Here is a 72,089-nt window from a genome sequence, read left to right on the forward strand (position 1 = left end):
TGCCATTTCTTTGTTCCCCATTATAAATTCCCCTGATTCTGACTGCAAGGGACCTACGCTTGACTTCACCAATCTTTTTCTCTTCACATATCTATAAAAGCTTTTACAGTCAGTTTTTATGTTCCCTGATAGCTTACTCTCATATTCTATGTTCCCTTTCTTAATTAATCCCTTTGTCCTCCTTTGTTGAATCCTAAACTGCTCCCAATCCTCAGGATTATTGCTTTTTCTGGCCAATTTATATGTCCTCTCCTTGGACATTATGCTATCCCTAATTTCCCTTGTTAGCCACGGTTGGGTCACCTTTTTTGTTTTCTTTTTATGCCAACCTGGGATGAACAAATTCTGTAGTTCATCCATTCGGCCTTTGAATGTTTGCCATTGCCTATCCACCATCAACCCTTTGAGTGCCATTCCCCAGTCAATCCTACCCAACTCGCTCCTCAGACCATCGTAGTTTCCTTTATTTAAATTGAGGACCTTAGTCTCCGAGTCAACCAATTCATTCTCCATCTTAATGAAGAAGTCGATCATATTATGATCGCTCTGACCCAAGGGGCCTCGTACAACAAGATTGCTAATGAATCCTTTCTCATTACATAATACCCAGTCTAAGATGGCCTGATCTCTGGTTGGTTCCTCGACATATTGGTCCAGGAAACCATCCCGTAAACACTCCAGGAATTCCTCCTCCACAGTATTGTTACTAATTTGGTTGGCCCAATCTATATGTAGATTAAAGTCACCCATGATGACTGCTGTGCCCTTATTGCACGCTTCTTTAATTTCCCTTTCAATGCCATCCCCAACCTCCGCCTTACTGTTTGGAGGTCTATAAACCACTCCCACTAACGTTTTTTTCCCCTTAGTATTTCTCAATTCTACCCATACAGATTCCACCTCATCAGAGCTAATATCCTTCATTACAATTGTGTTAATCCCTTCTTTAACCAGTAATGCTACCCCACCTCCCTTTCCTTTTTGCCTATCTTTCCTGAATATCGAATACCCCTGGATGTTGAGTTCCCAGTCCTGGCCTTCCTTGAGCCACGTTCCGTAATCCCAACCAAATCGTATTTGTTTACTTCTATTTGCGCAGCCAATTCATCCACCTTATTACAAATGCTCCTCGCATTAAGACACAAAGCCTTCAGGCTTGTTTTTTTAACGCTCTTAGACCTATTAGAATTATTATTTACTGTGGCCATGTTTGATTTAAACCGTTGATTTCTCTGACTGCCACTTTTGTTTTTCTCCTTCCTATCTTTTGCTTTTATCCTTGTTTCCCTTTCCTCTGTCTCCCTGCTCAGGTTCCCAACCCCCTGCCATTTTAGTTTAAACCCTCCCCCACAGCACTAGCAAACACTCCCCCTAGGACATTGGTTCCAGCCCTGCCCAGGTGCAAACCGTCCGGTTTGAACTGGTCCCACCTCCCCCAGAACCGGTTCCAATGTCCCAGGAACTTGAATCCCTCCCCCTGGCACCATTCCTCTAGCCACGTATTCATCTGAATTATCCTTCTATTTCTACTGTGACTAGCACGTGGCACTGGCAGCAATCCTGAGCTTACTACCTTTGAGGTCCTGTTTTTAAATTTATCTCCGGGCTCCCTATATTCCGCTTTTAATACCTCATCCCGCTTTTTACCTATATCATTGGTGCCTATATGCACCACGACAACTGGCTGTTCACCCTCCCCTTCCAAGATGTTCTGCAGCCGCTCGGAGACATCCTTGACCCTTGCACCAGGGAGGCAACACACCATCCTGGAGTCTTGCTTGCGGCCGCAGAAATGCCTATCTATTCCCCTTACAATTGAATCCCCTATTACTATAGCTCTACCCCTCTTTTTCCTCCCATTCTGTGCAGCAGAGCCACCCCTGGTGCCAGGAAGTTGGCTGCTGCTGCCTTCCTCTGATACGCCATCCCCCCCCAACAGTACTCAAAGTGGTGTATCTGTTGGAGAGGGGGATGGCCACAGGGGACCCCTGCACTACCTGCCTGCGCCTAGTACTCTGCCTGTTGATTACCCGTTCCCTTTCTTCCTGTCCAACCTCTACCTGCGGTGTGTCCAACTCCGTAAATGTGCTATTCACGATGTCCTGAGCATCGTGAACGCTCCAGTATGTATCCAATCGCAGCTCCAGTGCCGCAATGCGGTCTGTCAGTAGCTGCAGCTGGATGCACTTCCTGCACATGTAGTTGTCAGGGACACAGGAAGTGTCCCTGAGTTCCCACATATCGCAGGAGGAGCAGATCACGGGGCCCGGCTGTCCTGCCATGACTTACCCTTTAATTAATTGAATTTAAATTAAATCAATCAATCCCACTAATTACACTACAGTTAACTGGCTTACCAACAGTCCGTGCTACACTAGAGAGACCTTAGAAACTATAAACCAGAGTTAAAGTTTAAAAAAATAGAGAAATGCTCACCAACCAATCACTTACCTGCTTCCTGGTGACGTCACACTTTGATTACTTTTTACCTCTCTCCCCTGCTGTTGAATTGGTATGCCTCATTCGCTGAATCAGCCGCCGCTCCCCAACTGCCGTCAGTTTTTGAATCTCCTCAGCTGCTCGCACGCAGGTCCGCTCTGGTCGGGCCTCATTCGCTGAATCAGCTGCCGCTCCCCAACTGCCGCCGGTTTTTGAATCTCCTCAGCTGCTCGCACGCAGGTCCGCTCTGGTCGGGCCTCGTTCGCTGAATCAGCCGCCGCTCCCCAACTGCCGCCGGTTTTTGAATCTCCTCAGCTGCTCACACGCAGGTCCGCTCTGGTCGGGCCTCGTTCGCTGAATCCTCCTCTTTAGAGGTACTCTTATGACAGATGTGCCACCCATGGCAGCTCCTCTCTTGTGTAGACTGGGAGAAGGTACGAGCTATGTGGGTTAGGCGTGCTACTGTCTTTATGAGAGTGTTCCATTTGGAGAAACGCTCAAAGCGTTTGGTGCTCATCAGGTCCTTAGAGATTTGAGTAACGTTCGCTGTTACTTGTGGGCGTATCTCGGTGTCAGAAACAGGGTTTAGGGGGTCGAATGACTCATTGAGTTCGGAGGAGTGCAGGGACTGATCCTGAAGAAAAGCAGGTCCTGACAGCCAAGTCGTGCTGCTGAGAAGGGACACCATTACAGATCTAGACCCATGGTCAGCTAGGTTCAGGTCTGTGGGAACGTACCTCCACTGGTCGGGGGATGTGGACTGTTGAATACGTTGGACCCTGTTGTTCACGTATACGTAGAACCATCTACTTTGGTTATGGATGTATCCTAGCACCACTTTGCTGTCCATATAATACATGATGCTGTCGAACTTCAGATCAATCTCCTCTACTATGAACTCTGCAATCTCAACTGCTAATACTGCTGCACACAGTTCCAATCTGGGTATGGTGAGGTCTGGCTGGGGTGCCAACTTGGCCTTACCAAAGATGAAGCCGACTTTGCTTTGTCCATCTTGAGTGGTGACCTTCAGATAAGCCACACCTGCAATGGCCTTACCGGATGCATCTTCAAAGACACAAAGCTCTTTGAATTGGGCATTTGAGGGAGAGAAGGACGTATAGGAGCGAGGTATTTGGATCGCCTGTAAGTCTTGAAGTGAGTCTCTCCATCTGTCCCACTCTGCTTCCATCTCTTCAGGGAGGGGTGAATCCCACTCTTCAGCGCATGTGGAGAGTTCCCTGAGGAGCAGCCTGCCTTGTATGGTGACAGGGGCTAAGAAGCCGAGAGGGTCGTATAGGCTGTTGACTGTAGAGAGCACTCCTCTACGTGTGAAGGGTTTCTTGTCACCTAAGGCTTGGAACGTGAACGTGTCTGTTGCTATGTTCCAAGACACTCCTAGGCTATGCTGTAGGGGGAGGTCATCAGTGAAGAGTCTTATGTTCATTAATAAATAGACATTCTTATGAACACAGCTAGCTTTTGCTAGTTACTTTATTGAGCACATGTGGACTGGTACAGTATCTGTAGAGGCTTCCATCTTGACTGCTGCCTTGTGGGTAGCCTAGTGCCTCATGGGTAATGTAGTCTTACTATACATACAGCTGGGTAGTGTAGTCTTATATACAGCTCTACACAGCTCTACGGCTCCACCTAGTGTCCACTATAGAATGACATGTTATTGATCATTACAAAGAGGTCTAGATCCTTGACGTCCTTAGCACGATCTTCAGGGGGGAATGCCTCCATCACTGCTGGTCTGTTAGAAACTATCTTGTGTAGCCTGAGGTTGGATAGTGCAAGTAGTTCCTGAGCTCGTCCAAGGGTACTGATGGCCTCTGCTTCGGTCGGGAATGACTTCAGTGCACCGTCAACGTAGAACTCTCGTTCGATGAACCCTCTCACATCACTGCCACAGTTGTCTTCTTCTTCCTTGGCAGCCCTCATTAGTCCGTATATGGCAACAGCAGGGGACGGGCTATTCCTGAAGACATGGACACGCATTCTATAGTCCACAATGTCTCTGTTGGGGTCGTTGTTGCGATACCACAGGAAGCGGAGGAAGTCTCTGTGGTCTTCTCTCACCACAAAGCAGTGAAACGTGCTGGATGTCGGTCGTGATGGCGACGGGCTCTTTCCTGAATCTTATGAGTACCCCCAAGAGGCTGTTGTTGAGATTGGGCCCTGTGAGGAGTACGTCGTTGAGACTCCCTGATATGGTGCACTGGAGTCAAACACCACGCGGATCTGTTCTGGCTTTTTGGGGTGATAGACTCCGAAGGAAGGGAGGTACCAACACTCTTGGCCTTCCTGGAGTGGGGGAGCTATCTCTGCATGATAGTTGACAAGCATTTTCTTGACAAACTCTAGGAAGTGTGCTTTCATCTTCGGCTTCTTCTCTAGTGTGCGACGGAGTGAGTTAAGACGATTATAGGCATACTCCCTGTTGTTCGGAAGCCGTCGTCTGGGGTTCTGGAAGGCTAAGGGTGCAACCCAGCTGTTAGAGCAGTCACGAGAGACCTCATTATCCATAATCTAGAGGAATCTCATGTTGTCGATCGATGGAGCAAGTTTGTGGTCATTGGTGGTGCGACAGAAAACCGACTGACCCGGGTTCTCTCCAGTGAGCATCATCTGTGTGCTGTCTGTGGAGATCAGCGCTGGGGGGTTCTGAGGCTGGGCCGTATGACTGAACGTCTCTGTCACTCGGATCTGACTACTGCATGGGGTAAGGTAGCTTGGACGACCATTCTCCAAGATGGAAGTCTTGAGTGTGCTCACCTGAGATGGCTTGTGAGCACCCTTGAGGCACACGTCTCCAACAACGACCCAGCCGAGGTCTAGCCTTTGGGCAAAAGGGGCGTCATGTGGACCATTGATCTGTTTTCTTATCTTATGTACCCTCAGGATGTCCCTTCCCAACAACAGAAGTATGTCTGCGTCTGGATCAAGAGGTGGGATCTCGTCTGCAATGCGTCTCAGATGATGGTAGTGATGAGCTGCGTTCGGAGTGGGAATCTCAGAACGGTTGTCGGGGACTTGATTACATTCGATGAGTGTAGGAAGGGAGAGACTAATCTTCCCATCGGCTGACTCAACAACATAACCTCAGGCCCTCCTGCCAGCTGTCTCTGAAAGTCCAGCACACATCTTCAACGTGTAAGGTGACGGACTTCCTTTGACCTTGAAGATGTCAAAGAACTCGGATCTTGCTAGAGAACGATTGCTTTGTTCGTCTAGTATGGCATACATCTTTTCAGATTCCTGGCGATGTCCTACAGGGTACACATTAACGAGGCATATCTTGGAGCATGCTCTTGCGCTCACTCCTTCTCCACACACCTCGGTGCACTTGGATCTAATCTCCGGATCGGCAGCTCCCTCTCTCTCCCCGCCGTGCTCTGAGGCGGGAGGAGGCGACTCTGACTTCCAAGGAGCTGGGCCTGGGTGTAGTGCTGAAATGTGCTGATCACTTTCACATTCTGTGCATTTTGCATCTACCTTGCAGTTCTTGGCGAGATGGTTCGTGGAAGAGCAGCACTTGAAACATATAGAGTTCTCTTTGAGATACTGTTTGCGGTCTTCCAGGGACATCTCTCTGAAGCCTCTGCACTTCTTTAATGGATGGGGCTTGCTGTGGATGGGGCATTGTTTGCTCATATCCTCAGATTTCTTCTGATCCCTTGTGTTCTCAGTTGAAGACACTTGCACTTTGTGGACAGATATTGGTGTTTTTCCATGTCTGTCAAACTTGTCTCTTCTGGCAAGTGCTGTGTGGGAGGAGAAGAGGTTGAAACTGGGGTCGTTCCTGGCTTTGGCTTCTTTGCGGATGAATTTGGCAAACGCAGAGAATAGAGGGAAGGCAACGTTGTGCTTTAGCTTGAACTTTGACCCGAACGATATCCACTTCTCCTGCAGATTGAATGGAAGCTTCTCAATGATGGGACTTACCCCTCTGGAAGTGTCTAAGTACGATAGGCCGGGTAGGTAGCCGCCCTGCTTTGCAGCTTCGAGTTCCGACAGCAGATCTCCAAGGTCGCGGAGCTTCTGGGGTTCCTTATTTGTCAACTTCGGAAAGTTCTCCAACCTGGCAAAGAGAGCCCTTTCAATGGCTTCAGGCGAGCCGTAGCTTTCTTCCAGCCTCGCCCAAACCATCTTCAACCCCACTGGCAGATGTCCCACATTGACCACTTTTATCCTGCGTGCCTGTCCGGCGGACTCTGGGCCAAGCCATTTGATAAGGAGGTCGAGCTCTTCTCCTGCCGACAGGTCTAAGCCCGATATGGCACCGCGGAAGGAGGACTTCCACGCCCGATAATTCTCTGGTCTATCATCAAACGTGGTTAACCCTGTAGTCACCAGCTGGCTGCGTGCAAGGTATTTGGCAAGGTCGTAGGTGCTGGGACCTGTGCCAGGGTTGCCTTGAGTAGTGGTTCTGTTGGGGGTCTCAAGGAAATGAGAGGGGGTTTCCTGTTGACTTTCTCTCTTCAGCGCTCCATTCCTCTGCACCATGTCCTCTGTTTTGCATGGGAGGATCCTGTAACTTGAGGCACGCTGTCCATTTTGACCTTGGTTGGTGACATGGGGCATGTTATATGAAGTGCTTGAGTCTGTAGAGATGTGCGGGTCTTCATCCCTCTCTCTCGTAATCTGTATGTCGGCTTGGTCGCTCACGTAATCTCTGGTGCGCTGTCATCGACTCTGCCGCGGAACGGGAATTAAAGGTTTGTTAGCTGCCTCAGGATCAGCTTCCACTAAAACCGCCTCGAATACTTCTGCCTCAGCTAATGCAGCATCTATCTCTTTTTCTTCCTGCAGAGCGTCTAATGTGGCTTGGAGATAGGCCTGGTCAGCTTGGCGTTCAACTTGGAGACAGGCCTATTCAGCTTGGAGACGGGCCTGGTCAGCTCGGAGACAGGCCTGGTCAGCTTGGAGTTCAGCTTGGAGATGGGCCTGTTCAACTTTTATGTTTATTTCTCTGTCGGCATACGCAGCTCTCGCTTGGGCTGCTTCTAGCTTAGCCCATGCTTTGGCGATAGCCATGCTTACCCTAGAACCACGTGATGATAATAATAATTCAACTTTATTGTCATTGCACAAGTACATGAACAACGAAATGTGATCTTGCAAGCTCCCATGACTGGGAGAAGCAAAGCCGCTGCGTCGGTGCACGCCGCCATTCCATTTCCACCATTCCTCCTGTCCGACAATCTTCAGCCCAATGCCCGGGCCTGCTCACCAACCACTCCTCTTTCCGTGACCTTCTCACCAACCGGCCCTCCTCGGGGCTCCTTCCGTGACCTTCTGCACCTGGTCTTCCCTGATGGTCACCCCTCCAGGTACTAACCAGGCCTGGCTCTGCTTAGCTTCCAAGCCTTGCCAGTGACCCTGTCCCTAGTCCCAGGAACAGGATCATGAACCGGCTGATGACCGGGAACCAGCTGACGATCTGCAGCGTCCAGAGCTTATAGACAGATTGTCACATTCTACAGTTTCATCTAACTGTTTAAGGTCTTCTACTTGCTGAGTAGCGTTTTCGGTATTTTCGGTATTTTCTTCTGACATGTTGATATGAGGTAAATGAGGTGTACAAGGCTCTGTCGTGATGGCCTTCTCTGAGTCCTTGCTGCTCCACATGGAGGCTCCTCTCTTCACAACTAGCCGTAATGCTGTCTTTTCACTGTACTGGTCTCGCTAGACGTGCTCCTATCTAGTTATCCAGCCAGCTAAACACTTATTCAAAAAATTCCTCGAGAAGTGGGTTTGCTGTTTTGAAGCTTTACTTGAACAAATTTGTGAAACTGTAAACAAAGACAAAGTATGTTTTGTACATAGAACTGAGTACTATACATTAAATGTTACATAAGATATAAACATATTAGAACTGAGTACTATACATTAAATGTTACATAAAATATAAACATATTTATAACAATAGAATAGACTAATTGTATAACTAAATAGCACTGGAACTAAACTTCGGTAACTAACAACTAATAACTTCTTATAGACAAAGTATTGTCAAATACTACACTGACAAGGTTGCTATCCTGTTATTAAACAAAGATACTCACAGACATTGCGTCTTTCCTAGTATATAAGATGAGATGGAACCAGATTGAGAATCCCTCATGTGAGATTCTCCATAACTCTGCCAGGTTCTTCCTGGAATACTACTTCCGGTTCAAAACAGGAAGGTCAAATAACCTAATGCCATACACTAACACTGCTATACACTAACTACCACTAGAGGGTGATATCTGCATGTAATAAGTCCAGAACAAACCCAGTATGTCTTTTATTAATAACTAGCTGGGGAGCCCCGCGTTGCGAGGGCAATTTTGGGGCGCGAGGGCAATTTTGGGGCGTTTGGTCTCCCTGCCCCTGTGTGTCCCCCCTCTCCGTTATGTCCTCTCCCTGTCCTATCCCTCCCTCCCCTCCCCTCTCTCCCTCCCTCCCCTGTCTCCCTCTCCCCCCCCACCCCTCCCCTCCCCCACTCCCCTCTGTCCCTCTCTCCGGCCCCTCCCCCTGCCTAGCGCCTGAGGTCCGGTGCCGTTGCTGAGGTCCCCCGCGTATCACGCGGCTGATGGACGGCCGCTGCGTGCGGGCGGGCGGCGCATGCGCGGTGAGTGCGGGCGGCGCATGCGCGGTGAGTGCGGGCGGCGCATGCGCGGTCAGTGCGAGCGGCCCACGGGAGCCGGCAAGGCCGTTAGCGAGCGGGAAACTTCGGGCGGCGCGTCCACGCTCCGTCCGCGACACCTGAGAGGGGGAAGTAGAGAGAGACAGAGAGGGAAGAGGAGAAGGAGAGAGAGGGAAGAGGAGAAGGAGAGAGAGGGAAGAGGAGAAGGAGAGAGAGAGAGGGAAGAAAGAGAGAGAGAGAGAGAAATTTTTTCAGCTTCAGGCCCCGAGTCCCCCCTGCGCGAGGGTGAGGAGGAGGGGGGGGGTGTTGCTAAACACAATATAAAACTCAAATAAATTGTTAATTAATTGCCTAACACATAATTGAAATATTTACCTTAGTTCCCTAACACACAGAAAGTGTGGGGGAAAAAATCGTGGAAAATCAAGATGGCGGCCACTCACCTCGGTTCAGAAGGATAAGGCCCGCCCACACACACACCGATTGGTCGACCGGTCAGGTCACCGAAGCGTAGGATTGGTCAATCGTCGAGTCACTCGACACTCAACTGTAGGAAGACCTCGACGTCACACGGTTGCTAATGAGATGCTAATGAGCGGAACGCTGAACGTTTTTGGGATACCGCGGGCGGGATTTTTGTCCGGCCGAAACGTAAATACGCCTATGACCGGTCTGGAATCGCAAGCTTTCTTTTGAGGCGACGCTCGCGTCGGTACGCTCTGTAACTTCCAAACGTATAGAGACCAGGCGGACAGACAGACAGATAGACATCGGGACAGACAGACAGAAGAGCCGCTTTATATATATAGACTAGCTGGGGGAGCCCGGCGGTGCCGAGGCTTTTTGAGGGCATGTTGTTGTTGGAAGAGAGAGAGGGAGCAACTGGGGGGAAGAGAGAGAGGGAAGGAGAGAGAGAGGGACTGAGAGAGAGGGAAGGAGAGAGAGAGAGGGAAGGAAGGAGAGAGAGAGAGAGAGAGAGAGAGAGGGGGAAGGAGAGAGAGAGAGAGAGAGAGAGATGGAAGGAAAGAGAGAGAGATTGGGAGTGTGAGAGAGAGATTGGGAGTGTGAGAGAGAGAGATTGGGAGTGAGAGAGAGAGATTGGGAGTGAGAGAGAGAGAGATTGGGAGTGAGAGAGAGAGAGATTGGGAGTGAGAGAGAGAGATTGGGAGTGAGAGAGAGAGAGATTGGGAGTGAGAGAGAGAGAGATTGGGAGTGAGAGAGAGAGAGATTGGGAGTGAGAGAGAGAGAGATTGGGAGTGAGAGAGAGAGAGATTGGGAGTGAGAGAGAGATTGGGAGTGAGAGAGAGAGAGATTGGGAGTGTGAGAGAGAGAGATTGGGAGTGTGTGAGAGAGAGAGATTGGGAGTGTGAGAGAGAGACTGGGAGTGAGAGAGAGAGAGAGATTGGGAGTAAGAGAGAGAGATTGGGAGTGTGAGAGAGAGAGATTGGGAGTGTGAGAGAGAGAGATCGGGAGTGTGAGAGAGAGAGAGACTGGGAGTGTGAGAGAGAGAGAGATTGGGAGTAAGAGAGAGAGATTGGGAGTGTGAGAGAGAGAGATTGGGAGTGTGAGAGAGAGAGATCGGGAGTGAGAGAGAGATTGGGAGTGTGAGAGAGAGAGAGATTGGGAGTGTGAGAGAGAGATTGGGAGTGTGAGAGAGAGAGACTGGGAGTGAGAGAGAGAGAGAGAGAGAGAGAGAGAGATTGGGAGTGTGAGAGAGTGAGAGATTGGGAGAGAGAGAGATTGGGAGTGTGAGAGAGAGAGAGATTCTGGGAGTGAGAGAGAGAGATTGGGAGTGTGAGAGAGAGAGATTGGGACTGTGAGAGAGAGAGATTGGGAGTGTGAGAGAGAGAGAGAGAGATTGGGAGTGAGAGAGAGAGAGATTGGGAGTGAGAGAGATTGGGAGTGTGAGAGAGAGAGATTGGGGGGAGAGAGAGGAGAGAGACTGGGGAGAGAGGGAGAGACAGGGGAGATAGAGAGAGACTGAGGGGGGAGATAGAGAGAGACTGAGGGGGGAGAGAGAGAGACTGGGGGAGAGAGAGACTGGGGGAGAGAGAGAGACTGGGGGAGAGACGGGAGAGAGAGAGAGAGACTGGGGGAGAGGCGGGAGAGAGAGAGAGAGACAGAGAGAGAGAGAGAGACTGGGGGAGAGAGACAGGGGAAGGGAGAGAGAGACTGGGGGAGAGAGACAGGGGAAGGGAGAGAGAGACTGGGGGAGAGAGACAGGGGAAGGGAGAGAGAGACTGGGGAGAGAGAGAGAGATAGAGAGACTGGGAGACAGAGAGAGAGAGAGAGCGCGACGGGGGGGAGAGAGAGCGCGACGGGGGGGAAGCGAGAGCGACTGGGGGGGGAAGCGAGAGCGACTGGGGGGGGAAGGAGAGCGACTGGGGGGGAAGCGAGAGCGACTGGGGGGGAAGCGAGAGCGACTGGGGGGGAAGCGAGAGCGACTGGGGGGGGAAGCGAGAGCGACTGGGGGGGGAGAGAGAGCGCGACTGGGGAGAGAGAGCGCGACTGGGGGGAGAGAGAGCGACTGGGGGGAGAGAGAGCGACTGGGGGGAGAGAGCGACTGGGGGGAGAGAGCGACTGGGGGGAGAGAGAGCGACTGGGGGGAGAGAGAGCGACTGGGGGGGAGAGAGAGCGACTGGGGGGGAGAGAGAGCGACTGGGGGGGAGAGAGCGCGACTGGGGGGGAGAGAGCGCGACTGGGGGGAGAGAGAGCGACTGGGGGGAGAGAGAGCGACTGCGGGGAGAGAGAGCGACTGGGGGGAGAGAGAGCGACTGGGGGGAGAGAGAGCGACTGGGGGGAGAGAGAGCGACTGGGGGGAGAGAGAGCGACTGGGGGGAGAGCGACTGGGGGGGAGAGAGAGCGACTGGGGGGGAGAGAGAGCGACTGGGGGGGAGAGAGAGCGACTGGGGGGGAGAGAGAGCGACTGGGGGGGAGAGAGAGCGACTGGGGGGGAGAGAGCGCGACTGGGGGGGAGAGAGAGCGACTGGGGGGGAGAGAGAGCGACTGGGGGGTAGAGAGAGCGACTGCGGGGGAGAGAGAGCGACTGGGGGGGAGAGAGAGCGACGGGGGGAGAGAGAGCGACTGGGGGGGAGAGAGAGCGACGGGGGGGAGAGAGAGCGACGGGGGGAGAGAGAGCGACTGGGGGGGAGAGAGAGAGAGCGACTGGGGGGGGGAGAGAGAGAGAGCGACTGGGGGGGGAGAGAGAGCGACTGGGGGGGAGAGAGAGAGCGACTGGGGGGGAGAGAGAGCGACTGGGGGGGGAGAGAGAGAGCGACGGGGGGGGGGAGAGAGAGCGACTGGGGGGGAGAGAGGGCGACTGGGAGGGGAGAGAGAGCGACGGGGGGGGAGAGAGAGCGACGGGGGGGAGAGAGAGCGACGGGGGGGAGAGAGAGCGACGGGGGGGAGAGAGAGCGACGGGGGGGAGAGAGAGCGACGGGGGGGAGAGAGAGCGACGGGGGGGAGAGAGAGCGACGGGGGGGAGAGAGAGCGACGGGGGGGAGAGAGAGCGGGGGAGGGAGAGAGAGCGGGGGGGGAGAGAGAGCGACGGGGGGGAGAGAGCGCGACGGGGGGAGAGAGAGCGGGGGGGGAGAGAGAGCGACGGGGGGGAGAGAGCGCGACGGGGGGGGAGAGGGCGCGACGGGGGGGGAGAGAGAGCGACTGGGGGGGGGAGAGAGAGCGACTGGGGGGGGAGAGAGAGCGACTGGGGGGGGAGAGAGAGCGACTGGGGGGGGGAGAGAGAGCGACTGGGGGGGAGAGAGAGCGACTGGGGGGGGAGAGAGAGCGACTGGGGGGGGAGAGAGAGCGACTGGGGGGGGAGAGAGAGCGACTGGGGGGGGAGAGAGAGCGACTGCGGGGGGAGAGAGAGCGACTGGGGGGGGCGGAGAGAGAGAGATAGGGAGTGTGAGAGAGAGATTGGGAGTGTGAGAGAGAGAGATTGGGAGTGTGAGAGAGAGAGAGATTGGGAGTGTGAGAGAGAGAGAGATAGGGAGTGTGAGAGAGAGAGATTGGGAGTGAGAGAGAGAGAGAGACGGGGGAGGAGAGAGAGAGAGAGAGTGAGAGCCACGCTGAAGATGGGCTGCCGAATTTAGCCATCTAAGTAGGGAAAAAAAAGTTTAAAAGTTCTAAAAGTTAAATTTAACTTTAGTCTAAGTTAGCTAAGTTTAGTGTAGTTTTAAGTTTAAGTTTAGTTTAGTTTAAACATCTAAGAAAACCGAGGAAAAAAAGAGCGCCAAAAGAGCGTCAAAGAGGAAAAAAAAAAACCCGAAAAAAAGATAAGATAGCGAGAAAGAGAAAAATAAATCCGGGAAAAAACCTGGACAACGATGCAGCAAAGCTGAGCCCGAGCAGCAGCAGGAACACGGAGCCTGAAGCACCACAGCAGAGCCCAAGCAGCAACCGGAGCACGGAGCCTGAAGCCGGAGAAAGGCCCGAGGAACCGGGCCGAGCGAGGCACCGGAGGGAAGGAGAGCGAGCAGCAACAGGATTAGACCCAGACCGGGAGGAGCAGCCCGAGCCAGTCAAAGAGGCGAGTGGAGAGGTAGGGGTGCCGGATCGGGTCGGGACTGTCGGGCCTGGAGAGCGAGCAAGCCCGGGGCCTGAAACCCGAGAAACTCCGGGGTCGGAGAAACTCGGACAAACACCGGGCCGGGCCGGGACTGCACAGCCGAGCCGAGGGGCTGGGACCAGGGCAGAAGCCCGGAGAGAGAGCAAGCCCGGGGCCTGAAACCCGAGAAACTCCGGGGTCGGAGAAAGTCGGACAAACACCGGGCCGGGACTGCACAGCCGAGCCGAGGGGCTGGGACCAGGGCAGAAGCCCGGAGAGCGAGCAAGCCCGGGGCCTGAAACCCAAGAAACTCCGGGGTCGGAGAAACTCGGACAAACACCGGGCCGGGACAGCACAGCCGATCCGAGGGGCTGGGACCAGGGCAGAAGCCCGGAGAGCGAGCAAGCCCGGGGCCTGAAACCCGAGAAACTCCGGGGTCGGAGAAACTCGGACAAACACCGGGCCGGGACTGCACAGCCGAGCCGAGGGGCTGGGACCAGGGCAGAAACAGCCTGAGACCGACGCGAGGAGAGAGAGGAAAACTCCGGGTCCGGAGGAAAAAAGCTTTACCTAAATCTACCTAAATTTAATTAACCTAGAAAAAGAACAACAAACCCGCGAGAAAAAAGGAATAGAAACCCGAGAGAAACGATAAACAACCCGAACCAGGAACCTGTGAGAGAGAGAGAGAGAGAAACTTTTAAGAGCAGCTATATCAAAGATGAACCCCTGAAAAACTCTCAATTTTGGACCTAAAAGTGGGATAAGGTGGAACATGACACAAAAAAGAGAAAAAAAGTTATCTATCTGAGACAAAAACAAACGACTACAATGAGCAGGGAAATGAAATATCCTGAGCAATGCACAAAAAATAAAGCAAAGGAAAAACACAAGGACATAACACTAAAAAGTAACCCAGAGGTCCTCTACGTTGACTATACCACACACAAAGGGATTAAGACGAAGAACAACCTCATATTCTACACTGACTCCGTTCCCTCATGGAAGGAGACTTTACAAAAATACTACGCATACGTCTCCAGCGAAGGTATTGGCAGTGGAGGCAGACTGAAAATATGTAAAGATGGAAATCTAGATAAAGATGACCCCCTGCTAACCATAAGCTACTACAACAAAAAAGGAAAGATCATGATACAGGGGAATGTAGAAAATCTGGACTCCTTCGAAAAGGAATTCCCCCAGTTGAAAACTAAGGCAGACACAAATAGGACCAATGGACAGGAGGCAAAAGAGAGTCGAACAGAGGATGATGAGAGCCAAGCGGAGGAAGAAGAAGAGAGTCCAGCAGAGACACACACCTCCCTGACCATCTCCACCCCTCCCACACCTCTCAACGCAAACAAACTGCTGAAAGAGAGTCTGTCCAAACTAGAACTCGAATTCAACGAATACAGAGAAACACAGGCCAAGAACTGGACGGAGGAACTCAAACAGCTGAAAACGGAAAACGAGTCCACCATCCACAAGCTGAGAAAGACCGTAGAGGAACAAAGAAATGAGATCAAAGAACTCCATACCCAGCTAAACAAAACGATGGAGGCCGTAGAAAGGCTCAGCAGGCAACACAAACCTCTTAAGGTCCAAAAAACAACACACACAAGGACACAGAACCCGTCGGATGCCACCCCACACGAGGACACACCGAAAGCCACAAACCCCGCTCCTGCCACACAGCCTATCCCAGAAACCCAGACAACAACCAGCCCTCAGTCGAGTCCTGCCCAGACTACCGCTACCCAGTCCTCACACACAGGGACACAGAACCCGTCAGATGCCCCCCCACACGAGGACACACCGAAAGCCTCAAACCCTGCTGCTGCCACACAACATATCCCAGAAACCCAGCCAACAACCAGCCATCAGTCGAGTCCTGCCCAGACTACTGCTACCCAGTCTGAAAAACCAGCCCCTCAGGCGGTCCTGCTGACCGACTCCAACGGAAAGTTTCTGGACCCCCAGAGGCTGTTCCCAGGTCATCAAGTCCTGAAAAAATGGTGCAGCAACACAGACCATGCAATGAAGATCCTGAACAAAGAATCCCTTGGAAGCCCCAAATGGCTTGTGATCCACACAGGCACAAACGACCTACGCACCCTACAGGAAGGCACTGCTAAGGCGGTGAGCAGGATGGCGGAAAAGGCCAGCAAGGAATTCCCCGAGGCGCGGATCGTGATCTCCACACTACTGCCCAGAAAGGACACCCCAGCCTATATAATCCACAACACCAACAGGGAGATCAACACGAGATGTTCTGTCTTCCCCAACGTCTACCTGGCCCATCATCCAAACATCAACACAAGGGACCTCTATGACGAAATACATCTACTCAAACAGCGGATGTGGGTCTTCGCAAGAAACCTCATAAACACTGCCAAAAGACGCAGCCCTCCCACCCCCTCTACCATTGGGAGCCGTAACCCAAACAGGACCACCAATGTCCCCCACCCCCCTATACAAAACCAACAACAGAACCGTGCTTTTATACCTGACCCAAGACCCCCCTCTAGACCACAGACTGTAGACCAAGAACTGAGAAAGATCATGACGATGATGAACAGCCTGATAGAAAGCCGGAGAGGAATGCACTAAATTATTAATATTGTTATTTATCATTATCATTATTGTTATCTTATCATTATTATTACTATTATTAGATAGCTATATGTGCATGCCTCATGAAATTTATACTAAATCATCATTTAGCATTATAGAAAATAGTGTTTCCACACTCATCCCACAAAATAGGTCCATTTTATTTCGTTTTTTTTTAACTATATAAATGCGTTCTTTCCACATAAGCTGCTGGAATATCAAGGGTCTCCGCTCCTCAACTTTTGGGATGAAGATGAATTCCTAAAAGCTATAAAAGACATTGATATAATTGTGTTAACAGAAACATGGTGCCAAAAGGACATGCCGACCCACTGTCCTCCAATGTACCATGAAATCATTGTGCCCTCAGTAAAGAACACTAAGACACGCAAGGGCAGAACCTCCGGGGGAATCCTGGTGTGGTATAAAGGAGAACTGAACAAACACATCTCACCGATAAAACAGGGAAAATCACACGTATGGCTAAAATTAGATAAAAATATAGGAATAGCAAAAAACGATGTTTACTTATGTGCGATCTACATACCTCCAATAGAATCGCCATATTTTGAAGAGGAGATATTTGACACTCTCCACATGGAAATCAGCCATTTCCAGGCCCAAGGAAAGGTGCTACTATGTGGGGACCTAAATGCAAGGACCGGATGTGAACCTGACTTCATAGGCCCACAGGGCAACAACCATGTGTTTGGCCAGACCCCTCTATATGTCACACCAGCCATCGCAAACCGGAACAACCTCGATTGTGAAATAAATAAAAGCGGTAGGGAGGTAGTGCAACTCTGCCGAGCCTTAGGCCTGTACATAGTTAACAGTAGGTTCAGAGGGGACTCCTTAGGGAGACTCACATATTCCTCAACTCTTGGGTCTAGTGTGGTGGATTATACAATCACTGACCTGGACCCCTGCGATATCAACACATTCACTGTCAGGCAGCAATCCCCCCTCTCAGACCATAACCAAATAAATGTGTACCTTAAACTTTCTGCCCAAACTACAGACACAAAAAAGGAACCCAGTAAGCTACATAAAATAAATCAGACATACAGATGGGCCCCAGACAGTGGAGATAAATTCATCACAGCACTAAATTCACCTGATCTCACAAGTAAAATTTCAAAATTTAAAGAAAATCTATATGAGATCACCAGAGATGGTGTAAACATGGCCATAGAGGATATAAATATGATCTTCCATGAGGCAGCTGTAAAAGCCGACCTCGTGAAACAGAAGAGGAAGCGTCACAAAAGACAAAATAAAAATAAGAAATGGTTTGACCACGAATGCAAAAATGCCAGAAAAGACCTGAGAAAAATATCAAACCAAAAGCATCGGCAACCAAACAATCCGGACCTACGTACTAGATACAATGAAACCCTCAAAAGATATAAACACACCATTAGGAACAAAACACAAAACTATACCCACAAAATACTCGAAGAAATTGAAAACTCCACCAATCCAAAACAATTCTGGGAAATGTGGAATAACCTGAGTACAACACAATTGCAAGCATTACCAATCCAAGATGGCGACATCTGGAGAACACATTTTGAAAACCTCTACAAAGACATCCCAATAAACGAAACAAACCCAAGTCAACATCAGGTCACAGAAAAACTCCACACATTAGAAGCAACAATTAAAGACAACCAAAACCCTCTAGACTCCCCAATCACATGGAAAGAACTGGCCACAAAAACAAAATCTCTCCACCTAAAGAAAGCCTGTGGCCCAGACAACATCAAAAATGAAATGCTCAAGTTCAGCAATATGGAGATGCAGGGTGCGGTACTCAAATTATTCAACATCATATTACGTTCAGGCTGTTTTCCCGATATCTGGTGCCAAGGACTAATCTCCCCCATATATAAAAGTGGAAACAAATCAGACCCAAATAACTACCGCGGCATCTGTGTCAACAGTTGTCTCGGGAAGTTATTCTGCAGTATTCTAAATAGTAGATTACTTGATTTTCTTAACAAACATAATATCCTCAGAAAAAACCAAATAGGTTTTCTTCCAAAACACCGCACCGCCGACCATATCTATACCCTTCACACCCTCATTGGAAAACATATACACCAAACAAAAAATGGGAAAATATTCGCCTGTTTCATCGACTTCAAGAAAGCCTTTGACTCTATATGGCACGAAGGGCTCTATTATAAACTGCTTCAGTGTGGAATAGGGGGCAAAGTCTATGACCTTATTAAATCAATGTATCTGAAAAACAAATGCGGGGTCAAAATTGGAGACAAACGCACCGATTTCTTCACCCAGAGAAGAGGCGTCCGGCAGGGCTGCAATTTGAGCCCGACCCTGTTCAACATATACATAAATGAATTAGCAGACATGCTGGAGCAAAGCGAGTCACCAGGTCTCCGTCTCCTGGATGGAGAAGTGAAATCCCTGTTCTATGCGGACGACCTGGTTCTGCTGTCTCCCACAGAACAGGGATTACAGCAACAACTAGACCTACTCGACAAATACTGCCAAAATTGGGCTCTAACAGTAAATCTAAAGAAAACCAACATCATGATTTTTCAAAAGAGGCCCAGATGTCAGGAAAACAAATACCAGTTTACCCTCAGTGATACCACTATAGGACACACTATGAGCTACACCTACCTTGGTCTAACTATTACAGCATCAGGGAGCTTCAGCATAGCAGTGAATGCACTAAAAGAAAAAGCCCGAAGAGCCCTATATGCAATAAAAAGAAAATTCTACAACATCCAAATCCCAATCAAAATCTGGCTCAAAATATTTGACAGCATAATCCTGCCCATTGCACTGTACGGTAGTGAAGTATGGGGCCCGCTAAATCACCAAAGCTACACTAAATGGGAAAAACACACAATAGAAGCCCTACATGCAGAATTCTGCCGAAGCATCCTTCGCACCCAAAGAAAAACGCCAACAAATGCATGCAGAGCCAAACTAGGCAGATACCCACTGATAATAAACATCCAAAAACGAGCACTAAACTTCCTAAATCACCTCAAATCTAGCTCCCCAGACACCCTTCATTTCAAAGCCTTTCAGACCCAAGAGCTAAACCCAGAAAAGAGTCCCCTGAGTCAGCTGCTACTGAAACTAAGTACTCAGCCGGACCCTGACCAGCCCCAGACCAACACAGCCGTCCAAACACCAATCCGAGTGAACCAAATCATTAAACAATGCAAAGAAACCTACCTGGAACATTGGAACAAAATAACCGAAAGCCAAAGCAGATTAGAATGTTACCGGGCCCTAAAAAGAGAATATAAACTGGCAGACTACCTCACGACCATCAGACACAAAACAGAGACAGACCCTCACCAGGTACAGACTAAGCGACCACCAACTGGAAATCGAAAAAGGCAGATACAAGAAATCCTGGCAGCCTAGAGAGAATAGAATATGCGATCAATGTCTGGCCGGCGAGGTTGAAACAGAAATGCATTTCCTCCTAAAATGCGAAAAATTCAACACATCAAGAAACATATTATTCAACAAGCTAAGCCAAACAACCCCAGATTTCAAGGAATTGGATGACCTGTCAAAATTGAGATTAGTCCTGGGAGAAGGAGACAGACCATACCTTGGGGCCAAATATGTAACAACATGTCACAACCTGAGGACTGTTTAAAATTAAGACTGTTTAAAATTAATATTGAACGTACCAAATGAAGTAGAAAGACTGTTTAAAATTAATATTGTTTAAAAGTAATATTGTATGTACCCAACAAATGTCAAATCGATTGACACCTACAGAATGTTGGAAAACTGTACCTTTTTGCTATGTAAGCTTTGGCAATATGGTTCTCTGTAAACTTTCATGCCAATAAAGCATTTGAATTGGAATTGGAATTGGATAGGGAGTGTGAGAGAGAGAGATTGGGAGTGTGACAGAGAGATTGGGAGTGTCAGGGAGAGAGAGATTGGGAGGGGGGAGGGAAGGGGGAGAGTCCCTGAGCCCCGCCCCCCAATCTCCCGAGCCCCGCCCCCTCGATCTCCCGAGCCCCGATCTCCCGAGCGCCCCCCCCCCCCCGATATCCCGAGCCCCGCCCCCCCTTCTCAGGAGCACGGCCCCCCCCCCATCTCCCGAGCCCCCGAGCCCCGCCCCCCTCCGATCTCCGGAGCCCCCCCCCCCCCGATCTCCCGAGCCTCGCCCCCCCGATCTGTAGTCCGGGCCCGCGATCTCCCGATGTCCCGCCCCCCGATGTCCCGAGCCCCGCCCTCCCGAGCAGCGGCGTCCCACTCTCCGGAGCCCCGACCTCCCGCTCTCCGGAGCCCCGCCCTCCAGATCGCCGATTGCGGCTGAGAGCCCCGCCCTCCCGCACTCCGAGCCCCGGCCGAGCCGGCTTGAAGTTTGCCGGTTGCCGGGGTAACCCTTCCCGCTCACCGATGTCGCGAGCCCCGCCCCCCGCCCTCCCGAGCAGCGGCGTCCCACTCTCCGGAGCCCCGCCCTCCAGATCGCCGATTGCGGCTGAGAGACCCGCCCCCTGCCCGAGCCGAGCGCGGAACAGAGAGACTGACGCGTCTCAGCTGCTCCTGCTGCGCGCGCACCCTGACCCTCGTGGCTGACGCCGATTGAGTTCGGGGACAGCTTCTAATCTCTTTTACTTCTTTTGGTTCTTTTATTCTTTTGTCCGATCGCAGCCCTGCCTTCGATCTAGTTCCTTTTCTCTCCAGTTTTGAAGAAGGGTCAAACCCGAAACGTCAACTCAAATTTCTCTCCACGGATGTTGCCTGACCTGCTGAGGTTTTCCAGCATTTTCTGTTGTTATTTCGGATTTCCAACATCTGCAGCATTTTGCTATCGTAAAAAAAAGCCAGAGCGGGCTCTCGCGGGCGGGCGGCACATGCGCGGTTAGTGCCAGCGGCGCGAGGCGGCCCGCGGGGAGTAGGCAGGGAAACCCCGCGGGCTGGCGGCCGTTAGAGCGGGGAGTAGGCAGGGAAACCCCGCGGGCTGGCGGCCGTTAGAGCGGCTCACTTCGGGCCCCGACACCGTCAAACCTGAGAGGGGGAAGTAGAGAGAGACAGAGAGGGAAGAGGAGAAGGAGAGAGAGGGAAGAGGAGAGAGAGAGGGAAGAGAGAGAGAGAAATTTTTGGAGCTTCAAGCCTGCCTGCAGCGGGCCTGGAGACCAGCACCGAGTCCCCCCTGCGCGAGGGTGAGGCGGAGGAGGGGGTTGCTAAACACAATATAAAACTGAAATAAATTGTTAATTAATTCCCTAACACATCATTAAAATATTTACCTCAGTTCCCTAACACACACAAAGTGTGGGCGGAAAAAATCGTGAAAAATCAAGATGGCGGCCACTCACCTCGGTTCAGAAGGATAAAGCCCGCCCACACACGCACCGATTGGTCGACCGGTCAGATCACCGAAGCGTAGGATTGGTCAATCGTCGAGTCACTCGACACTCAACTGTCGGACGGCACGCGCCTGGAACCCGCCGTCCGATTGGTGGACCTCGACGTCACACGGTCGCTAATGAGATGCTAATGAGCGGAACGCTGAACGTTTTTGGGATACCGCGGGCGGGATTTTTGTCCGGCCGAAACGTAAATACGCCTATGACCGGTCCGGAATCGCAAGCTTTCTTTTGAGGCGACGCGCGCGTCGGTACGCTCTGTAACTTCCAAACGTATTGAGACCAGGTGGACAGACAGACAGACAGACAGACATCGGGACAGACAGAAGAGCCGCTTTATATATATAGATTAGAAATCTGTTCATGGTATTGTGTATTTCTCTGAATCATGGCTATTCCTTCACAGCGGAGCCTTCCTGATCGCCTTACAGAAAATGTTGGTGTTGGTCCAATTTTTGGGCTGTTTTGCTTTGGTTCCGAACTCCAAGATGATCCTGTTTCTGTATCAGACTTGTTTGAACCTGGTACTTCAGTTGCTGATGTCTGAGCTGAGTCAAACTCATGTATGTGTTCATGATGAATTGGTTCATGGTCATGTCTTGGTTCATCTTTAGCAGAGATTATTTGATCTACATGAACACTTTGGATTTTGTCACCAAATTCAACCAAATATCTCTTGCTTCCACCAACCTCTACTATGGTTCCTGCATCCCACTTGTGTGAACTTGACTTGCCAGGGGGACTGAGAACACGAACACACTTGTTTTGTTTGCAACTGCATTCTTTCTGATTGCTGTCATAATAACGTTTCTGACTCAACTGTTTCTGTTCAACTCTTGAGGCCAAATTCAGTTGAAGAAGACTCAATCGTGTTCTCAATTTCCTCTTCATCAAGGGTTCTGCTGGGGTATGTCCAGTTGTAATGTGCGGAGTAGTTCTGTACTTCAGCAAGAAATTTGCCAAACGTTGCTTCATGCGGAGTCCTGAACAACCCTGCAACACTTGATTTTTGAGAGCTTCTTTCACTATTCCAACTGATCTTTTGGTTGCTCCATTTGAAGCTGTATGATATGGTGGAACGAGAGTGTTTTTGATACTGTTCCGTTTCAGGAATTCTTGGAATAGAGCAGAATGGAACTGAGCACCATTGTCAGAAACAAGCTCTTCAGGTAAGCCATGACATGCAAAAAAAGACCTCAACTCATCTGCTCAGCCTTGAATATACTCAAAGGCTCAGCATTCACAACTCTCTGGGGTAGAGAATTCCAAAGATTCATAACCCACTGAGTGAAGAAATTTCTCCTCATCGCAATACTAAATAGCCGACCCCTTATCCTGAGACTATGCCCCCCTAGTTCTAGTCTCTCCAGCCAGGGAAAACAACCTCTCAGCATCTACCCTCTCAATCCATCTCAGAATCTTACATGTTTGAATGAGATCACCTCTCATTCTTCTAAACTCCAGAGAGTATAGGCCCAAACTACTCAATACCTACTCATAGAACAACCCTCTCATCCCAGGGATCAATCTAGTGAACCTTTATTGCACAGCCTCTAAGGCATGTATGTCCTTTCTCAGATAAGGAGACCAAAACTGTGCACAGTACTCCAGGTGTGGTCTCACCAAAGCCCTGTACAATTGTAGTAAGTCTGTCTTACTCTTGTACTCCAGCCCCCTTGCCATAAAGACCAACATGCCATTTGCATTCCTAATTGCTTGCGGTACATGCATGCTAACTTTCTGTGTTTCCTGTACGAGGACACCTAAATCTCGCTGAACACCAACATTTAATAGTTTCCCACCATTTAAAAAATATTCTGCTTTTCTATTCTTCCTGCCAAACCTCACATTTCCTCACATTATACTCCATCTGGCACCTTATTGCCCATTCACTTAACCTGTCTATAGCTCATTGCAGGCTCTTTGTGTCCTCCTCACAACTTACTTTCCCACCTAGCTTTGTATCATCAGCAAACTTGGATACATTGATCTAAGTCCCTTCATTTAAGTCATTAATATAGATTGTAAATAGCTGAGGCCCAAGCACTGATCCGTGCGGCACCCCACTAGTTACAGCTTGCCAACCTGAAAATGAACTGTTTATCCCTACTCTCTGTTTTCTGTCCTTTAACCAATCCTCTATCCATGCTAATATATTACCCCCAACCTCATGAGCCCTTATCTTGCGTAGCAACCTTTTATGTGGCACCTTATCGAATACCGATTGGAAATCCAAATATACTACATCCACTGGTTCCCTTTATCTATCCTGCTAGTTACATCCTCAAAAAACACTAAAAATTTGTTAAACACGATTTCCCTTTCATAAAACCATGTTGACTCTGCCTAATCATATTGATTTTCTAAGTGCCCCATTACCACTTACTTAATAATGGACTCCAGCATTTTCCCAATGACTGATGTCAGGCTAACTGGCCTGTAGTTCCCGGTTTTCTCTCTCCCTCTTTCATGAACAGCAGGGTTACATTTGCTACCTTCCAATCCGCTGGGGCCGTTCTAGAATCTTGGGAATTTTGGAAGATCACATTCACAACCAATGCATCCACTATCTCTGCAGCCACCTCTTTTAGAATCCTAGGATGTAGGCCATCAGGTCATGGAGATTTGTCGGCTTTTAGTCCCATTAGTTTCTCAAGTACTTTTTCGCCACTGACATTAATTACTTTTAGGTCCTCACTCTAATGAGCCCCTTGGTTCCCTACTATTTTTGGTATGCTTTTTGTGTCTTCTACTGTGAAGGCAAATACAAAATATGTGTTTAAAGTCTCTGCCATTTCCTTATTCCCCATTATAATTTCACCTGTCTCAGCCACGAAGGGAACAACGCTTAACTTTTGCAACTCTCTTCCTTTTTACATTCTCGTAGAAGCTCTTACAATCTGTTTTTATATTTCTTATTAGTTTACTCTCATTTTATTTTCTACCTTTTTCTAATTTTTTAGGTCATCCTTTGCTGGTTTCTGAAGCTCTCACAATCCTCAGGCTTACTACTATCCTTCACAACATTATAAGCTTCTTCCTTTAATCTAATACTTGCCTTAACTTGTTTAGTTAGCCATGGCTGGATCACTTTTCCCGTGGAGTTTTTATTTCTCAATGGAATGTATATTCATTGAAAATTTTGGAATATTTCAACACGCTTGTCTACCATCTTACCTTTTAATCTAATTTCCCAAACTACCTTAGCTAACTCGCCCCTCATACCTATGAAATTGGCTTCATTTTAGTTTAAGACTCTCGTTTCTGACTGAAGTATTTCACTCTCAAACTCAATGTGAAATTTTATCATATTATGATCACTCTTCCCAAGAGGATCCTTTATTATGAGATTATTAATTAACCCTGTCTCGTTACAAAATACAAGATCAAAAATAGCCTGTTCCCTGGCTGGTTCTATGATGTATTGTTCCAGGAAATTGTTTCAAATGCATTCCATGAACTTGTCCACCAGACTACCTTTGCCGACTTGATTTGCCCAGTCTATAAAGATTAAAGTCTCCCATGATTATTATGTTACCTTTGTTACATGCTCCTGTTATTTGTTGATTAATACTCTGTCCAACGGTATAGCTACTGTTTGGGGGCCTATAAACTACTCCCACCAGTGCTTTCTGCCCCTTGTTATTGCTTATCTCCACCCATGCTGATTCGACTTCCTGATTTTCTGAGCCAAGATCCTTTCTCACTACTGTCCTTATGTCATCCTTTATTATCAGGGCTACACCCCTCCTTTTCCATTCTGCCTGTCTTGTCTAAACATCAAGTACCCTGGAATATTTAGCTCCCAACCTTGATCACCTTGCAACCACAACTCTTTAATGGCTATTAGATCAAAGCCATTTATCTCTATTTGTGCTACTAATTCCTCTATCTTGTTACGAATGCTTCATGCATTCAGATAAAGAGCCTTTAATTTTAACTTTTTACCATTATTTCCTGCTTTCACCTTATTCACTGATGCACTTTTACTCTTAAACTCTGTGGCCTAGAAATTAAGTATAGCCACGTTTGGGGCGCTAAAGTCGGGCGGCCGCTAAAGTTTGCGCCCGGCGCAAAGTCGCGCCACCTTCGCCGATATTCAGTCGCATCGCCCCAAGAGGTTGCTGCTGCGCTAAAACAGGCAATGCACGACTATCTTTAGGCGCTAAGCCGGCGGTGCTGAGCGATACCCCCGAGGCCGGGCGCAGCGCAGGTGCGGCGAGTTGTTGATTGACGGCAGACACTCTGGCGCCGGTCAGCTCTTAAAGGGGGAGGGTGGATTTGTTTGCCTGCCACGCCCTGCACACTGCAGCCCTCAAGCTAGGCCTGACCACTTCTGCTTCATCTGCACAATGCCCAGGGCTATGGAGAAGGCCAGGGAGAGAGCGCAGCGCTTCAGCGACGGTGACCTGAGGGTGCTGGTTGGCGGAGTGGAGCGCAGGCGCCATGTTCTGTTCCCAGAAGGTGGCAGGAGGCCGCTGCCCAGCGCCTACCGGAAAGCCTGGAGGGAGGTCTCAAACAGGGTGACTTCCAACAGCGTGGTTGCCAGGATGTGGTAAACCACGTTCACTATCGTATCACTGTTAGTAGTTAGCACTGTTCACCACTGTTCGTTATAACTGTATCACTGACCACTATTGTATCACGGTACGAGGTCGCCTCTTGCCACACTGCTATACCTGGGATGACCACTGCCGACTCCGCCTTGGCTCCACCCACCAGGCCAGGTATAAAGGTGAGCGACTGGCTGGTATTCCTCCTGCTTGGATCGGATCACCCACGAGAGTGGGCTCTGTTATTTAGTCAATAAAAACCTTTAGTCACCTTCGTAACTCTTCGCCTTTTATTGGAGGAATTGATAGGTATATCAATTTTATTGACTAAATTTAATGATGTCCGACAACGAGTCACAACCGGCGGAGGAGCCACCAGCGCAGCTCCCAGGAGCACAGCCACACCAGCCAGCTTGGCTGCGAGCCCTCAGACCGCCGTACCTGGACCTGAACCCACGAGCAGCAAACTCAGCCGCAGACTTTAAACACTGGCTGGTCTGCTTCGAATCATACCTGAGAGAATCCAGCGTCCCTCAGGCATCCAAACTAAGTGTCCTGCAGGCACAACTGAGCCCGAGAGTATACACTCTCATCGAGGACATGACTACCTACGAGACCGCCATCAACCTGCTGAAACAGAAGTACCGGACCCCGGTAAACTACATGTACGCTAGGCACCTCCTAAGATCACGGCCGCAACAGCCAGGAGAATCAGTAGCCGAATTCTCACAGGCGCTATACGCACTCGCCAGGAACTGTGACTTTAAATCGGTGTCGGCAGCCGAAAATACTGAAGATAATATCCGCGACGCATTCCTGAAAGGCCTACGGTCCGAGTACTCACGGCAAAGACTGCTGGAAGCTAAAGACCTCAGCATGGAAAAAGCTGAAGCCCTCGCTATCTCCCTGGAAGTGGCCCACCAAGATCAGGAAGCATTCACCAGGTACTGCTCGCGACCCTGGGACTTGGGCCCGACCCCTACCACAGCACCCTTCCCAGCGCCGCCCCCGGGACCTACCTCTGCGTCGGCATCCCGGACCCGACCGGCCCCGCCACCCCCGGCACCGGCCCTGACATCGGGCATCCGCGATCGGGCCGCCGGCTGTTTTTTTTTGTGGCCAGGAGAAGCACCCGAGGTCGCGCTGCCCAGCCAAGAACTCCATATGCAAAACCTGCCTGAAGAAAGGCCACTTCTCCAAGGCCTGCAGGAGCGGATCCTCAGAGGCCAGCAGTGCCGCATGCGAACTATGGGGGCGGCCATCTTCGTTTAGGGCAACTGAGGCCAGCATCCCCACACATGAGTCATGGGGGCGGCCATCTTTGTTTAGGGCAACTGAGGCCAGCATCCCCACACATGAGTCATGGGGGCGGCCATCTTTGATTAAGGCAACCGACCCCAATAGTGCCTCATGGGGCCCTACCTCGTGGGAGACGCCATTTTACTCACCACGCCCGACCGCCTCGCCCGCAGATGACAACGACTCGCTCAGCTACACACTAGCTTCCGTCACCCTGGACCAAGCCCGCCCACACCATCTGTCCAAGTCAATGATGGACATCAAAGTGAACGGCCACGCCACGACCTGCCTGTTCGACAGCGGAAGCACGGAGAGCTTCATCCACCCAGACACGGTGAGCCACTACTCCCTCTCTGTCCTACCAACGCGCAGCCGAATCTCGATGGCATCGAGGTCCCACGCCACGGACATCAGCGGCTACTGTGTCGTGACCCTGTCGGTTAAGGGCACGGAGTATAAAAACTTTAAACTCCTCGTCCTCCCCCATCTCTGCGCTGCCGTCCTACTAGGGCTGGACTTCCAATCCCACCTCCAAAGCGTAACCCTAGCATATGGTGGACCCCTCCCCCCACTCACAGTCAACAACCAGCAAACGTTAAACCGCCCACCGCGTAACACCTGCAGCCTCTCCACCCTCAAGGTCCCGCCACCCTCTCTGTTTGCTAACCTTACCCCTGACTGCAAACCCGTCGCTACCAAGAGCAGGCGGTATAGCGCCGGGGACAGAGCCTTCATTAGCTCTGAGGAGCGGCGCCTCCTGAAAGAGGGCATTATCGAGGGGAGCAGCAGCCCCTGGCGTGCCCAGGTCGTAGTCGTAAAGACCGGCGATAAAAACCGCCTGGTCATCGACTACAGCCAGACCATAAACAGATATACCCAGCTGGACGCATACCCCCTCCCCCGCATATCTGACATGGTCAATCAGATTGCACAGTATAAAGTATTCTCGACCATCGACCTGAAGTCGGCCTACCACCAACTCCCTATCCACCCTGAGGACCGCCAGTATACCGCCTTCGAGGCGAATGGGCGCCTATACCACTTCCTTAGGGTCCCCTTCGGTGTCACTAATGGGGTCTCGGTCTTCCAAAGGGAGATGGACCAGATGGTTGACCAGAACGAACTGCAGGCTACATTCCCCTACCTAGATAACGTCACTATCTGCGGCCGCGACCGGCAGGAACATGACGCGAATCTGGAGAAATTCCTCCGTACGGCCCAACGGCTGAACCTCACCTACAATAAGGAGAAATGCGTGTTTAACACCACGCGCCTTGCCATCCTCGGCTGCGTAGTGGAGAACGGAATCATCGGCCCCGACCCAGAAAGAATGCGCCCCCTCATGGAGCTACCCCTCCCCCACTGCCCTAAAGCACTTAGGAGAACCCTGGGGCTTTTCGCCTACTATGCCCAATGGGTACCCAATTACGCGGACAAAGCCAGACCCCTCCTGAAAGCCACTTCCTTCCCCCTCATGGAGGAGGCGTGCGCGGCCTTCTCCCTCATTAAGGGAGACATAGCCAAGGCCACGATGCACGCAGTGGACGAGTCCATCCCCTTTCAGGTGGAGAGCGACGCATCCGACTTCGCCTTAGCCGCCACCCTAAACCAGGAGGGGAGGCCAGTGGCCTTCTTCTCAAGGACCCTACAGGGCCCCGAGATCCGACATTCGTCGGTCGAGAAAGAGGCCCAGGCGATCGTGGAGGCAGTACGGCGCTGGAGGCACTACCTGGCAGGCAAACGATTTACCCTCCTCACCGACCAGCGTTCGGTGGCTTTCATGTTTAATAACAAGCTGAAGGGCAAAATCAAGAATGACAAGATTTTGAGATTGAGAATCGAGCTCTCCACCTACGATTATGAGATCTTGTACCGGCCAGGCAAGCTGAACGAATCCCCTGATGCCCTTTCACGAATGACATGCGCCAGCGCGCATATCGATAGGCTTCAGACCCTCCACGACCAGCTCTGCCACCCCGGAGTCACCAGACTCTACCATTTCATTAAGGCCCGCAACCTGACCTACTCCATCGAGGAGGTCAGGACCATGACCAGGAACTGCCAGACCTGTGCGGAGTGCAAACCGCACTTCTATAGGCCGGACCGAGCAAGCCTGATCAAGGTCACCCGCCCCTTCGAGCGCCTGAGCATCGACTTTAAGGGGCCCCTCCCGTCCTCTGACCGTAATGTGTACTTCCTCAACATCGTTGATGAGTACTCCCGTTTCCCCTTTGCCTTCCCCTGCCCCGACATGACCAGTAGCACGGTCATTAAGTGCCTGAATGCCCTCTTCGCCTTGTTCGGGTTCCCGAACTATATACACAGCGACCGGGGCTCCTCCTTCATGAGCGAGGAACTCCGGCAATTCCTCCTAGAGAGAGGTATTGCAGCAAGCAGGACCACCAGCTACAACCCCAGAGGTAACGGTCAGGTGGAAAGAGAGAACGCGACGGTATGGAAGGCCGTCCTCTTAGCCTTAAAGTCTAAGGGCCTCCCAACCTCCCGTTGGCAAGAAGTCCTCCCGACAGCGCTGCACTCCATCCGGTCATTACTTTGCACGGCCACTAACACCACCCCCCATGAACGAATGTTCGTTTTCCCCAGGAAGTCGACTACGGGAACCACTCTACCAACCTGGCTGACCGCCCCGGGGCCGGTCTGGCTGCGGAAACACGTGAGGACCCATAAAACGGACCCCCTGGTCGAGAGGGTGAACCTCCTGCACGCCAACCCCCAGTACGCCTACGTGGCGTACCCAGACGGGCGGGAGGACACTGTCTCCCTACGAGACCTCGCACCCTCAGCCGATCCGGAAACACCGCCACCACCCCCCCCAACCTCAGTCCAGGTAGACGGCATGCCGGAACCCCACGAGCCCTCGCTGACCATGCAAACACCAGCATCAACACCGGATAAGGCACCAGCACCGGATAAGGCAACACCACCGCTGCAGCGATCGGAGAGGCTTACGAAGCCTCCGGACAGACTGACCTACCAGAATTGGTAGTACACTTCACCCCGCCGGACTTAATTCTAAACAAGGGGTGAATGTGGTAAACCACGTTCACTATCGTATCACTGTTAGTAGTTAGCACTGTTCACCACTGTTCGTTATAACTGTATCACTGACCACTATTGTATCACGGTACGAGGTCGCCTCTTGCCACACTGCTATACCTGGGATGACCACTGCCGACTCCGCCTTGGCTCCACCCACCAGGCCAGGTATAAAGGTGAGCGACTGGCTGGTATTCCTCCTGCTTGGATCGGATCACCCACGAGAGTGGGCTCTGTTATTTAGTCAATAAAAACCTTTAGTCACCTTCGTAACTCTTCGCCTTTTATTGGAGGAATTGATAGGTATATCACAGGACTCCTGTGCAATGCTGGAAAAAGTTCAACTACCTCACTCGGGTTGTCAGGGTGAGTACCCTTTCCAGTGTCCTCCTCATCCCTGCATGTGCACCTCAGTTTATGGGCAAAGGGACCTGAAAGCCCTAATGGCCAGCCCTCATCCAGCAGCTATGGGACTGTCATGAAAATCACTTGCACATTCAGCACTTTACACACTGTACAAGCTATTCGACCATGGGAGGCATTGCAGACAAGATCAGGGCTTCACACTGTCAGGGCCAGTCCACCATGGGAGGCATTGCAGACAAGATCAGGACTTCACACTGTACAAGCTATTCGACCATGGGAGGCAGTGCAGACAAGATCAGGGCTTCACACTGTACTTAGAGGCCGTCCTTTCTCTTGCAGGCCAAGGTGGCGCACAACCGGCGGAAACTAAGTGAGACCGGGGGAGGCCGTCCTGACGTCAAAGAGCTCTCTGACCTCGACCAGCGTGTGGAGCGCATTATGGCAGGCCGGCTGATTGGCCCCATCGCCAGTGGAGATGCCGACCCTGTTCTGGGCACCTTTTTGACCTCTCTCTTTCCACTTGCGCCTCAGATCAGCATCCTTTGCCACTGTCCAACCAATGCAGTGCATGGCAGCACTCATGCCTCCCTCGCTGCCACCCTGTCCTCACTCTAAAGCTACTCTTGTGCCTTCCTGCTTTCAGATGGTGAATCGCCAGGTGAGGAGGCGGGCCCTCAAGCTGCCACTGTCAGCAATTCCGAATTCGAGGAGGAGGAAGAGGAAGCCGGCCCATCAGTGCCACCCTCAGCCGCGCCAGCCCATGGCGATGAAGGGGACACGTCTTCCCTGGAGGGGAGCCGGGGGGAAGGGTCGGAGGAGAGTGAAGCTCCGGGGCCCAGCGGCCTGCAGCAACGCGGGAGGGGTGGGGAAGCTCGGCGGACTTCTCCCCAGAGGGTGAGTGCGGCCTCCAGTCCTGCGACGGTGAGCGCAGAGGAGGTGCGGCTCCTGGAGGAAATGGCCGTCCAGGCTGAGCGCAGGCACAATGAGCTCATGGCTGCAGTGGCAAGGATGCCTGACTCCATTGAGTCTCTGTCAAGGAGTGTGCAGCAATTTGGAGCAGCACAGGCCAGGAGTCTACAGGACTTCGCGGCAGCACAGGCGGCTTCGAGCCAAGTGCTCAGTCGTGCCGTCCATTAACTGGCTGTTGTCATGCGGACACAGACCAGGGCCACATGGGCACTAACTGCTGCCACCCTCGCTGGATCAGCCAGGCATTGCCAGGGCACTCGCCACGCAGCAGCAGCCCAGCAGTCTGTTCTTCAGCTGTTTGCTGCGCATGCTGCAGTGCTGGCCCGTGCGAGTGCCAATGTATCAGGCGACCAGGGAGCACCTGCGATCTGTCAGGTTGGCACCATTCCTGCAGCCGACACTGCCACTCCGCCATTGCAGCTGCCACGAGCCGCTGGACAGACTGCTGCCGCCCAAGCAGAGTTGGAGCAGTCAGCAGCTGGCCCCTGCAGGGCCAGAGCTGGTGCAGGCCGACCCCCAAGGGCATCTGCCGTCTCGACATCTGACCCTCAGCAGCCTTCCCCCAGCCTTGCTGCAGCCACTGGGCTCCCATTGAGGAGGAGCTGCAGGGCGGGCAGGGGCCAGGCAAGGATGCGAAAGGCATCGCCCTCGCAGGGCAAAAAGTAGAAGGTCTGCACAAGTGCTTTGTGTTTGTTGAAAGGCCGAGACTGGTGTAGTTGTGTTTTTGTAAGGCCGAGACTGGTGTTTTTCTTTGTTTTTGTAAGGCCGAGACTGGTGTCTTTCTTTGTTTTTGTAAGGCCGAGACTTAGTTTTGTGTTTTTGGAGGGGGCTTCTCAACATGAGGTTGTAATGTGGGAAGGGCAGAGGTTTGCAATAAATTAATGTTCTTAAATCGCACTGTGCATGTTTTTTTTTGCAAGTCCTGGTTGCCCTGCTCGGCTGAGGGCTTGTGGAGCGGCTACATTCATCTGCTGACATTGGCACAAGCCATTCCCTGAGAGGGGGCCTAGAACCGACGTTCAATAAGCCGGCGACGGGCGGCCCTTGCACTTTCTGCCTCCCTCCTGTGCTGGTCCTCCTCCTCCTCCTCCTCCTCTTCCTCCTCAGGTGTGTAATGATATCAGCAAATAGTGATGGTATTTGCCTGTTTGATTATTTATGCCTTACCAGCATATTTGCCTGATTGATTACTTATGCCTGACCAGCAGAGGGCATGTGAGAGACAAGCAGTTTAGTTTAGTTTTGGTTTCGTTTTAGATGGATCCCTAAGATGGTGTCTCCTGTAAAACTGTTAACATGCTTGAAGTCACTTTAGATTAAAAGACATACTCTTTCATCAATGTGTAGTCATTGAACCCACGTGCAAATCAATACATGGTGTCAGAAGTGATTGAAAGAGATGAAGAGGAAAAATCTGAAGTTAAATCAGCTCTCCACATATTAGCAAGCCAAAAGAGAACATTGTTACTTACCATTGGAGAATAGCGAACGAAGTGAAAAATGGAAGGTTTACACCCACCGGTGAAGCTTCAGTTGACAGGTAATGTGGCTGAAAGTTGGAGGAGGTTCAAACAACGTTTGGAGTTGTATTTATCTGCAATCGGAGCTGATGAGAAAAGTGATAAAATGAAATCGTCAGTGTTCTTGCATGTCGTGGGTGATGAAGCGCTGGAGGTGTATAATAACTTCACATTCGCTGCTGATGGAGACAGAATGTCATAGAGTCATAGAGTTCTCCAGCACAGAAAGAGGCCCTTCGGCCCATCGTGTCTGCGCCGTCCATCAATCCCTGTCCAGTCTAATCCCATTTTCCAGCATTTGGTCCATAGCCTTGTATGCAATGGCATTTCAAGTGCTCATCCAAATGCTTCTTGAACGTTGTGAGGGTTCCTGCCTCTACCACCCTTTCAGGCAGAGAGTTCCAGATTCCAACCACCCTCTGGGTGAAAAAGTTCCTCCTCAAATCCCCTCTAAATCTCCTGCCCCTTACCTTGAATCTATGCCCCCTTGTTATTGATCCCCCTACTAAGGGGAAAAGTTCCTCTTTACCCTATCTATGCCCCTCATCATTTTGTACACCTCAATCAGGTCCCCCCTCAGCCTTCTTTGCTCCAATGAAAACAACCCCAGCCTGTTTAGTCTTTCTTCATAGCTGAGGCGCTCCATCCCAGGTAACATCCTGGTGAATCTTCTCTGCACCCTCTCTAAAGCAATCACATCCTTCCTATAGTGAGGCGACCAGAACTGCACACAGTACTCCAGCTGTGGCCTCACCAGCGTTTTGTACAGCTCCATCATAACCTCCCTGCTCTTATATTCTATGCCTCGGCTAATGAAGGCAAGTATCCCATATGCCTTTTTAACCACCTTATCTACCTGTTCCGCTGCCTTCAGGGATCTATGTACATGCACACCAAGGTCCCTCTGACCCTCTGTACTTCCTAGGGTCCTACCACTCATTGTGTACTCCCTTGCCTTATTTGTCCATCCAAAATGCATCACCTCGCACTTTTCAGGGTTAAATTCCATTTGCCACTTTTCCGCCCATCTGACCAACTCGCTTATATCTTCCTGTAGCCTGAGGCTTTCCTCCTCACAATTTACCACCCCACCAATTTTCGTGTCATCTGCGAACTTACTGATCATACCTTTTACATTCTCATCCAAATCATTTATGTAGATCACAAACAGCAAGGGACCCAGCACCGATCCCTGAGGTACCCCATTAGACACAGGCTTCCAGTCACAAAAGCAACCTTCGACCATCACCCTCTGCCTCCTGCCACTCAGCCAGTTTAGGATCCAACGCGCCAAGGCACCCTGGATCCCATGGGCTCTTACCTTCTTGACCAGTCTCCTATGCAGGACTTTGTCAAAAGCTTTACTGAAGTCCATGTAAAACACATCCACAGCATTTCCCTCATCCACACACCTAGTCACCCCCTCGAAAAATTCAATCAGATTTGTCAGACATGATTTACCCTTGACAAAGCCATGCTGACTATCCCCGATTAACCCTTGCCTCTCCAAGTGGAGACTAATTTTGTCCCTCAGAATTTTTTCCAATAATTTCCCTACCACAGATGTTAGGCTCACTGGCCTGTAATTCCCTGGTTTATCCCTGCTACCCTTCTTGAATAATGGTACTATGTTAGCTGTTCTCCAGTCCTCTGGTACATCCCCTGTGGCCAGAGAGGTTCTGAAAATTTGTGTCAGAGCCCCTGCAATCTCCTCCCTTGCCTCACACAACAGCCTGGGATACATCTCGTCCGGGCCTGGGGATTTATCCACTTTTTGGCCTGCTAAAACCGCTAGTACATCCTCCCTCCCGATGCTAATATGTTCAAGTATGTCACAGTCCCCTTGCCCGATTTCTATGTCTACATCATCTTTCTCCATAGTGAACACAGATGCAAAAAATTCATTTAAAACCCCGCCTACATCATCTGGCTCTACACACAGATTGCCACTTTGGTCCCTAATGGGCCCTACCCTTTCCCTGGTTATCCTCTTGCCCTTAATATACTTATAAAACATCTTAGGATTTTCCTTTATTTTGCTCGCCAGTGTTATTTCATGGCCCCTCCTCGCCCTCCTAATTTCTTTTTTAAGTATGCCCCTGCACTTTTTATACTCCTCTAGGGCTTCCTCCGTCTTTAGTCTTTTGTAACTGCCAAAAGCCCCCCTTTTTTTCCTAATGCATTTTTGTATATCCCTTGTCATCCAAGGTTCCCTTTGCTTGTTGGTCCCACCCTTGACCTTTACAGGAACATGTTGGCGTTGTACTCTCTCTATTTCACTTCTGAAAGCCTCCCACTGCTTTGATGTGGATTTTCCTATAAGTAGCTGCTCCCAGTCCACTTTGGCCAGATCCTGCCTTATCATATTAAAATCGGCCATCCCCCAATTTAGAACCCTTATTTCCGGGCCGTCATTGTCTTTTTCCATGACCACCTTAAATCTCACCGAATTATGGTCACTGTCGCCAAAATGCTCTCCTACTGACACTTCCACCACTTGCCTGGCTACATTCCCTAGAATTAGGTCCAGTACCGACCCCTCTCTTGTAGGACTTTCTACATGTTGGCTCAAAAAGCTCTCCTGGATGCACTTTAAGAATTCTGCACCCTCTAAGCCTTTCACACTCTGACTATCCCAATTAATATTGGGGAAGTTGAAATCCCCCACTATTATTACCCTATTATTTTCGCACTTCTCTGAGATTTGCATACATATCTGTTCCTCTATCTCCCCCTGACTGTTTGGGGGCCTATAGTACATTCCCAGCAAGGTGCTTGCCCCCTTTTTGTTTTTAATTTCTACCCATATGGCCTCATTAGAGGAACCCGCTAATATATCATCCCTCCTTACAGCAGTAATCGACTCCTTAATTAATATTGCAACACCCCCTCCCCTTTTACACCCCCCTCTGTCTCTCCTGAAGATTCTATACCCCGGAATATTGAGCTGCCAGTCCTGACCCTCCCTCAACCATGTCTCCGTGATAGCAACAATATCGTACTCCCATGTGTTCAACAACAACTTCAGTTCATCCACCTTATTTGCAAGACTCCTTGCATTAAAATAAATGCCTTCCAGCCTTGCCATATTCCTTTTTGCCCTCACATATTTTCTCTGCCTTCCCAGCTGACTTGTTTTTTCCTCTGTATTTGGCTGTAAATCACCCCCTACTATAGCTCCACTCTGTATCCCATCCCCCTGCTGGATGGGATACAGAGTGGAGCTGGATAAAATAATGGAACAGTTTGAGGCCTACTGCATACCTAAATGTAACGTGACATTTGAGAGGCATAGATTTTTCACATGTGTACAGAAAACGGGAGAGAATATTGATCAGTATGTGACTGAACTGAAAAACAGAAGCAAAACGTGTGAATTTGGGGGACTGACAGACTCGCTGATAAAAGACAGACTGGTGTGTGGTATTCCAGATAATGGTCTAAGGGAAAGACTGCTAAGAGAGCAAAATCTAGACCTGGGAAAAGCCATAGCACTGTATAGGGCTACAGAGACTGTGAAGTTGCAGGCAAAGGAGCTGTTCAGTGACAGTAACTGCAACGTGGATGCAATGAGAAAGAACAGACACAAACCGTTTAACAAAAAGAGCGCCAATGTGAAAAAAGAGGCATGGCCAGCAAACAAAAATGAAAGGGGCAATCAAAAGTCATGTAGTCGATGCGGTACACAGCATACACCAAAAAAGTGTCCAGCATATGGTAAAACATGCAATAGTTGCAACAAAAACAACCATTATGCCCGTTGCTGTAAGAACCAAGCACAACAAAGCAAGGTCCATGCAGTAGATGAAAGCGAGATAGAGGAGTTCTATGTAGATGTTGTGTCTGAAAACAAAAAAGAAAGAAGAGACTGGATGTTGACACTAAAAGTGAATGACATACACATTCCATTTAAATTGGATACTGGAGCACAAGTTAATGTGATATCAGAGACTGATTTTAAGAAAATTAGACCCAGACCAAAGATACATGGAATAAAAGTGAAAGTGACAGGATACTCAGGTACTGATATACCAGTGAAAGGAAGATGCATTGTCAAAGTGACACACAAGGACAGAGAGCACATGTTAGCATTAATCGTGGTGCCAAAGGATGTGCAAGCCATACTAGGTTTAATAGCCTGTGAGAGACTGAACCTGGTAAAGAGAGTCCTCGTTGTGGAAAGCGAAGGAGAGACAGTCTATGATGAACTCATGAAAGAGTACAACGACCTATTTAAGGGTCTAGGCTGCCTTCCAGGAGAACACACGATCAGAGTAGATAAAAGTATGCCAACGGTCATACATCCATGCAGAAAAGTTCCGTTTGCTCTTCAAAAGCAACTGAAGGCAGAGTTGGACAGGATGGAAAGCCTGAATGTGATTCAGAAGATAGATGAGCCAACTGAGTGGGTGAGTTCCCTCGTCGTTGTGGACAAAAAGAATGGAAAGCTCAGAATTTGCCTGGATCCAAGAGATCTAAACAGAGCAATAAAGAGAGAGCACTTCAAGCTTCCTACACGTGAGGAAATCATGTCGCAGTTTGCAAATGCAAAGTATTTCAGCAAGTTAGATGCATCATCAGGATTTTGGCAGATGAAACTGGACGAGGCAAGTTCAAGACTGTGCACGTTCAACAGTCCATTTGGCAGATACAGATTCCTAAGGTTACCATTTGGCATTGCCTCAGCTCCTGAAGTGTATCACAAAACTATCCATATGATCTATGAGCACCTGGAGGGAGTTGATACATCAATGGATGACATCATAGTATGGGGAACCATGAGAACTGAGCATGACGAGAGACTGAAAAAAGTGCTGGAAGCAACAAGGAAAACAAACCTGAAGCTGAATAGAGAGAAATGGCAGCTCGGGGTGACAGAACTGACATTCGTGGGAGATATCCTTAGCAGTGAGGGCATCAGACCAGATCCCAGAAAGGTGTCCGCCATTGAGAATATGCCAAAGCCACAATGCAAAAAGGACGTGCAGAGGTTTAATGGAATGATCAACTACATGGGTAAATTCATATCCAACCTCTCAGAAAAGATGGCGCCACTGAGAAGACTAACTGAAAAGAACATAGAATGGGAATGGAATCATGAGCATGAGAAGTCATGGAGCGATCTAAAGAAACTGCTCACAGAGGAACCAGTTCTGAGGTTTTATGACCCAACGAGACCCATCAAGATATCATCAGATGCATCACAGAGTGGGCTCGGTGCCATTCTTCTGCAAAAATATGACTACTGGCAACCTATTGCATATGCATCGCGCTCAATGACAGACGCGGAGATGCGCTATGCTCAAAAAGAAAAGGAGCTGCTCAGCGTCACATACGCCTGTGAAAGATTTCACCAGTTTGTGGCAGGACAAGCAATCAGTGTAGAGACTGACCATAAGCCCTTGATTGCATTGTTCCAAAAGCCACTAAATGGGTGTCTGCTTAGAATACAAAGAATGATGATCAGGCTGCAACGCTATACACTGAATGTTGCATACACACCGGGTAAGCTGATGTATACAGCAGACACGTTGTCCAGAGCTGTTGACCCAAGTGAGCCCGCAAACACCAAAATGGATGAAAAAGTGAACGCCTGCATGGACATGATCATAAGTGCACTGCCCATAGCAGATGCAAAAATGGAGCTCATAAAGACTGAGACAAACAAAGATGAAACAATGAGACGACTGAGGAAAAGCATCTTGGATGGATGGCCCAACATGAAGCAAGACTGCTCACCTGACATGGCAGAGTACTGGAACTGCAGGGCGGAACTATCACTGGTCGAAGACATCGTCTACAAAGGAAGTAAAATAGTTATCCCAAAGAGTCTGAGAAAAGAGATGCTAAAAAGGATCCATGGAGGACATCTGGGAATCGAAAAGTGTAAGAAAAGAGCACGAGAGGTGATGTACTGGCCACGAATCAACCAAGATGTGACAAATGAGGTGTCAAACTGTACAATGTGCCTGAAATATCGAGCAAGCAATCCGGTAGAACCACTAAAGCCACACCCAGCGCCAGACAGACCTTACCAGAAGGTAGGCGCTGACCTATTCGTATGTCAAGGGAAGGACTATCTTGTAGTCACAGACTATTACTCCCTGTATCCAGAGGTGTGTAGACTGTACACCACCACTGCAGATGCTGTGATAACATGTATGAAAGCCATATTCTCCAGACATGGCGTGGCAAGCGAGGTCTTCACAGACAACGGACCCCAGTTTTACAATGCAAGTTTCCGACACTTTGCCAAAGAGTGGGACTTTGTCCACACAACGTCAAGTCCTCACTATCCACAGTCCAATGGACTAGTGGAAAAATCGGTCCAGACAGTGAAAAGACTGATGTACAAGGCAAAAGACAGTGGAACTGACTTCTACCAGAGCATGCTTGTATACCGCACAACGCCGCTCGAGTGTGGTAAGTCACCAGCCCAACTCCTTATGGGACGTCGGCTAAGGTCAAACCTACCCACCCCGGAGAACCTCCTGAAAACAAAAGAGGGGGAGAAAGTGAGGAAGTTCAAAGAACAACAGAAAGAAAAGCAAAAGTACTACTATGACAGAGGAACACAAAACCTACCTGAACTCCACACTGGTGACCAAGTAAGGTTCAAAGACCAAACAAACATGGACTCAGAAGGGAACTGTCCTGAGTGAAGTTCAACCAAGATCATACACCATTCAGACAGATGAGGGTGCTGTTCTGCGAAGAAATCGTCGAGATCTTCTCATGGGACCAGCCACAGCAGGTCAAAAGACTGATACTGTTGAACAACCTGATCACACAGCAGGTCAAAAGACTGATACTGTTGAACAACCTGATCACACAGCTGAGAAACCATCATCTGAGGCAACAACTCAGATTCAAGGACAATCAATCAGAAAATCCTCAAGACACGTGAAGCCTCCTGAGAGACTCATTGAGCAAATTTAAGGACTCTTGCTTTAGAAGGAAGTAATGTTATCTTATTCTTTCTTCAAGTTCTAGTGTATTTACATATTTCATGTGAACACACAAAGCAAGGTTAAAAAACCTTGATCACGATAATGATAATGTAAGTTCATTAAGTGTTATAGTTAAAATGCAGATTAATACAAAGAAAACATGTTGTTAGTTAAAAGTAAAATACTTTTGTTTTAAGAAAGGGAGATGTAATGATATCAGCAAATAGTGATGGTATTTGCCTGTTTGATTATTTATGCCTTACCAGCATGTTTGCCTGATTGATTACTTATGCCTGACCAGCAGAGGGCATGTGAGAGACAAGCAGCTTAGTTTAGTTTTGGTTTCGTTTTAGATGGATCCCTAAGATGGTGTCTCCTGTAATGCTGTTAACTTGTTGAACAAGCTTTAGATTAAAAGAGATTCTCTTTCATAAATGTCTCGTCATTGAACCCGCAAAGAAATCAAAACAAGGTGGTCCTCCAATCTCTGGTGGCAGTGGCTGAGTCCTGCGGATAGCCAGGTTGTGCAGCATGCAGCACACGACCACGAAATGGGAGACTCGCTCCGGCGAATATTGTAGGGCTCCACCGGAACGATCCAGACAGCGGAACCGTTGCTTCAGGATGCCGATTGTTTGCTCAATGATGTTCCTGGTCGCTTGATGGCTGTCGTTGTATCCCTCTTCAGCAGGGGTGCTGGGCGCACGGAGCGGGGTCATCAGCCAGGTACACAAAGGATAGCCTTTGTCCCCGAGAAGCCATCCTCGTGGGTGAGGCTGGGCCTGGAACATGTCTGCCACAGAAGTCTGGCGCAGGATGAAGGCATCGTGGCTGCTGCCTGGAAAGCGGGCATTGACAACTAGGATGAGCTGCCTGTGGTCACACACCAGCTGGACGTTGAGCGAATGGTAGCCCTTCCGGTTGCAGTAATCCTCGGAATTCTCCAGAGGTGCCCGCAAAGCCACATGCGTGCAGTCAATGGCGCCCTGCACCATGGGGAAGCCCGCGAATGCTGCAAAGCCCATTGCACGCTGTTGCTGCTTGGCAAGGGCCATGGAGAAGGAGATGAACTGACGTCTCCTTTTGAAAAGGGCGTTGGTCACCTGGCAGATGCTGCAATGCACGGCGAACTGGGAGATGTTGGAAATGTCCCCAGTAGCGGATTGGAAGGAGCCGGTGGCATAGAAGTTGAGAGCCACCGTCACCTTCACTGCCACCGACAGAGACGTCCTGCTCCTCAGATGTGGCTGAAGATCACCGCCAAGCAGGTGGCAGATCTCTGTGACCACCTCCCTTCGGAATCGCAGCCTCCGAACACACTGCTCGTCAGACATGTTCAGATAGGAGAACTGCTGGCGGTATACCCTGGGTGGGTAAGGCCTCCATTCACCACGCCTGTTGCCCCCTCTCCATCTCGCCAGGACTGCCACTCTCTCACGGCGTTTGTGAGCCCTTTGGATGCAATGGAGAAGGCCAGCGTTTGCACCCATTGCAGCCCCCATTATATGTTAGCAAACAATGATATGTCAATGAAGGCAAAGACAAGTGGAAAGCTGTGGCCTGAAGCCACAAGTACCTGTCCGAGTGTTGAGCCAAAGCAGAAAGCTCTCTACCTTGGTCTCTCTGCAAAGATCCGTCTCTCAAGAAGGAGTGCTGCGAAATGGCAGCCTTTTCTAGTGCAGGAGGAGTGCCCTTTAATTTGCGCCCCCCGCGCCCCGCATCGACTGAGAACCATTCCCCTCTACCAGTCGCTAGGGGCGCCAGGCGCAGAATAGGGCATCACGACTGAATTTCCGGTTTGGGGCGCACAAAGGGCGTTGCACGAGGAAATTACGTCAGGATCTGCGCGCGCAGCTGAGCGCGCGCAAAGACTTTGCGCCGCCGCTAAATCGTGAGTGAAGTTGGGGAGAGGCGCAGATCACGCTGCGCCCGGCCACTAGCCGCCTAGCGCCCAACATCTACTCCTCCTAAGGCGCTACCGGCTGGCGCAAGCAACTGAATTTCTAGGCCTCTGTCTCTTCCTGTCACATTCTGTTTATTTTTACCCAAATCACTACACTTGAATTTTCTCTTTAGATTTCCAAATTTTCCCTCAGCTGACCCCTCCTCCACTTTTTTAGTTTAAAGCCCTATCTACAGCCCTAGTTATTCAATTCGCCAGGATACTGGTCCCAGCCCGGTTTAAGTGGAGACCGTCGCAACGGAGCAGCTCCCTCTTTCCCCATAAATCAAAATCTTTACTTACTATGTTATGAAAGTCTCTGTTTGCCCTATCCCCTGAAGTTATTCTATCATAAAAGAAATAATAAGAGATGTCCTGGTCTTAAACAGAGGACCTTCCTCCAGGCACCTTGCATCAAATGGATCAAAGAATGATTACACTCAATATCTTAAGGTTACAACAAATGCCACAAAATCCAATTCAGCAACTGTCAGCTCACATGCAGAATTTCATTGGATCAACAATCACAAAAAACACTAAAGCGCAGCACAAAGCAAGGCTCACAAATCGAATGTTATGTTTTTTAGTGAGTTCACATTCCCTGCTCTGCCCTGATTTCCTGATGAATCAATAAGCAAAGGCACCTTAGTCTCTCTCTCAGTCGGTATGTAGCTCTCTCTCTCAGTCAGTGTGTAGCACTCTCATTCGGTGTGTATGTCTCTCTCTTAGTCAGTGTGTAGCTCTCTCTCTCAGTCAGTGTGTAGCTCTCTCAGCTGGTGTGTAGCTCTCCCTCTTAGTCAGTGCGTAGCTCTCTCTCTCTGTCAGTGTGTAGCTCTCTCTCTCAATTCAATTCAATTCAAATCACTTTATTGGCATGATAAGGTACATCTTATGTTGCCAAAGCATCAAAATACATTTATGGTTGAACACATAAACGCAGATCTATTCATACAGTGTATAAACAGATATATCCCTGAGTGTATAAATATACATTCGCATAATTTATATATATTCTTTTCTTAGGTTTACTGGTTGTCCCTCTGTTTATGGCAAGCTGTAACATAGTTTGCCGCTAGTGTTACACAGTTTCTCTCTTCCCCTAGTAGGTATGGGAGTTTTTGGTCATCATTCAAATTTCTGAATTCAGGGCATATTTGTGAGAATTTTTGGTAGAAATTCTCCCTGATGCCCTGATATTTTCCACAAGCTGTGAGGAAGTGCATCTCTGTCTCCACCACTCCCTGACTGCAGTGAGAGCATATCCTGTCCTCTCTTGGCAGCCGGGTCTGCCTGTGTCTGCCTTTTTCGATCGCCAGGCTATGTTCACTAAGTCTGTACCTTGTCAAGGTTTTTCTCAGTTTGCTATCCTTTACCATGGTCAGGTACTCTCTCTGTCAGTGTGTAGCTCTCTCTCTCTCGGTCAGTGTGTAGCTCTCTCTCTCTCTGTCAGTGTGTAGCTCTCTCTGTCAGTGTGTAGCTCTCTCTCTCGGTCAGTGTGTAGCTCTCTCTCTCTCGGTCAGTGTGTAGCTCTCTCTCTCTGTCAGTGTGTAGCTCTCTCTCTCTCGGTTGGTGTGTAGCTCTCTCTCTCGGTCAGTGTGTAGCTCTCTCTCTCTGTCAGTGTGTAGCTCTCTCTCTCGGTCGGTGTGTAGCTCTCTCTCGGTCAGTGTGTAGCTCTCTCTCTCTTGGTCGGTGTGTAGCTCTTTCTCTCTGTCAGTGTGTAGCTCTCCCTCTCTCGGTCGGTGTGTAGCTCTCTCTCTCGGTCAGTGTGTAGCTCTCTCTCTCTGTCAGTGTGTAGCTCTCTCTGTCAGTGTGTAGCTCTCTCTCTCTCTCGGTCAGTGTGTAGCTCTCTCTCTCTGTCAGTGTGTAGCTCTCTCTCTCTGTCAGTGTGTAGCTCTCTCTCTCGGTCGGTGTGTAGCTCTCTCTCTCTGTCAGTGTGTAGCTCTCTCTCTCAGTGTGTAGCTCTCTCTCTCTCTGTCAGTGTGTAGCTCTCTCTCTCTGTCAGTGTGTAGCTCTCTCTCTCTGTCAGTGTGTAGCTCTCTCTCTCTCGGTCAGTGTGTAGCTCTCTCTCTCGGTCAGTGTGTAGCTCTCTCTCTCTGTCAGTGTGTAGCTCTCTCTGTCAGTGTGTAGCTCTCTCTCTCGGTCAGTGTGTAGCTCTCTCTCTCGGTCAGTGTGTAGCTCTCCCTCTCTGTCAGTGTGTAGCTCTCCCTCTCTGTCAGTGTGTAGCTCTCCCTCTGTTGGTGTGTAGCTCTCTCTCTCGATCGGTGTGTAGCTCTCTCTCTCGGTGTGTAGTTCTCTCTCTCGGTCGGTGTGTAGCTCTCTCTCTTGGTCGGTGTGTAGCTCTCTCTCTCGGTCAGTGTGTAGCTCTCTCTCTCTCGGTCGGTGTGTAGCTCTCTTTCTCGGTCAGTGTGTAGCTCTCTTTCTCGGTCAGTGTGTAGCTCTCTCTCTCGGTCAGTGTGTAGCTCTCTCTCTCTTGGTCGTTGTGTAGCTCTCTCTCTCAGTCAGTGTGTAGCTCTCTCAGTTGGTGTGTAGCTCTCTCAGTTGGTGTATAGCTCTCTCAGTCAGTGTGGAGCTCTCTCAGTTGGTGTATAGCTCTCTCAGTCAGTGTGTAGCTCTCTCAGTCAGTGTGTAGCTCTCTCAGTTGGTGTATAGCTCTCTCAGTCAGTGTGTAGCTCTCTCAGTTGGTGTGTAGCTCTCTCAGTCAGTGTGTAGCTCTCTCAGTTGGTGTGTAGCTCTCTCAGTCAGTGTGTAGCTCTCTCAGTCAGTGTGTAGCTCTCTCAGTTGGTGTGTAGCTCTCTCAGTCAGTGTGTAGCTCTCTCAGTTGGTGTGTAGCTCTCTCAGTCAGTGTGTAGCTCTCTCAGTCAGTGTGTAGCTCTCAGTTGGTGTGTAGCTCTCTCAGTCAGTGTGTAGCTCTCGCTCTCATTCAGTGTGTAGCTCTCTCTCATTCGGTTTGTAGCTCTCTCTCATTCGGTGTGTAGCTCTCTCTCAGTCAGTGTGTAGCTCTCTCTCATTCGGTGTGTAGCTCTCTCAGTCAGTGTGTAGCTCTCGCTCTCATTCAGTGTGTAGCTCTCTCTCATTCGGTGTTTAGCTCTCTCTCATTCGGTGTTTAGCTCTCTCTCATTCGGTGTGTAGCTCTCTCTCATTCGGTGTTTAGCTCTCTTTCATTCGGTGTGTAGCTCTCTCTCATTCGGTGTGTAGCTCTCTCTCATTCGGTGTTTAGCTCTCTCTCATTCGGTGTGTAGCTCTCTCTCATTCGGTGTGTAGCTCTCTCTCATTCGGTGTTTAGCTCTCTCTCATTCGGTGTTTAGCTCTCTCTCATTCGGTGTGTAGCTCTCTCTCATTCGGTGTGTAGCTCTCTCTCATTCGGTGTGTAGCTCTCTCTCATTCAGTGTGTAGCTCTCTCTCAGTCAGTGTGTAGCTCTCGCTCTCATTCGGTGTGTAGCTCGCTCTCATTCGGTGTGTAGCTCTCGCTCTCATTCAGTGTTTAGCTCTCTCTCATTCGGTGTGTAGCTCTCTCTCATTCGGTGTGTAGCTCTCTCTCATTCGGTGTTTAGCTCTCTCTCATTCGGTGTTTAGCTCTCTCTCATTCGGTGTGTAGCTCTCTCTCATTCGGTGTGTAGCTCTCTCTCATTCGGTGTGTAGCTCTCTCTCATTCGGTGTGTAGATCTCTCTCAGTCTGTGTAGCTCTCGCTCTCATTCGGTGTGTAGCTCTCTCTCATTCGGTGTGTAGCTCTCTCTCATTCGGTGTTTAGCTCTCTCTCTTGGTCGGTGTTTAGCTCTCTCTCAGTCAGTGTGTAGCTCTCTCTCAGTCAGTGTGTAGCTCTCTCAGTCAGTGTGTAGCTCTCTCAGTCAGTGTGTAGCTCTCTCTCTTGGTCGGTGTTTAGCTCTCTCGGTCGGTGTGTAGCTCTCTCTCTGTCAGTGTGTAGCTCTCGCGGTCGGTGTGTAGCTCTCTCTCTGTCAGTGTGTAGCTCTCTCAGTCGGTGTGTAGCTCTCTCTCTGTCAGTGTGTAGTTCTCTCTCAGTCAGTGTGTAGCTCTCTCGGTCGGTGTGTAGCTCTCTCTCTCTGTCAGTGTGTAGCTCTCTCTCATTCAGTGTGTAGCTTGTAATGTATACGCCTTTAAGGGGGGGAACGATGTTTTACAGCTCATGTATACTGTAGTACCGGCAGTGACCACACCTGTATATAACACTGAGTAGTAATCTGTACAGATCAGTTGCAGTGTGAGCCACGTTGAGTAAACACCTGTTGTACCGTTCTCCGCAGTCTGTGTCTTAATATACACGGACACAACATTGGCGACGAGGCAGGTTCGAACCTACCTGCAACTCTGCATCACCTCCCGGGGATTCGTTCCTGGAGATCAGTGGATTGGAGGTCAAGGCCAGAGACTCGGGCGTCGACCATGGGCAACCGCCCAGTCATCCAGCAGAGACTCGAGAATTGCGGGGGAGGCTGTCGAGAGCCAGGATTGGCTTTCCAGTCGAGGTGGTCCAGTGAAATGGGCTGGCAACAGGTAGTGCGCAGACCCTTCCCGGACAGCGGCGGGCTAGAGCCCGACTGAGCGGCACAGCAAAGGGCCGAGCAGCGTCGACGGGGGAGACAGAGAGAGGGCAGAGCGCACAGGGCGCAGCCGGTGTTCAGGGGCCGAGCAGCGTCGGAGAGAGGGAGAGAGAGACGCGCAGAAACCCGCGAGGCGCCGCCATTGCCACGAGGACTGCTGAGAGCGGCGTTGGCAGCAGCGCAGGAGAAGTGCGCGAAACCTACAGGGTGCCGCCATTGCCACGAGAACTGCCGGGAGCGGCGTTGGCAGCAGCGGGGGAGGAAGGAAAGTGCGGGAGACGCCATTTTAAGCCATTGGGAGACGCCATTTTAAACCACACCCAAAATGCCGAAGAGTGGCAGTATCACCGCATTTGACAATGAAGTCGAAGATTGGACTACATATGTCGAACGAATAGAGCTGTACTGCAAGACAAATGAGGTGTCAGATGACAAGAAAGCGTCGGTATTGTTAAATTTAATGGGTGCAAAGACGTATGGTTTATTACGAAATCTAGTAACCCCAACGAAGCCAATGGAAAAGAGTTTTGAAGACATAGTAACTGTTGAGTCTGTGTTTCCAAATGTAGTTATGCTGAATAACTGGACACAGACTACAGAAATAATTAAACAGGTCTTTAGTAATTGAGGGTCAGGGCTGAACTGGAATACACTTTGCTCCACAGGGTTTATATACCGGTGTGGTCACCACCGGTACTACAATGTACAGGAGCCATCAAAAGGTAGTCCATCACCTTAAGGTATCCTCTTAAGGTGGTACAAGTTACATACACTACACCTTCCCTCCCTGCAGCTCCTCCGTAATTGTACCCCAGTGGCTGGGTCAAGGCTGGGGGACGCCTGCTGAGTGTCTGGAGGCGCTGAAGTCCCTGAGGGAGGCTGCTCCAACTGGGCATGTCTGCTAGCAGTGTGCTGCGCAGGTGGTGGCAGCTGCTCTGCTGACGTGCCTCCGTTGGCATCAGGACTGGTCACGTGCAGAGAGAGGACACCTGCACCGTGGTCGGCCGACACACTGGCACTCTGACGTTGCCACACCGGATCATCCGCCGCTATCGACTGCTCCACAGATTCATGGCCTGCTGTGGTGCTGCAAGGGCCTGGGGTGATCCTGCCTGATGCAGCTATGGTGGCAGCAGTGAGTGTTCACGTGGCCTCAATCTGCGTGTGGACGAGGCCAGCAAGTGACTGCGTGGCAGCAGTGAGGACCTGCATGGCAGGTGCCAGTGCTTCGGAGAAACCACGAACAGTCCTTTCCACTGCTTCGGACAAGGCCGGAACAGTCCTTTCCACTGCTTCGGACAAGGCCGGAACAGTCCTTTCCACTGCTTTGGACAAGGCCGGAACAGTCCTTTCCACTGCTGCCCCGAAGCCCTGGACAGTCCTTTCCATTGCGGCCCCAAATTCCACCACACTCTTTGCCAGTGTGTCAATGGACTCAGGCATCCTCCCCACTGCAGCCATAAGCTCAGTGTGCCTGAGCTGGGCCTGGGCGCTCATTTCCGCAAGGCAACGCACCTCCTCTGCACTCTGTGCAGCAGTCATGGTGGCCTGCCTCGCCCTCCGGGGAGACGGCCCCCGAGCGTCCCTACCCCCCGCGCATTGCTGCAGGCCGCTGGTCCCTGCAACTGGCTCCTCATCAGAGCCCCCCCCCTCCCCTCAAGGGAACTACTATCCCCAGTCTCCACATGCGGGGGCTCCCCTGAGGCTGGCACGGATGGTCCGGCTTCCTCCTGGTCGTCGCCTCCGGAGGCATTTGCACTGGCAGCTTGAGGGGCCGGCTCCCGAGCTGGTGATGCAGCATCTGAAAGCAGGGAGGTTGAAGAGTGGCTTTAGCAAAAGGACAGTTTGGCAGCAAGGGATGCAACAGTGCGGCAATGCTATGACATGGGTCCACAATGAGAAAGCATGCTGGTGGGGGAAACAACTGAAAGGTGACAGCTGTAATAGTTGAGAACCTTACCATCGCTGTGGACAATGGGGTCGGCAGCTGCAGTGGTGACAGGACCACTCAGACGTCCTCCCACAATCTGGTTGACTCTCTCCTCGAGATCCGTCAGAGGCTCCACTTGAGGACGGCCTCCTCCGGTGCGAAGCTGCTCCTTTCGATTCCGCGCCAGCTTGGCCTGCAGGGCAAAGGACGGGAAGTGATGTTACATGATGCCCTGAGTTATCATCTTATGCCCCCCATGGTGGAAGAGCCCTTACATGATGCCCTGAGTGATGTTCTCATGCCCCCCATGGTGGAACAGCCCTTACATGATGCCCTGAGTCAAATGTGGATGTGTGTGACCAGAAAGGGCCATGGGTGCTTGCTGACAGATGACCAGTGGGGCATAGCGCACCCTGTAGCCATAAAGTCAGGTGCTCATGGAGGGATGCATAAGTTTACATTAACTCCACTCACCCTGATGACCCGAGTGAGGTCGTTGAATTTCTTCCGGCACTGGACAGGGCTCCTGGTCGCCATGCTGCTGAAGTTGCCCTCTGAGAAACATCCCTCCAAGCTCATCGGTAGTCCTTATGATTAGGCCTCCTGCCATTGTCTGGGTATAGGACATCTCGCCGGCACTCCACTGCAGACACCAATTCCTCCAGAGGCTCAGTGCTGAAGCGCTCTGCTCTCTGCCTCACCCTCTCCATAGGATCCAAGTTTGTTGCGCCAGAGAAGGGCCTGCGCCGATTTGCAGGCTTACAAAGCGCAGAGTGTGGATGCTGGAGCTGCCTGACCCACCCCTTTAAGAGCTGGCCGGCACCTGGAAGTCTCGTGGTCATGGGTAATTGAGAACACCTGCGCTGCGGCTGGACGCCCCGATATTGCGTTGCGTCGGCATGTTAGCCCCTTAGGTGCCCTGTGTAACGCCTGAACTCGTGCCTCAATCACCTTTGGGGCGCTGCAACCCAATATCGCATGAGGTGTCGCTAAGTTGCGCCTGGCTATAAAATTTGCGCTCCGCCAATTCGAACGCCCCAAGCGGGGCTATACCCAATTTCTAGGCCACTATCTCTAAAACTGCTCCTTCCCCAAGAGCCACTACTAAGGTTGCAGCTGCAATCTATAAAACTGCTCCTCCCCCAAGAACCACTACTAAGGTTACAGCTATCAAGGGTAAAACTGCCCCTCCTCCCATCACAGCTGTTTTTCCCCAAAGTCTGTCCCATGCAGCCACGAAGGTTTCAGTAAATGGACACATTTTGAGTGCACTAATCGACTCATGCAGCTCTGAGAGCTTCATTAGTGAGCGGGCTGTCAGTAAGTTAAAACTGCGTATTTACCCCTCGGACAGGGAAATTGCAATGGCCCTGATGACACTGACCACCAATTCTTCCGGCTTTTGTCTTGTCGACCTTATTCTCAATGGCTGCACTTATTTTTCCACCCGGCTCGGGGTGCTCAAAAACCTATGTAGTGATGTGCTCCTGGGACAGGATTTCCAGAAACAACACAAAAGACTCACTTGCGAGTTTGGAGGGTCAAAGCCGGAGCTTACTATTTCCAAAGTACCGTTTTGTGCGCTTTCGGCGGCTTTGCTCGGCGAGCCCTCCTTGCTTGCCAATCTTTCCCCCCAATGTAAGCCCATAGTCACTAAATCACGACGTTTCAGCCAAGATGATCGATCCTTTATCGAGACAGAAATCTTTCGCCTTCTAGCTGATGGTATCATTGAGCCATGTTCATCTTCCTGGCGGGCTCAAGTCGCCATTGTTAAAAATCCTCTGAAGCAACGCAAGAAATGTCTTTGCATCGATTACTTGCAAACTATTAACCAATATACCGACCTGGATGCCTACCCACTACCACGCATCGATGACATGGTCAATAACCTTGCCAAATACAAGGTATTTTCAACTTTTGATTTAAAGAGCGCATATCATCAAGTGCCGTTAAAGGACTCTGACAAGAAGTATACGGCCTTTGAGGCCAATGGTCCGCTTTACCAGTTTTGTCACCTTCCATTTGGGGTCGCCAATGGGGTGGCTGTCTTTCAACGGGCAATGGATAGCCTAGTCAAACAGGAGAACTTGACGGACACTTTTCCATATCTGGATAATATCACCATTGCTGGTCATGACCACAAGGAGCATGGTGCCAACCTCCAGAAATTTTTTGACGTTCTCCGTCATCGCAACTTAACCTTAAATGAGTCCAAATCTGTGAAATCAGTACCATCAGTCAACATCCTTGACTACTGGGTGGGCAACGGTGTCATCAAACCGGATCCGGAGTGACTTCGTCCGCTTCAGGAGCTCCCTCCCCCTATAAATCTCGGCTCTCTTCGTCAGGCACTCGGCATGTTCGCCTATTATGCAAAATGGATACCCCACTTCTCCGAAAAGATCCAGCCCCTGCTTCACGCAGTCATTTCCATTAGAGGCAACGGCTATTTCAGCTTTCAACCTCCTCAAGCGACAACTGGAAAAAGCTACTCTTCGTTCCATTGATGAAAATCTTCCTTTCGTGTTCGAGTCCGATGCATCGGACGTGGCGATCTCTGCTACCTTGAATCAAGGTGGTCGACCCGTTGCATTTCTGTCCAGAACTTTGCAGGGTAGCGAGCTCCATTATCCTCCTGTCAAGAAGCAGGCTACGGCCATCATCGAAGCTCATGCACACTATGCAGCCTATGCAGCGACTCAGCATTGACTTTAAAGGGACATTGCCTTCCTCAACGCGAAACACCTACTTACTGACTATGGTGGACGAATATTCACGCTTTCCTTTTGCTTTCCCCTGTCCCAATATGCTTACTTCCACAGTGATCAAATGCCTTGATCAAGTCTTTTTCCTTTGCGGTACGGCCAATTTCATCCACTCTGATCGGGGTCCCTCCTTCATGTCAAGCGAACTCAAAAGTTATCTCTCCCAACGGGGAATCGCCACAAGTAAAATGATGCCGTACCATCCCATTGGTAACGGACAGGTTGAGAGATACAATGCTATCATTTGGAACGCTGTTCGTCTTGCGCTGCGGTCACGCAACCTACCAGACCAGCAGTGGGAAACTATGCTCCCTGACGTGTTGCATTCCATCAGGTCTCTCCTTTCTACGTCTACCAATGTCACACCTCATGAGTGATTCTTTAGCTTCCAGCATCGCTCCACCCATGGGACGCCTCTACCGTCATGGTTGGTAGCTCCCAGCCCCGTGCTGCTCCGAAGATTCATCCGATCATCTAAAACCGATCCTCTCGTCGACGAAGTAGAACTCACGGACGTCAACCCCACGTTCGCGCAAGTGCGGTACCCTGATGGCCGGGAGTCCACCGTTTCGCTCCGCAACCTGGCTCCCTGTCTGGCCGGTTCCACGGACCCAACCGATAGAAGGACCCACGGGGATGATGCCGACACTCTGCGCTCCCCGAAGATGATGCCCTACCTGGGGCATCGAGAGATCTGCCAGCTGCCCCACCGGATCCACTCAGGGAGCCGAGCGCTCCCCATGGGATGGCCACCCGAGGAAAGGACGCCTGTCAATCCCCGGCTATCCAACAGGATGAAGCCAGTTCTGCGCCTGTGGGGACCCGCACCCGGAGTCACGATCTCCCCAACCTCCCTCGGGTCGACCAGAGCAACACGGGCCCTGTCGATCCACCGGTACGGATCAAACGGCCCAGGGACCAAGACACAGTCTGGGGAGACGTGCCTTCTAGCCATAAACAAAAATCGAAAAGACTGCGGCTATTCGTGGTCCGCCTGATCCACTAAGAGGAAGTCGTTGGACTTCCAAATCTTTTAGGCAGGAAGAATGTTATAAATCTCATCATTCATCAAGAAACTACTTGTGAAATAACGTTGGACGGCCAGCTGGTGGTGCCGTCCAAGGAGTATAAATACTCGGGCGTCGGCCCCAGCTTGGCAGGGACATTTTGTAAGATAAGGAACTAGTGAAGTACAACTAGACCTCCATGTTCTGAAACAAGTTGATTAAAGCCTTGCTTTATGCTCAAACCAAGTGCGTAGTGAGTTTTATTACGTCAAAGAACATACATATTAGGGGGAGCTCCCACCCAATGTACATTAACCATGCATGGGGAAGAAGTCCTGAGATCTTGAAGATAGGCCAGAGAGGGTGTGGGAGATGGTGAAGTGGAAGGGCTGTCACCAGTGCAAGGCTCATTATAACCTTTCTTCTCATCCTATTCTCTCATTAATTTGCTGGCAGGAAAGGATACACCAATGCCCTTTATTATTTCTCATAAGACCAGTCTTGTAATCTGTTTTCCTTTTCTTTTTTGCACGTGAGCCACTGCCACAGGAAACAGAGCCACATACAGTTTATCAGGTATGCCAACACTTCACAGCTCACACAATCACTCACACTATCACTCTCAACAACCAGTTTAGATATGTCCACCTATGGGATTTAGACAGTGAGCCAGGGGAATGCACTGCATGACACACACAGCATGACTGAGCAAGGAAAGCCGGTGGTGGCAGAGGGTAATCAATCACTGCATCTCCCACAGACTCTGTGGAAGCAAATAGTAGATATTCAGCCTCATGATATGGTTTGACATTAAAAATTGGACTGTACTGAAGCTGTGTGTGCATAAACCGCTCTTGCAAATATTTGCAAAAATGTTTCATCAGGTGGCAGGAATGTGATGTTTGTAAGTTGACCGAATATTTAAGGTACTGTGGGTGAAGACTTATTTGTGGAGGGCACAGGGAAGACGTAAACAGAACTATTAATGCAATTGCTACACATGCACATTAAGAGAAGGTGTCCTGTATTAGATCTTGTCAAATGGCTCTTGCAGTCAGCATTGGATTCTGGTCTGGAGCCTCTGCAGCCTCCTTCTACTCCTCTTCAGGTTCTGGAGATTCTTGAGATTTGCCTGTCTTAAGTTCCATTATTTTGTCCATTATCATTTTTTTTACTTATATTAAATCTATTACGTTCCTCTTCCTGATTCATAATTAGTTTCCCTTGTACCCTTGGCTGTGCCTTTAGCTGCTTAGGCCCTAAGCTCTGAAATTCCCTGCTTAAACCTCTCCGCCTCTCTATCTCTCTTTCCTCCTTTAAGACGCTCCTTTAAACCTACCTCTTCGACCAAGCTTTTGGGCATCTGCCCTAATTTCTCCTTATGTGGCTCAGTGTCAAATATTTTGTCTTATAACACTCCTGTGAAGTGCCTTGGGATGTTTTACTGTGTTAAAGGTGCTATATAAATACAAGCTGCTGCTGTTGTTGTTGTTGTACCACTGGTATTTTATCCTCTTCCTTTATACAAAGTATTCATTTAACAAGTCTGCCATTTCCTTATTGTTGAGTATAGTATCGCCTGCGTCTGTCTTTAATGCTTTGTGAGATAGATTCAGTTGACACCAATATGGTTAACAGTGATTTTTATTGATTGCTAATCCAAACATTTAACACACTGTCTAAGCAAGGTCATACAGAGTGCAGGATTCGCAAAATTGAACTTTATATTATAGAGGGTCGAATGGCAGAAGAGGCCATGATTTTAAAGACTGTTTTAAAAGAAGCCTAGGAAAAAGGGGCATTCAAAATGGCCACCAGACCCTGTGACCAACTTATTGGGACACTTTAAAATGGTTCCTGCAGTCCTCAGACAGCTTTGTGGATTCAGCCCACAGTAAGTTCTGGAAGCCGTTTCTGACAGAACGAAACCAGACACCCACATTTACATATAGATTAGATGCAGATCCAGTCAAGATCAGCCTGTAGATAAAGGCCATCTAAATGTTTAACCAGACAAAAGGGAACAGTTTCATATTCATGAGAAGAGCATCAAGGACCCGTTAAGGACATCACCAGGACATTAAAAACAATGAAGGTCATTCCCGACCAGAGATGGCCCATTACCGGCCATCCAAGAACAGTTTAAAATATAATAACTACCCCGTTGTGCTCCCAGCCCGCCAAAATTAAAACAAAAGACTAACCTGATCTGGCGTGAGATAAGGGCTTCTGATGAGAAGTATATCTGGGAACCCGGGGGTAGAAAGAAAAGCGGCCATCGTGGGAAGCGGTCATCGTGGTGCTACCATCGTATCGGTGGCATCATCGCTAGAAGAAGGAGAAGAAGACGGTTCGAGCCGGCGTCCCGCCCCGAGGTAAAACATCGGGAGATCATCGACCAACCCCGGGCCGTTGACGAAACGGGAGGCCATCGACCCACTCCGGCTCGGGAGAAGAGATAATAAGAAATGACAGAAGAAACGATGGGGGCCAGCCCGAGGCTCCTCTGACCAGGGTCGAGCAAACGATCCCCGACCCCGCCGACATCCAGACCAGCCGGTGTCCAGCCACCCCCGACCCCCACCTCAGGAGAGAGGTGAGGCGCAGCTCGCTGGGGATCCACCAACCACGTGGAGACGGGACGCCTGAAAGGATCAAACGCAGACCTGGTTCAAAACCTTACGCTTCCTAGTTGGATTGGTGAGCATGTTTCTGGCCCTTCATAATCAGATCTAGATAGGTTTAAGGGGGTGGACATTTAAGGGTATAATTAACATGAGTTGTTATCCCTCGATGTTCCGTGTGTTTCCCTATTTCATGATGATCTTTGTAGAGTATAATATGCCTGTATTTGCCTTAGTTTGTATTATGTCGTTATGATTTGTTTGTGTTTTCCCCTCCCATGTACCCTCTTATTTGCTTGCATTTGATTTGTTTTACATTATGCAATAAAATTCCATTTCATTTCATCAAACTTGGTCTATAAGAGTTTTCTCTACATTGTAGTTCCTGCCCCAAAGTCCAGAGTATAGAATCTAATGGGCGAGTGGGTCGAACCACTCACGGTTTTCCTGTGCAAGAGAGAGAGGCCTCTAGAGAGAGAAACCTCTGCGATCTAAAACCCCTTACAGAAAATGGCGATCACGGCAGGACTCTGGCAGCAGGATTGCAATATACTAGTTCCAAGTTTGAATGGCCGAAATGCAATGGATGAGAGGATAGCGGATTATGTCTTTGGCAAGGTAAATCTCACTAAGCAGTGGATTTCCGATCTCTTACTGGATGGGCGCCCGGTGGACGCAGCCATCAGGTGGACAGAGAGCAAAGAGCATAAGAAGTCAGTGGAGAAGGCAGTGTGGCTGATGTGTTACAAGAAGCAAGTCCAGATCTTGGACCGGGTCATTGCAGCACAGGCAGCCAGGATCACAACCCAGGCAGCAGAGATAGAGGAAAAGGCCATGGGTGGGGAAAAACTCATCACAGCGCTTCACGCGCTGAATCAGGAACGCCAAGTGGTAGCTAGTCAACATCAGGCTAGGATAGAGTACCTGGAGTGCCAGGTTACTGAGGCAAAGATCAATGAAACGAGGATACGGGAGAAAAACGCCCGCCTCGCACAACAGCTAAGAGCGCAGGAGGAGAAAGTAGTGGAGGTTAAGGCATCTTACAAGCTAGCCCTCGAGCACGGGTTCGAGAGCACAGATCATGGCCCCTGCCAAAAGACCATAGAGGACCTAAGAACGGCCCTGGTTAAGGCAAAAGGCATGGTGTGTCTCGTCAGCCTGAAAGCCAGTCACATGGACTTTTTAAAGGAATCAAAACAGCTGATTCCAGCCGAAGTAGTTGTGGTACCAGCCACCGAGCCCTCAGCACCGCCGAGCTATAGTGAGGCTTGGCCAGAAAAACAGGGGGTGGTAAAAGAGGAGGTAGCCGAGGTGGAATGTGAGGAAGAACAGCCACTGGTAGCAAAGCCGAGACCGGCACCGATGTGTCCCGCTCGGCACCAGAGGTTCGGTCCCAACGCCGCAAATGGCGATGCCGGACCCCACCAGAACCAGCTCATGGTGCCCTACGCTGCCCAGCAATTAAGGTCCATGGTGAGCCACCTCGCAAGACTCACAGTAAAGGGAGATCCCTCGATCAATTTCGGGGAGATAGAGGAGACAGCAGCCATTAATGACTGTGGTGATCAGGAGCTGCCGCAAATGTTGCTTTCCTCCCTGGATTGCACAACCCTTCAGTGCCTCTCAGATGAGAGTAAGAGGGGACGGAAAGGGTATGTGGATCTCAGGGAGGAAGTTTTAGAAGTAATGGGAGTGGACGACGGTAGTCCGTTCAATCGTGTGGAAGGGACTGTGCAGCTATTTGGAGAACCCACGAGTTTTCGCAGAAAGGCTGTGGCCAGTGTATCGGCGCAACTGTCCGGGCATGCCTGACCGGGCTGCAGTGAACGACGAACAGCGGGTTCATTGGCTCCGTTGCTTGGTTACCAACAGCTTGCCGCAGATACGGGCCCTAGCCAGATCTTGGTTTGATCCCCAAGGTCCCGGCGTCACGGAGGAAACGGTGCTCCGCCAGCTCAACGTTGCGTATAAGAATTGTAGAGGTCAGGAAACACCTCCCCAGAAGGGAAAGGTGCATGAGGCAAAACCCGCAGCCCCAAGCAAGAAGGAGTGGCGTCAGGAGGGGAATCGCCCTGCCCAAGCCAAGCTCAATTGCTACGGGTGTGGGAAGGATGGACATTGGCGCAAGGACTGTAGAAATCCGTGGAAGGATAATAAGGGAAAATTTCCCGCAGCCCAAGCCCAAGCCCAGACCGCCGCCCCAGCACCAGCCCAAACCCAAGCCGTAGCTCCTGCCCCAGCACAAGGAGTTGGTGCAGCTATGGATCCCGCTGCGATTGAATCAATCATAGAGACAATGCGGTCTCTTATGATTTCGCAGGGGAAGATAGCCGTCACCACTGGTCTTGTCATTCCCGAGACCCCGACCGCTGTGCCCAAATGACTAGAGCCAGCACAGCCTGTCGACCTGTGTCCTCTAGAAAGACATGTGTAGTGTATGTACCCGTCTACCCTTAAGGAAATTATTGTATGTAACCGTTCACCTTTAAGGGAACTACTTTAAGTGTGGCACTACTTGTTTGGCTTCTGTATACTGTAATACCAACAGTGACCACCCCAGTATATAAGTGTTGTGGCAGGATAACTGGGGCAGATTCGCCCGGACCTTCGAATAGTAAAGACCTGTTTGTTTGTTACTTCTGAAGTCTGTGTATTTATTAACTGCACAACCCACAGACTTTACAGTGGCGATGAGTCCGATCGTACCCTGCGGCAAGATTACCAAAGCAAGAAGAGCGTCGAAGAGAGGCAACCGCCCTCGTCGTGCTGCTGGAAGAAAACACGAGGCTGCAGCAGGAGAAAGGTGGAAGACTTTAGCAACAAAAGCTTCCGTCTGCAACAGGCACTGACTACCCTTCTACCACGGTACAGAGTGAGCCGATCAGCAGGGAACAAGGCGGCCGAAGAGACTGTGAGTAGGGGAAGGTGTAGAGAATATCCGGAGGATAAGGGCAGAGCACTCGACCTCGGTCGAGGGGGAGCTGAGCCGGTCAAAAGTCGGGTCCAACGGCGTCGGGTGACAGCCGGACCGCGATCGGCGGGAAAAATCCGGGCAGCGACCGCAGCCACGAAGCGCTGAGCCTGCGAGTAGGTGCGGGAAGAGAAACCCAGCCGCAGCCGGGGAGGGAAACACCGGTCTGCGAGAGGGCTGGGGAGGCGAACGGGAACCGTGCGGGTGAGAGCCGGGTGCGGAGAGAGAGACTGCAAGGAGCCAGTCCAGCGGCTGAGCTGTTCTCCACCAACGGGGCACTCAGAGCCGGCAAAACCGAACGTGCGGGAGTGGGAGAGAGACACAGCCGAAAACGGGGTGAGAGACTGCGCGAGAGCCAGTCCAGCGGCTGAACTGTCCTCCGTTAACGGGGTGTACCCAGCGCCGGTAGAGCCGTGCGGGTGGGAGGAGAAGACAGAGCCGAGTAGGGGGAGCTGTGCGAGAGCCAGCCCAGCGGCTGAACCTGTCCGCTGCGGGGAAAGCGTACCCCTTCCACCAGGAAGAAACGCGGGAAACCGCCATTAGGCGGAGGAGCCGACAGAAGTGGGAAACCGCCATTGAAGTGGGCGGGGAGAGAAAGGAAGAGCGGGAAAAGATTGATTAAGAAAGGGAAGATAGATTATGAAAGTAAATTAGCAAAAAATATAAAAACAGACAGTAAAAGTTTCTATAGTTATATAAAAAGAAAAAGGGTGGCTAAAGTAAATGTTGGTCCCTTAGAGGATGAGACCGGGAAATTAATGGTGGGAAACATGGAGATGGCAAAAACACTGAACAATTATTTTGTATCAGTCTTTACAGTAGAGGACACTAAGAATATCCCAACACTGGACAAACAGGGGGCTCCAGGGGGGGAGGAACTAAATACAATTAAAATCACTAAGGAAGTGGTACTTGGTAAAATAATGGGACTCAAGGCGGATAAATCCCCTGGACCTGATGGCTTGCATCCCAGGGTCTTGAGGGAAGTAGCGGTAGGGATTGTGGATGCATTGGTAATAATTTTCCAAAACTCACTGGACTCAGCAAAGGTCCCGGCAGATTGGAAAACTGCTAATGTAACACCATTATTTAAAAAGGGTAGTAGGCAGAAGGCTGGAAACTATAGACCTGTTAGCCTAACATCTGTGGTTGGTAAAATGTTAGAGTCCATTATTAAGGAGACAGTAACGGGACATTTGGATAAACACAATTTAATAGGGCAAACTCAGCATGGTTTCATGAAGGGGAAGTCATGTTTAACAAATTTGCTTGAGTTTTTTGAGGAAGTAACATACAGGGTGGATAAAGGGGAACCAGTGGACGTAGTGTATTTAGACTTCCAAAAGGCATTTGACAAGGTGCCACACAAAAGATTATTGCTCAAGATAAAAAATCACGGGATTGGGGGTAATATTCTGGCATGGGTGGAGGATTGGCTCTCTAACAGAAAGCAGAGAGTTGGGATAAATGGTTCATTCTCAGATTGGCAACCAGTAACTAGTGGTGTTCCGCAGGGGTCAGTGCTGGGTCCCCAACTCTTTACAATCTATATTAACGATTTGGAGGAGGGGACCGAGTGTAACATATCAAAGTTTGCAGATGATACAAAGATGGGACGGAAAGTAGTGAGTGAGGAGGACATAAAAAACCTGCAAAGGGACATAGACAGGCTAAGTAAGTGGGCAGAGATTTGGCAGATGGAATACAATACTGGAAAGTGTGAGGTTATGCACTTTGGCAGGAAAAATCATAGAGCAAGTTATTATCTTAATGGCAAGAAACTGGAAAGTACTGTAGTACAAAGGGATCTGGGGGTCCTGGTGCACGAAACTCAAAAAGTTAGTATGCAGGTGCAGCAAGTGATCAAGAAGGCCAATGGAATGTTGGCTTTTATTGCTAGGGGGTTGGAATATAAAAACAGGGAGGTATTGCTGCAGTTGTACAAGGTATTGGTGAGGCCGCACCTGGAATACTGCATACAGTTTTGGTGTCCATACTTAAGAAAAGACATACTTGCTCTCGAGTCAGTACAAAGAAGGTTCACTCGGTTAATCCCGGGGATGAGGGGGTGGTCATATGAGGAGAGGTTGAGTAGATTGGGACTCTACTCATTGGAGTTCAGAAGAATGAGAGGCGATCTTATTGAAACATATAAGATTGTGAAGGGGCTTGATCGGGTGGATGCGGTGAGGATGTTCCCAATGATGGGTGAAACTAGAACTAGGGGGCATAATCTTAAAATAAGGGGCTGCTCATTCAAAACTGAGATGAGGAGAAACTTCTTCACTCAGAGGGTGGTAGGTTTGTGGAATTTGCTGCCCCAGAAAGCTGTGGAAGCTACATCATTAAATAAATTTAAAACAGAAATAGGTAGTTTCCTAGAAGTAAAGGGAATAAAGGGTTACGGGGAGCGGGCAGGAAATTGGACATGAGTCTGGGTTCGGAATGGTCATGGCCCTGTGGGTAGTGGAGCGGGCCCAGGGGCCGTGTAGCCTTGTTCTGCTCCTACTGTGTTCTAATTCTGTTAGATTTCAGGAGATGGTTTTATTCCTGTTCCTGGCTGGGGTGGAGATCGCCTTTACAGAAGGTAAGTACTGTAGAAAATATAGGGACAGAGTGATCTCCTGGAAGAATTTCGATCGCCTAGATGGGTCGGAGAGGAATTTCCCAGATTTTTTTCTCCCAAATTGGCCATTGGGTCTTTATCTGGTTTTTCGCCTCTCCCGGGAGATCACATGGGTTCGGGTGGATGCAGAGTGATAGAAGATTTGAGGTTAGGATCAGATCAGCCATGATCTTATTGAATGGTGGAGCAGGCTCGAGGGGCCGATTGGCCTACTCCTGCTCCTATTTCTTATGTTTTTTTTTATCTTATAAACCGCCAAATTCGCGGGAAAAGCCGCCATCTTAGAAAAAAAAAAAAATACATAAGAATTTAAAGAAATATTTGTGTTGTACCCAAAGAAAGGAAGATGCCTAAGCGTGGGGACAGCAACGATTTTAACTCCGAAATAGAAGACTGGCCCACGTACGTGGAACGTATTGAGATACATTGTAAGGCTAACAAAATAGCTAAGGAGGAAAAAGCTGTAACCTTACTTAACATGATGGGTGCGAAAACATTTGGGTTGTTGAAACATCTTCTCTCTCCAGCTAAACCGGCGGATCAGACTTTCGAGGATATAGTAGCGGTGCTGAAGGATCACTTGAACCCCACACCGTTGAAGATTCTATGCGAGAACGCAGAAGAAAGACGAAAGCAACGCGGAATACTTGGCCGAACTGCGGAGGCTAGCGAAACACTGCCAGTTCGGAGGGAACCTGACAGAGGCACTGCGAGACAAGTCCGTATGTGGATTGTCCAAAGAAGGGACGCAAAAGCGACTACTGGAAGAGAACAAACTCACACTTGACAGGGCTGTCCTTATAGCCGCATCATACGAAGCCGCAGCAAAAGGAACGGCGGTAATGCAGCGGAAGGCGGTGGCACTAGGGGTGGACCACATCACCTCGAGGACTACGAAATGCTATCGTTGTGGGAAGACAACACACGACCAGAAGCTTTGCTGGGGTAAAAACCAAGAATGCCGGAAATGTGGCAAGATCGGGCACATAGCTAAAGTGTGCCAGTCAGGAACGACGTACAACAATAACGAGTCCTCACAAAAATGGTACAGAAAGGTACAAGAGGCAACTAGGAAGAGTCTGAAGGAACAGAAGTTGGACTCACACTCCAAACACAAAGGACTGGACAGTCTGAGAATCCACAACGTGAGCAATGAAGCCGACCGACAAACTATTTGGATAACGTTACAGATTGAGAAGGTCCAAGTAAAAATGGAAGTAGACACCGGATCGGCGTTGACTGTCATGAATAAGCATGACTATAAAAAGTTTTTCAAGCATATTCCACTATGGAATACGGATCTAGTGCTGCAGACATACACGGGGCACAAAGTATTCCCCATCGGAAAACTAGAGGTTAAGGTGAGATACCAGGATAAAGTTCACCACCGGTTAGATCTGTATGTGTTGCCTGAGGGAGGTCCACCACTTCTGGGATGAGAGTGGATCCGAAAAATAAAGATGGACTGGCATGCACTAAACACCATGACGGTGGAGTCCGAAAAAGAGGATGTCAAATCTGAACGGTTGTCCAGAATATTAGACGAAGCTAAAGAGGTATTCTAGCAAGGACTGGGAACACTGCGAGGTATTAAAGCAAAGGTCAAGATTGCAGAACATGCAAGCCCAAAGTTTTTTAAGGCCAGATCGGTACCGTACGCAATACGACCAGCAGTAGAGGCAGAACTAGAAGAACTTGAACGATCAGGGGTTCTGTCAAAAGTAGACTGGAGTGAGTGGGCCACGCCCATTGTTCCCGTCATGAAATCCTCACCAAGTAATAAGCCAGGGGGACCGGGGAAGGTCCGTATCTGCGGAGATTTCAAGATCACAGTGAATCCGGTACTTCACACGGTACAATACCCGCTTCCGCGGATTGAAGATATTTTTGCTTCATTGGCTGGAGGGAAGCACTTCACGAAGATAGACTTGGCTGAGGCATATTTACAGATGGAGGTTGAGGAAGAGTCACGCCAATACCTCACCATCAACACTCACAGAGGCTTGTATCGCTATAATAGACTGGTCTTTGGAGTAGCTTCGGCGCCAGCAATTTGGCAGAGGGCCATGGAACAGGTGTTACAAGGAATTCCAAGCACGCAGTGCTACTTAGATAATATTCTAATCACGGGAAAAGATGAGGAAGAACACCTCACGAATTTGAAACTGGTACTCACCAGGTTGAAGGAGTATGGCCTTCGGGTTATGATACGCTTATCAATTACTTCATAAAAGGTGATGAGTCGAAGAAGAGATGATGAGTCGAAAGAAGAGATGAATAAGGCTTTTATTAGCTAAGAAGAGACCATGCTTCTTCGTGAGTGACTGAACAAGTCTGAACGAAACCCACACAGTGGTGGGTGGAGTCAGCTGAGGCATGCCTCCATACACAGCGCCACCCAGAGGTGGCAATATACAATACAGTGGTTTACCACATTCACCCCTTGTTTAATGTGAAGTCCGGCGGGGTGAAGGGTACTACAAGTTAAGTCTATCAGGAGGCCTTGTCTGACGTCCTGATCGTCGTGGTGGCGGCGGTGGTGTTACAGCATCCGACGTCGGGTCTGGTGTCTGGGTGGTTGGCGAAGATTCCTGGGGCTTTGGCATGCCGTCTGCAAGGGTTGGGTTGGGAGGGGTGGTGGGGGATAACAGTGGTAAGGGGGATAACGGTGGTAAGGGGGATAACGGTGGTAATTCAGGGGTACCCGAGGGTGCGAGATCTCGTATGGAGACCGTGTCCTCCCGCCCGTCTGGGTATGTCACCCAGGCATACTGGGGGTTGGCGTGTAGGAGGTGCACCCGCTCGACCAGGGGGTCCGTTTTATGCGTCCTCACGTGCCTCCGCAGTAGGACGGGCCCAGGAGAAGTCAACCATGCCGGTAGCGAGGTTCCCGATGTCGACTTCCGGGGGAAAACGAACATTTTCTCATGAGGGGTCGCATTAGTGGCAGTACAAAGCAGTGACCGAATGGAGTGGAGCGCTGCAGGGAGGACCTCCTGCCAGCGGGAGGTCGGAAGGCCCTTAGATTTTAGTGCTAAGAGGACTGCCTTCCAAACCGTCGCGTTCTCCCTTTCCACCTGGCCGTTCCCCCGGGGGTTGTAACTGGTGGTCCTGCTCGTGGTGATACCTCTTGTTAGCAGGTACTGCCGAAGTTCGTCGCTCATGAACGATGAGCCCCTGTCGCTATGTATATAGCTGGGGAACCCGAACAGAGCGAAGATGTCATTCAGACACTTGATGACCGTGGTACTGGTCATGTCTGGGCAAGGGATGGCAAAGGGGAAACGGGAGTACTCATCAACTATGTTGAGGAAGTACACATTGCGGTCAGCGGAGGGGAGGGGCCCTTTAAAATCGACGCTCAGGCGTTCGAAGGGGCGGGTGGCCTTGATCAGGCTTGCTCTGTCCGGCCTATAGAAGTGCGGTTTGCACTCGGCGCAGATTTGGCAGCTCTTGGTCATGGTCCTGACCTCCTCGATGGAGTAGGGCAGGTTACGGGATTTGATAAAATGGAAAAACCTGGTGACCCCCGGGTGGCAGAGGTCATTGTGGAGGGACTGCAGCCTATCACTCTGCGCGTTGGCGCATGTACCACGTGATAGGGCATCTGGGGGCTCATTGAGTTTCCCTGGCCGATACAAGATATCATAATTGTAGGTGGAGAGTTCGATTCTCCACCTCAAGATCTTGTCGTTCTTGATTTTACCCCTCTGCTTATTATTAAACATAAAAGCTACTGAACGCTGGTCAGTGAGCAGGGTAAATCGTTTCCCGGCCAGGTAATGCCTCCAGTGACGCACCGCTTCTACAATAGCCTGGGCCTCCTTTTCGACGGAGGAGTGTCTCGTCTCGGGGCCCTGGAGGGTCCTTGAGAAAAAGGCCACGGGTCTGCCCGCCTGGTTAAGGGTCGCGGCTAGGGCGAAGTCGGAGGCATCGCTCTCCACTTGGAAGGGGATGGACTCATCCACCGCGTGCATTGCGGCCTTCGCGATATCGTTCTTGATAAGAGTGAAGGCTGCACACGCCTCTGGTGTCAGGGGGAAGGAGGTGGCTTTGATGAGGGGCCTGGCTTTGTCTGCATAGAGGGGCACCCACTGGGCGTAGTAGGAGAAAAACCCCAGGCATCTCTTCAGTGCTTTTTGGCAGTGGGGAAGGGGTAGCTCCATTAGGGGGCGCATTCTGTCGGGGTCGGGCCCGATGACTCCGTTCTCCACCACGCAGCCGAGGATGGCCAGGCGCTTGGTGTGAAACATACATTTTTCCTTATTGTACGTTAGGTTCAGCCGTTGGGCCGTACGGAGGAAATTTGCTAGATTAACGTCGTGGTCCTGCTGGTCGTGGCCGCAGATGGTGACGTTATCCAAATAGGGGAAGGTTGCCCGCAGCGCGTTCTGGTCAACCATTCGGTCCATCTCCCTTTGGAAGACCGAAACCCCGTTGGTGACGCCGAAGGGGACCCTAAGGAAGTGGTAGAGGCGGCCGTTTGCCTCGAAGGCAGTATACTGGCGGTCCTCATGGCGGATGGGCAGCTGGTGGTACGCTGACTTAAGGTCGATGGTGGAGAATACTTTGTATTGCGCAATCTGATTGACCATATCAGATATGCGAGGGAGGGGGTACGCGTCCAGCTGGGTGTACCGGTTTATGGTTTGGCTGTAGTCGATTACCATGCGGCGTTTTGCAGTGGTTTTAACGACTACAACCTGGGCTCGCCAGGGGCTAGTGCTACCTTCGATAATGCCCTCCTTCAAGAGCCGCTCCACCTCAGAGCTGATAAAAGCTCTGTCCCCGGCACTGTACCGCCTGCTTTTGGTAGCGATGGGTTTACAGTCGCGGGTGAGGTTAGCGAACAGGGGAGGGGGGGGGACTTTTAATGTGGAAAGGCTGCAGGTGGTTTGCAGCGGGCGATTTAAAAGTTGTTGGTTGCAGACTGTGAGTGGGGGGAGGGGTCCACCGTATGCTAGTGTGACACTCTTAAGGTGGCACTGAAAATCCAACCCTAGCAGGACGGCAGCGCAAAGACGGGGCAGGACTAGCAGTTTAAATTTTTTATATTCAGTGCCCCCTACTGACAGGGTCACCACACAGTAGCCGCTGATGTCCATTGACTGGGACTTGGACGCCATAGAAATGCGATGGTGCGTTGGCAGAATCGTGAGGGAGTGGCTACGTACCGTGTCGGGGTGGACGAAACTCTCTGTGCTCCCGCTGTCGATCAGGCAACTGGTGGCGCGGCCGTTTACCGCGATATCCATCATGGAGCTGGATAGATGGTGAGGGAGGGCTTGATCCAGCGTCACGGAGGCCAGTATGTGGCTTAGTGAGTCACTATAGTCATCCGCCGAGACGGTGGTCGGTTCCGGTGACGAAATGGCGGTTGAGTGCGTTGGATACGATGGCGGCGGATGCCATGCGGCCGGGGGTACACAAAATGGCGGATAAGATGGCTGCTCCCACGGCCCGCACGCTGCGCTGCTGGCTGGCTTCCCCTTGCAGGCGTTAGCGTAATGGCCTTTCTTCCCACAGCCCGAGCAGGTAGCTGTCTTAGCTGGGCAGTGCGCTCTGGGATGTTTTAACTGGCCACAGAAATAGCATTTTTGGGCCTGGTTACTGGGCATCGAAGCAGTTCTTACCGGAGGCTGCTGTCTCGGTTGGGTCGCTGCAGCGGTTGGTGCCGGGGGCGGCGGTCCCGTGTCCCACGGTTTCGATTGCCATGTCTCGGCGTCGTTACGGGGGTATGCCTCGAGGTTTCGGTGGGCCTCCTCTAACGAGAGCGCAAGGGCAATGGCCGTCTTCAGGTCGGGTTCCTTGCTTTCTAGCAGTCTCTGCCGGGTGTGGTCTGACTGGAGGCCCCTGACGAAGGCATCACAGGCGAGTCCCTGCGCGTGCTCCACAGCCGTTACCGCTTTACAATCGCAGTCTCTGCAGAGTGCCAGTAGCGCCCGTGCAAATGCCCCTACCGATTCTCCCGGTTGCTGCCTGCAGGATCCCAAGAGGTGTCGGGCGTAAATTGTGTTCACTGGGCGCGTATATTGCCCTTTTAGTAGCTCGAGGGCCGCCACGTACGTATTAGAGTCCCGGATTAGCATATATACTTGATGGCTCACCTGGGCGGTCAAAATTTTCAGTTTGTGATCCTCCTCTGTAACCTGTGAGATTGCGAGGAAGGATTCAAAGCAGCTCAGCCAGTGTTCAAACTTGGCTGATGCACCCACATCTTGAGGGTCGAGGTCCAGGCGTGGTGGTCTGAGGGCTCTCAGCAATGTCTGCTGTATCCGTTGCTGTTGTTGCTCCTCAGGTGTCGCCATTTAACTTTTAGCTAATAAAATTGATACGCTTATCAATTACTTCATAAAAGGTGATGAGTCGAAGAAGAGATGATGAGTCGAAAGAAGAGATGAATAAGGCTTTTATTAGCTAAGAAGAGACCATGCTTCTTCGTGAGTGACTGAACAAGTCTGAACGAAACCCACACAGTGGTGGGTGGAGTCAGCTGAGGCATGCCTCCATACACAGCGCCACCCAGAGGTGGCAATATACAATACAGTGGTTTACCACAGGTTAATCGCAAGAAGTGTGAGTTCTTCCAAAAACGGATCTCATACTGCGGTCATGTCATTGACCGAGAGGGACTACATAAGTCACCGGAAAAGATAGAAGCGGTCGTGAAGGCCCCCACTCCAGGAAACGTGTCACAGCTAAGGTCATTCTTGGGGTTGATTAATTACTATCACAAGTTTCTGCCAAATTTATCTACGGTGCTGCATCCGCTAAATGAGCTGTTGCGGAAAGAAACACCATGGAGGTGGAGTGAAGAATGCAAAAAGGCTTTTCGCAGGAGCAAGGAGTTGATTACCTCTGAAGAAGTGTTGGCTCATTTCAACCCAGCATTACCCCTTCGGCTAGCTTGTGATGCTTCCCCGTACGGAATTGGGGCAGTACTTTCGCACAGACTACCAAATGGCTCGGAAAGGCCGGTGGCATTCGCGTCCCGATCATTGACACCAGCGGAACGAAATTACGCCCAGATAGATAGGGAGGCCCTCAGTCTTGTGTGGGGCGTGAAGAAATTCAACCATTACCTGCAGTGTAAGAGGTTCACATTGCTGACGGACCACCAGCCGTTGGTGTCCATATTCAACCCAAACAAGGCCGTTTCTACCATGACGGCACAAAGGTTACAAAGATGGTCAGTTTTACTTGGGGCACACCAGTATGATATTGAATACAAACGGTCCAAACAGCATGGAAACGCTGATGGGCTATCACGCTTGCCATTGCCGATGGTAGAAGAAGCGAGGACAGTGGACCCAGTAGAGTTGTTCCACTCATCAATAGTGGAGTGTCTGCCGATAACAAACTCAATGATTGAGAATGAGACAAGGAATGACCCGACTCTTTCACGAGTCTATGATTTAACGGTGGAGGGATGGCCAGCACAGTGCGAACCAACACTGCAAGCATTCTCACAGAGGAAAGAACAACTGTCAGTGTGTCGAGGAACCCTGATGTGTGGGTCTAGAGTGGTGATTCCACCCAAACTCCAAAAGAAGGTACTCAAGGAGCTGCACGAAGGACACCTGGGTGGCGTAAAGATGAAGAATCTAGCAAGGGCGTTTGTGTGGTGGCCAGGCATCGATGGGGACATAGAGGAGATCACGAAGAATTGCCTAGGATGTCAGAGGGTTCAGAATGCGCCACCACAGGCTCCTCTGCACCCATGGGAGTGGCCCTCATCTCCCTGGCAAAGAATACACATCGACTTTGCTGGTCCATTTATGGACTCGATGTTCCTAATAGCGGTAGATGCCCACTCCAAGTGGCCAGAAGTAATTAAGATGACCACCACCACGACGGAAAAAACCATCACGGTGTTAAGGACTATGTTTGCTCGGAATGGCCTGCCAGAACAGATCTGTTCTGACAATGGACCGCAATTTGTATCTGAGGAATTTAAGAAATCCTTAAAGAGCAATGGGGTTAAACATTACACGTCAGCCCCATACCATCCCGCCTCCAATGGATTGGCTGAAAGGTTTGTCCAGACCTTCAAGAAGGCTGTAAAGGCCATGAGTAATGAAGACATAAGTTTACAGCATAAGGTGGATAGTTTTTTGTTGGCATACCGAAATGCAACCCATGCGGTCACAAATCAAACTCCCGCGATGATGTTTTGTAATAGACGCCTACGATGTCGGCTGGATTTACTCAAACCAAACGTCAGAAGGGACGTAGAGAAGCGGCAATTCCAGGGCATGAACGAAAGGGCCACTAGATCCTTCCAGACCGGTCAACGAGTTTTGGCCCGGGACTATCGTACTGAGAAATGGCAGCCTGGAACGATTGGAAAAAGGCTAGGCCCGTTGATGTACACTGTGGACATTGGAGACAACATAATAAGGCGCCATGTTGACCAGATCATAGGGTCCGCCACAAATGGGCCCCCGACTTCACCACCTTACCCGGATAAGGTTGAGACTGAGTTACCCAGAACACCTACGTCCGATCTGGTAGTTCTGGAGTCAGAGGAACCTGACACTGTGCTTCGAGCCGATTCAACTTTACCAGAAACACCTACTAGCCCGCTTGGAATGACGACACCACTGTGGCGTTACCCGGACAGAATCCGGAAACCTCCCGAAAGACTGAATCTGTGAACTGTCTTAAATAAATCTGTATATATATATGTGATAATGTATGTCCACTATGGACTCAGTATGTTGAAAGCTAAAAAGGGAGGATTGTAGTGTATGTACCCGTCTACCCTTAAGGAAATTATTGTATGTAACCGTTCACCTTTAAGGGAACTACTTTAAGTGTGGCACTACTTGTTTGGCTTCTGTATACTGTAATACCGACAGTGACCACCCCAGTATATAAGTGTTGTGGCAGGATAACTGGGGCAGATTCGCCCGGGCCTTCGAATAGTAAAGACCTGTTTGTTTGTTACTTCTGAAGTCTGTGTATTTATTAACTGCACAACCCACAGACTTTACAACATGCACAGGAAGAGGCTTCCTGTAAAATGGAGGAATACCTGCGGTGCCAGGTTGCGGAGGCTAAGTCAGTTGAGCAGGCTTTAAGGGAGGAGAACGCTAGGTTAACAGCGAGGGCTGGCAGTTTAGAGGGTCAGCTAAGGGCTTGTAAATGGTTTCACATAAAGCGGTGCAAACTGTTTAAGCCGGGTGCAAAAGAGCCAGCAACCGAAGCCAGGTCTGAGGGTAAAGATCCTCAGCCTGAGGCGTGCAAAAAGCCACAGACCACACAAGCTGGCGTTGTAGCCTGCTTGGAAGGAGAAACTGTCCCGCCCACCTTGGGGGAGGTTTCCCCAATGGCCTGGGACTCGGACGAGGAGGAGCCCGAAGATCAAGGCCCTCCCCCGATCCAAATGCTATCGGAGCCGAGGAGCCCGAACAGCTGGGCCACGCCCTTGATACGATTCTGGAGGAGGTGGAGTCGGAGGACGGAGGTCCCGCCCTCGACTCAAGTTTGGAGGAGGTAGAAATTGGGGGCGGAGATCCTCCACCTGTAGGGACAGGTGAGGAGGAGTTGTCTGCCACAGACCCAAATCCCAAAGGGGCGGAGCCTGAGGGAAGGGAGCCGAAGCCAGCAGTCGTGGAGGAGCCATGGGCTGTGAGAGCCAAGGTCCCACCCAAAGGTCCACTCGCTACGGGAGCCTCACCAAAGGCACCCCCTCGCAGGTCGCCTCGGGCGCCACAGCCAAGGAAGCCCTGGCCCGATTCCCCCACCTTCAGTAAACGCAGACTTGGGAAACCCCTGGCAGAACGCAGTCCCCAGTTGACAGCAAAAGGCTGTGAGGAACCCAAGCCACAGGTCACTGCAGCCCCACCACAGGGAGCGGCAAGCTGCAATCCAATCAGGGATTAGGCAAGCCGCCCGGGGACGGGCGGCGCAGTACATAAGTTTAAGTTTTAAGTTTAAGTTGTGTAAATATTAAAGTGATTAGAGTTATAAGTAGTTTTGAATCTGCCCAGTACGTGTGTTTGTTTGGATCGAGGTCGGAAGACCCGATCATGCCTTCACCTAAGCCAGAATCTCTCGGGAGCCTGGCGGCATTGTTTAATTTGTTGCAGGAACCAGGAGAAAGATGAGCAGGATCCTTGTCATGGCTATGATGATCGGGTACAGTGTGGCCGCTCGGGGCCGCACTAAGGACTCCACGGTGTACGGGTGCTCTGGCAACAGAGGCCCCATCGCGATTGACGGAACCGGCCCGCGGGACGCTGAAGAGACTGCTGCCTACTTCCATGAAGGAAGGTGGCCAGGCTGGCTGGGGTCAAACTCTTCTGAATACTCCAGCCAGACGGGGTTTGCATACAGAGAAACATCTCTGATGTGCCCCAGGGTGCGGATCATAGCACCAAGAGTCAGCGTCACCGTCGGGAAGAAGATTTGCCTGGTCTGCAAGGGACATGTACCTTTGAATCGCTGGTGGTGGCTGCGCAAGTTGAGCAGCACCATGAAGAACTCCACAGTTGAGTGGGAGAAATTGGGTAACAACACCCATCGGACTATTACGGGGACTCATGGGGGGTTGAGTGTCTGTTGGGACAAATGGTGGGAACCAGATGAGGGGATCTTCATCTGTATGTGGGGTTCAGAACGTGCTTGCCCCACAGGAGTCTCCATCTTTTTCCAAAGGCAGTGGCAAGATGCTGGGAGAGGAATGAGGTGGGACGTCAGCACACGGGTGTGCGGAGTCCCATACTCTCAGATCCCAGTAAACGCCACTGAGCTCATCACCCGCCCCCGCAAGCCCCTGCCCACGATTCCGGTAGCCAAAGCCCGCAAGGAAGGGTGCCCCACCACTACCAAGGGACCCGGGAACGGATTGGTATTAGTACCCACAGGTCAGGTGCTGTACCAAGGGGTACACTACGTGGTGGCTTCGGTGATTTTAAACCTCACCGAGGTGCGCTTGCCTGAGTGGTGCCCCAGGGAAACGGAGCAATTGTACCAGGTCCTGTTAACAAACATGTTTAAACAGTTTTACGAATTTGACTTTGCCGATGTCGACAGAGCCGAATTGTACACCACACCACATGAGGTCTTGGACAGGATAGGGAGGCAAAGAAGGGGTGCAGTAAATGATATTTTCACAGCTTTTAATACAGGAACTTCCGTCATCAACACACTGGATGACGTGGAGCTGCAAACCCAGATCAATGGTTTGAAAACACAGTTAAGAAAGATACTGACTGACGAGAACAAGGTAGTGGGTTCTGAGTTACATGAGGACCAGGCCATGACACTACACTTAAAAGAAATTATAGCTGAGCTGGAAAAACACGCAAGAACGGTAAA

This window comes from Somniosus microcephalus, chromosome 5 (genome assembly GCF_052327205.1).
Source record: "Somniosus microcephalus isolate GS21.2 chromosome 5, FLI_Smic_1.0, whole genome shotgun sequence".
NCBI lineage: Eukaryota > Metazoa > Chordata > Chondrichthyes > Squaliformes > Somniosidae > Somniosus > Somniosus microcephalus.